General features: G+C 35.8%; 4 protein-coding genes across 7 annotated transcripts in view; 1 reads left to right on the top strand and 3 right to left on the bottom strand.

The window, feature by feature from the left end:
* Positions 1-1982: 1982 nt before the first annotated feature.
* On the bottom strand, positions 1983-31709 carry loxl4 (lysyl oxidase-like 4). Of its 2 annotated transcripts, XM_059565839.1 has the most exons (15): positions 31570-31709; positions 30241-30556; positions 28093-28418; positions 27434-27648; positions 21439-21477; positions 21089-21302; positions 20078-20258; positions 14334-14488; positions 12816-12983; positions 11433-11595; positions 10811-11054; positions 6394-6509; positions 4234-4370; positions 2492-2603; positions 1983-2401 (listed from the first exon to the last, which is right to left on the bottom strand). In XM_059565839.1, the coding sequence occupies exons 2-15, from the start codon at positions 30533-30535 to the stop codon at positions 2331-2333; spliced, it is 2436 nt and encodes an 811-aa protein (XP_059421822.1). In that variant the 5' UTR covers positions 30536-30556; positions 31570-31709; the 3' UTR covers positions 1983-2330. The 2 variants fall into 2 exon arrangements, with proteins under 2 accessions (XP_059421822.1, XP_059421823.1); XM_059565840.1 differs by lacking the exon at positions 31570-31709 and having other exon boundaries at positions 30241-30700.
* Positions 31710-36644: 4935 nt separating this feature from the next.
* Positions 36645-55372, bottom strand: zgc:123010 (uncharacterized protein LOC641500 homolog). Of its 3 annotated transcripts, none has more exons than XM_059565836.1 (16): positions 55107-55362; positions 51988-52103; positions 50768-50848; positions 50522-50578; positions 45272-45463; positions 45035-45160; positions 43816-43864; positions 41479-41569; positions 41250-41391; positions 41037-41141; positions 40444-40522; positions 39523-39556; positions 39324-39398; positions 39141-39243; positions 38959-39062; positions 36645-38853 (listed from the first exon to the last, which is right to left on the bottom strand). In XM_059565836.1, exons 1-16 carry the CDS (start codon positions 55159-55161, stop codon positions 38727-38729), a joined length of 1536 nt encoding a protein of 511 aa, XP_059421819.1. In that variant the 5' UTR covers positions 55162-55362; the 3' UTR covers positions 36645-38726. The 3 variants fall into 3 exon arrangements, with proteins under 3 accessions (XP_059421819.1, XP_059421820.1, XP_059421821.1); XM_059565837.1 differs by having other exon boundaries at positions 52030-52103; positions 55107-55356; XM_059565838.1 differs by having other exon boundaries at positions 38715-38853; positions 38927-39062; positions 55107-55372.
* Positions 55373-56687: 1315 nt separating this feature from the next.
* Positions 56688-64100, bottom strand: pyroxd2 (pyridine nucleotide-disulphide oxidoreductase domain 2). Its single transcript, XM_059565835.1, is given in 18 exon segments — positions 56688-56847; positions 56990-57110; positions 57266-57300; positions 57303-57371; positions 58295-58449; positions 58661-58841; positions 59153-59201; positions 59534-59668; positions 59773-59914; positions 60014-60111; positions 60719-60780; positions 60924-61077; positions 61251-61287; positions 61289-61395; positions 62624-62697; positions 62912-63005; positions 63090-63109; positions 63864-64100. Coding segments are annotated over 18 exon segments (1722 nt in total). The 5' UTR covers positions 63982-64100; the 3' UTR covers positions 56688-56776.
* Positions 64101-67948: 3848 nt separating this feature from the next.
* slc25a28 (solute carrier family 25 member 28) overlaps positions 67949-72089 on the top strand; it is an 8625-nt gene continuing 4484 nt past the window's right edge. Inside the window, exon 1 of the mRNA XM_059565834.1 lies at positions 67949-68447. Coding sequence (XP_059421817.1) covers positions 68082-68447 — 366 coding nt within the window. The 5' untranslated portion in view covers positions 67949-68081. The remainder of the gene's footprint in view (positions 68448-72089) is intronic.

Raw genomic sequence — 72089 nt, 5'->3', positions numbered from 1 at the left:
CAAGAGTAACATGGTGAAAGCAAAGTATACAATACTTTACAAGGGAGAGAATAAGTCATATTTATGATTTTATAAATGTAAAAAAAAAAAACACTATATTGCGAAAATGGAAAGTACATGTGTTGATGTACTTAAGATAAATAACACAAGGATTTAAGATATACAGTAGGAATAAAGTCAGTTCACCAGTTCCATCACATGCACAATAACTGTTGTTAAACAATGTCTTGTACTGTGCAAAAAGATTTTTTTTTTTCTTTTCACTATTTATACACAAAAGGTTCTCTACTTTAATAATATACTTAAAGCTCCGGGTCACAAATGTTCATTGCATCACTGCTTTTCACTATGAATGCTTTTCAGGACTGTTTGCAACATTGTAACAATGTACTTCTTTATACTCATGAATGTTAAAAGAGCTTCAAGTACATACAGTACTAAACAAATTCCAAACCTTGAATATGTTAAACATATTCAAGCAGTCAACCGTTTAGCAATGCAATTAATTATCAAACTAATAAAACTTTCAACCGGAAAATTTAACAATGTATTAAATAAATTAATCTTCAGCATATACAACAGCCATTGTTACCCTGTAGGAATCAGGAAAGTCACTGAAAATTATTAAAAAGGTCTATTGGAAAGAATGCATAAATATTTGAACATGTTAATAAACAAACAAACAGAAGTGTGTTGAACGATGGTAGTGAATGACCAATTACTTCCAGAATACTGACACCCATCAATAAAGTGCATAACTCAAACAGAAGAATTGAAATTAGATATAAAACTCATAAATGAACAGAAAAAGTGAACAAACTGCATTTTGATGTCAGGTAAAGTAGATCAGAAAAGGACTTACTAAGATTTCTTTTGGTAAAATGTAGTTCAAATTAGTTAAAAAATGCAAAAGAATTCTATGTTGTACAAATATATTTATTCTATAATGACACATTTGTTCTATAATTAATCTATAATGTCAAGAAATAAATATATGGTTTTTAATATATATAAATTTTTAATGCTATAGTCTCATGGTCCCAAGAACTACAGATTTTACATGATGTTTTATTTTTAACCAGGTGATCAACAACAACTGCTGCTAACTTAGTTTCTGAAAACAATGTCCTAGTTACTCAATGGATAATAATTAAAGGAACAGTTCACCCAAAAATACAGATTCTGGCTTTATTTACTGGCTCTGTAGAAGTGACTGTTTGGCTGTCAGAGCTGGTTTGTGTCTGACAGTGTAGTGTGAACTGGCCTTTAGTGGTCACTGTTTTCGTAGTAGGCTCTCTTATCGGATTAATGCCCAGAGCTTTGGAATGAGTGGTGTGCTTAGAAATCCTTTTCATTTCTTTTGGAACTTTTACTGGCTCGGTTAGTTTGACATCCAGTGAAACCCTGTGCAGCAGAGGCCCTTGTTCAGAGCACTGGTAAGAGAGCCTACTACGAAAACAGTGACCACTAAAGGCCAGTTCACACTACACCGTCAGACACAAACCAGCTCTGACAGCCGACCAGTATGTCACTTCTCAGATATTCCAAGAGCCGACAAATGTAGATTCAACAGGCGAAAACAAGCCCCAACCAATGCCAGCAGACGATGACGCACTGATCAGACAAAACCTGACCAGTGTATCTGTTGCCAGTTGTCCCAATCTGTCGGTACAGTGTGAATTGGCCATAAGAGACACTTATACAATTCATATGAATTATATGATAGAATAAAAAATTTGAATTTTTGAGGAATATAAAATCCACTCTTTTCAATAAAATGTAAGTAAAAAGGACTGGAACTATCAAACTCCAACATTACAAACAATTCACTATAGATAAATAATAAAAGTAAATACCAAATCTTCTCATACAAAACCATGTGTGCCAGGCAGTCTGACTGAAAATTAAGCTATTATTTACTAAAAATGTTGACATCCGTAGTAGATCTCATGAAAGGAATACAGATATCCATTGTCTTAAATGAGCTCCAGTATCTATTCCTTGCAAATGGGTGGGAAAAAAAGCAACCAGTAGGTTACTGTACTTAAAAATAAAAGTCAAATACAAAATACTAAGAAAAATAGTGACAGAATCTAATTTTAGGTGAACTAAGCCTTTCGTTTGATTTCCAAACATCAGGAAGAGTTAATTCAGTTCCATAGAGAAAATAGTTTAGCGGTGTACTGTAGTGTCCACTCATTAGGGCTACTGGTAGACTGTTCTGAGATCAGCAGAGATCTCCTCATCTTTCACCCAGTTTATTGTCCAATTAGCCGCATTTCTGGGAGCCATTAACGAACACCCTCTCCTCTCACCTCTCTTTAACAGGCTCAAATGAAGTTATTGCTGATCTGACGCTGATGTTCGAATAAATCCTCAGTTTCAGCACTGTAGGCATCGCCTGTGAAACAACAGTGTATCAGAATTTAGATACATGCTTGAGTATACATGCATATATGTCATGGTTCATTCATTGTTAGGAGGATTATACCTGCATGACAGCCATACATAAACACTCGGTGTCCATCATATTTACATCGACAACGCATGACGTTGTTCATAAAGTCCGATTCAGCCATGTCCAGCGATGGATTTACCTCAACCTGACAACACAAACACACACACACACACACACACACACACAGAGAGAGAGAGAGAGAGAGAGAGAATGAATAGAGTTGTTTAGTAATGAGGTCAGTTTGAAAGGCAACCCAGAAGGATAAGTTGCCCTGGGATCCCTCAGGAATTACTATACCAAAAATCGAACTCAATTATACCTCAAATGTGAATTTTGCATCGGCTTCTTTTTTTAAATACATTTTTATTTTTTTACATAGGTTTGCAAACAATTTGCTACATAAGGACCATCTAAATAAAATAAAATTAATATTAAAAATAATAATAATTATTATTATAGCATTAATAATAAGATATATATATATATATATATACACACACACACACACACACACACACAGTATTACATTATTAAATACAAGAAGTTTTATTATGTCTGCCTGAAATAATATTTACTTATTTGGAGTCATATAATCGTAGCACTGTAAAAGTTTCACAGTTGCAGACAAGCAGAACCAAGAAGGATGGAGAGCTTGTAAGAAAATGTTATGCAATCAGATTGCTCATCAGACTACTTTACAAATTGGTTCCACCAAATCAGGCTCCCAAAATAGTTATACAGTCACAATATAATAATTTATTAGTATGAAAACATGCTGTTTAAGCAGGGTATGGGGACAAACGAGTATCTCTGTGCTACATTATTCTAAGGAAATTTAATGTGATAATGCCTACTAGGCATAAATGCTGAATGCTGAAACAACAGTTCTTTTCTTTTATTCTGGAAATATTTTTCTTGCCAAAGGTAATTATTTTGTGAGCACATTCAAATGTGAGTCTCGCTTATCTTTTTTTTTTTTGTGCTTTTAATGACAGTGTGCATTTTTTACTCTGGAGTGTTGAGCTCTGGGTCTGTCTGACCATATGTTTGAGCGAGAAAGTCCCTGTAAAACAGGCGGGCGTAAATTCCTCTGAATCTAATTGACCATGTCTAATAGAAGGGAATACAGCACGCCTTGCTCCTCCAGCAGGGAATGCTTAACATTGAGTTATTTTGGGTGTAGATTTAAAGACAAGCAACTCAAAGAAAAAACAACAGGTTTGCTTGGATCATCAAGAACAGAAGTTTCATTTATGAAGTATATTTGCTCAGACAGGCTAGCATGGGATAAGTTGCTATTGCTCTACATGGAGATGGGAGCTTTGACCTTTGAGTATCACCACGGCTCGCTGCTGTGCCTTACATAGCAGCAGCCTGATGCCGGTTTGTAATTAGCATCTGCCAAACATCCTTAAAATAAATGCAATCTATCATGGCGACATTTCGAGCAAATAAATCTTCAAAATGGTCAAGGCACAAAGGTACACTATAATTAAAACAAAGCTTCACATCAACCTATATTTTATGACTGGGATACATAAAATGCCTCTTGATTGGCCCCTAAAAGCAGCTTTTTGATTGGCTGTTCCTGCATGTGAAGCTCAGCTGAGGAAGTGCTAACAGTGCCCACAGTGATTTAGATGATTAACACGGTCCAAAGTTAATGAAAGAGAAAAAGTGGCTAAACTGCATCCTGAAAAGAGAAACTACGGTATAAAACGGTTTTGTGCTGTGACTGCCATATTCCACAATTCAGATGTTCTGAATCATGTCACCTGCATGATGTAGTCTCCAGGTCTGACATCAGTGATGTCTATCCACTGGCAGTCGATATCGTGGCGGTAAGTGTCCCAGCAACCCACCGAAATACCTTGATCTCCGTAATTGTAACATGAAAAGCGCTTTTGAAGTCCTGAAAGAAAAAACAGTTTTGTGTTGTTGCACTTGTAAACCTATGGAAGCTTGTTTTACCACTGAATACATTTTTTAAAAAGATAACTGCAACTTTTGAACTCACAATTCTGACTTTTTTTTCCTTGCAATTGTGATTTACACTTTGCAATTCTGAATATGTTTTTCTTAGAATTGCATGACAAACTCGCAATTCTGACTTTTGTCTCCTAAATTGCTAAATTTATACCTGGCAATTTAGATTTTATTTTTATTTTTTCACAATTGCAATTTCAAAGCTCAAATTTCTGACTTCTTTTCTCAGAACTATGAGATATAAACTCAATTGCAAGTTACCAAGTCAGAGAAAAGTGAGAAATAAAGTCAGAATTGCAAGATATAAACAATTCTGGCTTTTTTCTCACAATACTGACACAAACAAGAAAAAAGTCAGAATTGTGAGAAAAAAGACAGAATTTTCTTTCCTTTTTCAAGCTCTCGGTCTATAAAGAAGATCTGTAAAGTTGTAAAGACTAAAGTCTCAAACCCAAAGAGATATTCTTTATAAAAGTTAAGAGTCAACCACCCTGCCATAAAACGGCTCGTTCTAATATGACCCCACATGTCTATGTCATGATGTGGGAAGATTTATATAACGCCGCCCAAATGTTCATGCAAAGAAAGAATGCGTAATATTGATTCTCGCTGTTGCTGCCGGTGCCATGTCGTGTAGACGCTGCTTCATTTTGATAGTGAAAATACTTTGTTTGGTCTTCCAAAAGAGAACACAACTAGAAATTAGTGGTTAAGTTGCATTTACAACACTGATCCAGAAAAGTTCAACCCAAATATTCAGATGTGTGCAGGACATTTTATGAAGGACTGTTTCCTGATCCTGGGAGAGAAGACTACAATGCCGGCTGTTCTGACTCACAGTCTGTAAGTATGATTACATATGTAAAGGATTTGCGACTGATGATTCAAATGCGAGTTTTGAACAGTGTAGAGCACCGGTTCTCAATTCTAGTAATCGCGCCCCCCTGCTCTGAACATTTTGTATGTTTCTGTTATCGCTTCAGACGTTTGTTCTATTCGAACGTAAGTGCCCTGCAAAGTGGACATCACAGGATATTCTGCCATGATTCCGGTTCGAAGCGAATGTATATGTTCCATTCAAAGTGCATTGAAGTGTGGGAGACGTGAATTATATTGTATTTTTTTACAGAGGTATATGATGTCACATTTGTCCGTGTGTGAAGACGTTGCACAGCGCAAATCTATGAATGAATGTTCTGAAGTGAAGTAAACTTCAACAGTTTTACCCTGCTCAGGGAGACTGTGTAGGGACCATGTCAATGGGAACACAGTTCATGCATGGAGCGGACTTCTAACGAGCTGATTATCTGAATCAGGTGTGTTAACAGAAAGACATGAAAAATATGCAGAGCTGGGGGCGCGAGGACTGGAATTAAGAACCGCTGATGTAGAGTAGCGCTTATGGTTTGTCGTTTCTCCGATCACAAATGCAGGCATGATTTTGTTTAAACAGCACGATGCAACACAACGCGTAAAAACACTGTAAAAGTCATTATAACCCATAATTATGTCCCAACTGGATGCAACAAATGGCTCGTTTGTAATGGGTTTTTATGGGTTTTGTCTTGATGCTCTGGTGTTCTGACAGGGACACACATCACAGTATAGTAAGGGGCATAACATTTCCGTCAAACGCTTGAGGTATTCGGCAAATCACAAAGCACTGGCTAGCTGGCCAATCAGAGCACACCTCGCTTTTCAGACCGATGAGCTTTGTAAAAAAAACGATGCATTTCAGAAAGGTGGGGCATAGAGGAGAAAGAATAATGTATGGTATGTAGAAAACAATTTGTTTTTTAACTTTAAACTGCATAAACACATTTAATTGCACTAAACACACAAAATGATGTTCTTTTTAGCAACATCATATGCACCTTTAAATGATAGAAACAAACTTCCAAATAAACCAAATGACATTCATGTAAGATTTAACACAACTATTCTTTTACCATCAGGGCAGTAGGTGTCTTCCAGACAGAAACTGGCTTTGTGTCCTTCGGCCACTCGGCTTCCGTTGAGTGTGAGGAGGTCATAATGTGTGAACACTTCAATGCTGTGATAATGCCTGAATCAAACATATTCATATCATTGAATGTCAGCAGAATCAGAATAATTCAGTGGTGATTAGCAAGACAAAAGTCATTAATACTATTACTCATAGTATTTTTTTTTTAAACAATCTCATTTAAATCTATAAACAAGTTAAGTCAAAAGTAACTATAATAGGCACAATATTAGATTTTTCCCGATGTTTTGGCCGATAGCTAATACATATTTCTGTTTGTTTTGAAACAACAGCAATTCTCTCTTGTGCATAAATTTAAAAAAACATTTTTTAATTATGGTTATTTTACAAAAACATATTTTTTAGAACTAATAAACATTATTAACCCTAATGCGTTGTTGGGGATGTTTTCGTCCACTAGGGGGTAAAGTTGAGTCTTATTTTGGCCACAACTTGAAATTTTTCAAAAACTCAATGGTACACTCTGGGCAAATTCACTACCCTTTCGTTATGTTCGTGGATGAAAACATCCACTAAATTAAACTGCTGTAAAAATGTATCAGATAAATATTTTTTTACATTTGTTTTTGCATAAATCTATTAATCAACCTCAGTCCTGATCAAAACTACCAAGATTTTAACTCTTTAATTACCAAGTTCATAAATTATGTCACTGATTTAGGAAAAAACACACACACTTTACATTACATATTTTCAATTTAAAAAGGGATTGTGGACTGGATATTTTTTTTACCTTTTATCACAGTCTTGGGCATGTCAACGATTAGTAACAAGATTGGCTTTGATGCATTGTTAGTTTTTGTGCAGCATTAGATTTTAATTTTTTCTCCCTCATTTGTTGTTGGTGGCTGTTTTTGCCCCATTGACTTCCATTATAATGACATTTTTTGATTGCAAAGCCATGACACCATATAATCATGCATTCTTGATTGTTTATGGTTTTCCCTTTTGGGAAGAGGTAAAATTTTTATTTTTACAGTTGATCACTAGGTGGGACCATTAACCCTTTAGATAGGCCTGTGCAAAAAACGGCTTAGTTTCTGGCTTGTATATGGAGTATAACAGCAAATTATAGTGTGTGTGTGTGTGTGTGTGTGTGTGTGTGTGTGTGTGTGTGTGTGTGTGTGTGTGTGTGTGTGTGTGTGTGTGTGTGTGAGAGAGAGAGAGAGAGAGAGAGAGAAAGAGAGGGTGTGAGAGAGACCTTTGTGCACTTACCTTGATGTATCTAAAAAAAGAAAAGGTGTTTATGCACCTGCTGCCTTTTGATGGTGAAAAGTATGGATGGTCTATGTGTGAAATGCTCGTCTTTTCTTGATGGTAAAGCCAGTTTAAAACCTTAAAATCCTGTAAAAAGATCTACTTTGCATCAAATTTATGAACATAATGTATTATGAACCAAAATGCAATACCAACTTTAAATAACCTGCAGCTCGCTGGAGGGGTCAAGCTGCATAATTATTAAGTCAAGCCCTTTCTCGTGCTGCTCTTCTCACCATTAAATGACCAGCACGATGGCATGCAAATGTTTAAATCCACTTACTTTGCTTTTGTTTAGTCTATACTTATCACCACCATCAAAAGGCAGCAGGTGCATAAATACACTTTTGTTTACTCCATGTAGTTCTGAGAGCTGAGGTGTACATTTTGATTTTCTCAAATACATCAAGGTAAGTGCGCAAAGGTCTCTCTCACACACTCTCTCTCGCTTTCTCACACACACACACACACACACACAAATACACACACACACACACACACACACACACACAATATAATATGCTGTTATACTCCATATAGCTTCATATACAAGTCAGAAACTAAGCTTTTTTTGCACAGGCCTATCTAAAGGGTTAATGGTCCCACCTAGTGATCAACTGTAAAAATAACAAATTTTACTTCTTCCCAAAAGGGAAAACCACAAACAATCAAGAATGCATGATTATATGGTGTCATGGCTTTGCAATCAAAAAATGTCGTTATAATGGAAGTCAATGGGGCAAAAACAGCCACCAACAACAAATTAGGGAGAAAAAATTGTAATCTAATGCTGCACAAAAACTAAAAATGCATCAAAGACAATGTTGCTTCTAATCTTTGACATGCCCAAGACTGTTATAAAAAGTAAAAAGAATCCATCCACAATTACTTTTATATTGAAAATAAGTCATTTTGTGTGTGTTTTTTCCCCAAAACAGTGACATCATTTATGAACTTGGCAATTAAAGAATTAAAATCTTGGATTTTTAAACAAAATTTGGTAAAAAAATATATATTTTACATATTAATGAATAAATGTATAATGTGTTTTTTTTAAAAGTGTTTGTGATTTCTGTTCATGTATAAACTATAGATTCTTTATGATATTGATACTGCTTTATTTATGCAGAAACACAAGTTTCTTAATGATCTTTGTGTATTTTACATTATTACATGTAGGCCACAGCGCTCCCTAACGCCTTCGGACGGGGATTAGGACCCAGAGGAAGCTGCTGCACGTGCTAGTGACTGTTTCGCACATCGGCGGCATCGTCCTGTACGTGCATTATCAAATCAAATGGCGATCCAAAACAGTGAATCTTTCAGGCATAAGTTCCTTCAACAATGATCACACTGCTGATCTGATCTTATCACTATCACACCTTGAGCATAAGTGAGCTATTCGTCTTATCAGCAAGGCATATCGGCATCATTTTGAATAATGCCAATGTTTAAATTTTAAGCCATTATCTGCAGATTCCGATAATAGTGTGCGTCCCTACAAGTAAACTAAAAGTAATCCAAAAGCAGTCAGAATACATTACCTAAACAGAGTCATCTAGATTACGTTACAGACTACAATTCTCATCATTTATTTTTAACCAGTTACCTAATAATTAATCATCCCAGCACTGTTGGGAACCACCCACAACACCCTAGAGTCATGGCAGCAGGTTTGCTGATTTATTTCGTAATGTGTAAAAATCTTACATTTCGTGCTGGCTAGTGAACATGGGAAGAACAAAGGTTCACTATGGACCGCGCTTAATGACCTCACTGCTCCTACATGAAGGTGTTGGCCGCTACAGCAACACCCTTTACAGGAAGTTGTTGTTATGCTGACGGGGGTGTTTATTCAGCTCGTCTGAATAGATGGCTTTCAAATGCCAACTTCACTTGTGTTGTTTTAAAAGATTAATAAAACAGGTTTGGCCTGCGAAACACGCAAAGCCCACAACTCCTCCACAACAGGGCATCTTGTTCCCACAGAATGGGTTTGCAATTATTTTCAGAACACATATAAAGAGAGTGGAGGTGCTCGACGCAGCTAATTAATCTGAAAGATGACGCAAGCTTGCTGACCACCCATGACCCGTTTTAGAAAGAAGTGTATGTTCTTTTCATTGCAAGCTGAAATGAATGACTAAACTGAAAGGAAATGTAACCACAAATACTTTTCTAGAAAATAGTGTCATACATTAGGGTTATTCCTGAATTATTTTAATCCATGTGCTGTCTCCATTATTTAAGTACCCTGTTTATTAAAAGAATACCTGCAAAAGCTGATCCTGAGTGTTACAGTTATGGCGGATGCAGCAGACTACTATGATCTGGTGTACTGAATGTGTGCTTGACTGCATAATAATAATAAAAAATAAATAAATAAATGTACTATATTTTTTCACTTAAAAATAAATAAATAACTAAATAAATATGAAAGAAGTAGAAAATTCTAATTTTATAAAATATTAAAAACAATGCAAGATAATAATAATAATAATAACCTGGATTGCCTCGCTTAATGAATATGCACTTTACTACAACATATGTCTGGATATATATGAAAATAATAAAACAAATTTTCATTAAAAAGTCATTAAAAAATTTATGTAAATGAATAAACAGTAAAGAAAAACATGAAATTATTACAAAAAAATTACAAAGTTGAAATTCTGTAAATTTCTTTAAAAAAAAACTACAACCTCAATAATAATAATAATAATTATAATAATAATAATAACAACTACAATAACTTGAATTGTCTGTTTAAAATGCTTAAAAAAAAGTTACACTGGATTTATATAAAAATAATTATAATCATAAAAAGTAATCAAGTAAATGTATTTAATTGAATAACCAGAAAAGAAAAAAGTAGGTAGCCAATGAATAAGATGCAGGTTTTGCACCAAATCCTCATGAATTCATTTTGGAACTAAACTGATTTTGCAGGTTCTTTTATGCATCATGCACTCTACAAGCGGTACTTTTTATAAAATAAGAGAACAATATTTTTCTAGCAGCACTCAGGCTTCTGTTTCATTCTGTATAAACTCTAAAACAGAAGGAAGAAGTAAATCCCTCACCTGTGGCACTGGTGCCAGGTCCACGACTCTCTTGAGGCACGTGGACGAAAGTCGGCTCTGCCCAAGTTCATGATACGGGAGGAGAAACGCAGAAGGCGGCGGTGCCCATACGGCCACTGCATACGCTTGGCAGAGGAAGAAAGACAGTTCTCCTCATGCGCACAGGTGAGCAGGTGCAGAGGCCTGTCTTCTAGGTAAGCGCTCTCCTGCACGAGCTGTGCATCCAAAACCAGGTCAGGTGCCGCTAAAACAGGATGATTTATTCATTTGGATCATTCAGTGAATGATATGCATCATATTACACACTATGCACATATTCTAAGCACTATGTACTCACTACTGTATAAGTTATATAAGGCTATTTTTGTCATCCATCACTGGAGTCTATTAACCCCTCCACCTCCGCTACATAATTAAAGCTGTGGCAGTTGAGTGCATAAAGTGTTGAACATTCCACACTTTGTATTTTTTTTTGTTTGTTTGTTTTTTGGTTAATTAAGTGCATCATCGAGGCATATGTCATTCTTTTTGTAATTTTCAGTGTGAACACACTAGTCACACTAAATGGCATAGTGCATAAGTATATGATTTAGAGCGCACCTTCTTTCACTCCATCACTTACTTTCAGAACAGGTGACGCCTGCTGCTTTAGCTCCACCTCCTCGAGGGCAGTGCACGTGACTGTTACGACGGCACTGCTGGATGGACATTTCTGTTCCCACACAGTGAGATCCACTCAACAGCACTTCTTCAGCTGCAGGGTGTCCTTGCCAATAATATGTTTCCTAAATGCCAAAAGGTTATTTGTCTTTTATTTGTCTATAAAGTCATATAGATTTTAAGAATAAGGCATTTGACATAAAATACTTTTGGAAAGTTCACTGGCCCTCTAGTTTCTAGTGGTACTTCAATATTTAAATTAAACTGAATTTTGTAAGAATTCACAGATTTAAACAGACTTTGTACTAAATATATATATTTAAAAAATATAACATGTTGTATTGAATGCAATGCACAAAAAACATTGGAAGATTTTTTTTTTTTTTTTTACACAGTTAACAAAAATTTGGATAAATTTAAATGCTTAAGTGTTATAAAAAATAAACAGACTTCTTTATCAAAAGTATATTTATTTATTTGTTGTATTTTAATGCATATGAAATGCTATGCATGAGATTTAATGTATAGCTTTCATGAATAAGGTAGTTACAGGACATGAAATCCTTTTGGAAAGTTGACTCGCCCTCTATTTTCAAATGTTATAATGTGAATAATCTAATATATGAGCCCAGAGCTTAAATAAATATATTTATATAATATAAAAAAAATGTGGGGGGTGGGGGGATGGTTGGCATTGTGACATTATTTTTATGACAACAGAGTACATTAATTGTCCTCATCACATATTGGGGGGTGGGGTTAATTTTTATAATTATAATGTAAAAAAAAAAAACTATATTTCAATTATACTGAATTCACATTTAATGCAGAATTTTAAAGGACAGAGAGAGAGACAGCTTGGATTGATTTTCATTTCATTCAAGTTTAATAAAAATTGGGATAAAATTTAATGCTGAAAATAGGTTTCATTTTCTTTATGAAAAGTAAGATTTATTATTTCTTTATGAGATTTACTCTCATAAGCAGTACAGTACTGCACATGTGGTACAGAGACAGTATTAAGGTAAGCAATGTGCCCTGAAAGTATAACGGTCTTGATTCCTGTTCTCAACTAATGCTCAAAACAGATGAAGTACAGTAAATGCAGGAGACATAACAAGTGTACCTGACATTCTGTCTGAAAATACAATTTATTGTTAACCTGTCATCACCCCAACAACTACTGTATAACACTAATGTTGCCCAGAAATATCCTGCCCTGTGCCCCTAAACATGCACAGGAAGCTCTCAAATGCACACAAACTAAGGCAACCAAAGCAAACAAGACAAGAGACATATTTAGAGCGATATTATTGGAAAACCCAACATTCTCTAGCAGTCTCACCTGATGGGCACGTGCGGCGAAACCAAAGCCCAGCTGCCTGCATACCACCATAGCTTCATTTATTCCCCAGTTCTCACTGCAAACTGTCCCCCAGCGCTTTCTGCCCCCCACCTCCATAAGCACCTCCACACGACCCTCAGCCGGGTCTCTGCCACCCGCCAACCGCACCTGAAACACAAACACGCTCACAGACATCAAAACTACACATTACAGTGCCCTCAAGTAGTACCTGAACACTTTTGATTATTAAACTCACATTTAAAAATGTAAAAATGTCATGGCATATGCTAGAGAATTTCTCAGAACTAACTTCTAATTTTTTAGCCATTTTTTTGTCATTACATTTAACAAACTAGATGAGGTTTAATGGATTTAGTGTTTATATTTGAAATAAATGCTATACAATTTAGATATTGCATTTAAAGGTACATGTTTAAATGCAAACATTTATGCAAAAATGTATGCATTTGGAAGACAAACAACTTTTTTCACAACATCTTGCATTGCATTCAAGGTATATATTTTATCAGTCCATGCATTCCTAGGGAACTGAACCCATGACCTTGGCATTGCTAGTGCCATGAATGCCAGGAATGAATTATGCATTATACAATGCAAATAATGGTAAAATGGCTTAACACAGTACACTGCCTCTGCAGACTTAAATGCCTTTGCATTGTGTAATAATTATAGAATGCAAATGCATTTTAAGTCAGTACATTTATTTTAAATAAATGGCATATCATGCATTATATTATGCAAAGACATTAAGCATGAATATTTAAAATAAAATGTGTTTGGGTTATATAATGCCTTATGACATTTAAGTATGTATATTTTCTTAAAATAAATGTCACTTAATGCAAAAATTAATAATTGCCATATAATGCACTATATAAATCACAGATATTTAAGTCTGTATATTTATTTTAAATAACTGCATTTAATGTAAAACATTAAATTGTGTATATTTAAAACATGATATAATATATGAAATATAATAATTGCCACAATGCATTATATAATGCATATATATTTAGGTCTGTACATTTTTTTTAATGAAACGTCATTTAATGCAAAAACATTTATTTGTATATATATATATATATATACACATACATATATATAAACATATATATATATATATATGCTAAGATATTTTAAGTGTGCATATTTACAATAAATGTCAAAAAAGGCATAATATAATCAAAAAACATTTTAAATCTGTACATGTATATAAAATAAATTGCATTTATTATTGTTATTAAAGTAATTACCATATAATGCATAAATACATTTTAGTCTGCATATTTATTAAAAACATATGCTATACAATACAAAGATATTTTAATTGTGCATATTTATACTTAACAAACCCAATATCATTTATTATATAATGTAAAAATCTAATATCCAAGCATCTTTGAAAGCTGTGCACATAGCATGAATGACAGGAGTTGGCATATTTTTCACAGCATGTAGAATCATATCAGAGTAACCTGTGATCATTTTACTTACCGTGCTCTCAAAGCCTGTCTTAGGAACATAACATTTGACAGAAGCATCTTGGCTGTGTTTGAATGTCCAGGGAGGGACTTCCTGGAAGTAACAATTCAAAATGGAGCGCTCTGTGCCAGTGCACTGCACTGTGTTCATGTGGATCGGCCCAGTCCCTGTAAAAAACAAACAATAAATGTCACTGGTGCTTCACAAGTTAAAAAGTCTCAAATATAAACCAAAATAACAAACGCTTGGCCTGTTTGAGTACTTTCTAACTGACCCTTTCCTAAACATTGCCTTAAAAAATGCTGTCTGCTATTTTCACAGACTAAATGTTATTCTTTACTTCTATAGAGGGTCACTGCGTTTTCACTCTGTCACTGGGGCTGTACCTTTTAAACGGTACTAATATGTACACATTACATACTACTGTGTAGTGCTGGTAGATTACTTACAAATTGTAGTCCTTTACGGAAGATTACATGACAGAAATTGTCATTTGAAATGTAATCTATTGGATTATACAGATTAGGTAATGTATTCTGGATACTTTTTGATTACCTTTAGATTACTTTTGACCTTAAATATATTCCATTCTTTGTTATCAGCATCATTAAGTGTATTAAACATTACATTATGCCAGGGTTTCCTAAATTGGAGTTCATGAAAGAACTACGGGGGGTTTGTGGGTTGATGAAATGTTGGAAGATTTTACAAATGTATAAAATAAAATTAACTGTATGAGTACGATCATTTTAAAATGTAATACAATCTAATTACAAGTACATCATTTTTGTAATCTGATTACATGTAATGAATTACTAGCACTGCTTATATGCCCTTTTAAAGTACTTCTATTTAGGGTTAAATATGGTACAAAGATGTATCTTTTAGCTTTTGTATCCTGCCCCGGTGATTGTTTTGTACCTTTTTGTTTGAGAGTGTATCATACACCACAAGGCCACACACGAATCTGATCAGATGTGTTTATTTTGTAAAATCATTATCATCACATTCTTGAAGTTTTATGGATATAAAAGAGCTTGACTGCATATCAGATCATATCACAGTTCATTTCCCTCTTGTTTACTGTGACATAAAAACATTGGTCGTTTCAGCATGAAATGGCCGCTAAATCAGAGCCTAAAGTGAGCATTGTGTAAAACTTCAGATATAAATCGCACAAGGATGTGAAATCAACTACACAGCATAAATATACCACAGCAACATTAGCGTAAGAGTAATTATATAGTTTCTCCCGATCTCAGAAATACATGCTGGGGAAAATAAGGGTAAATGAAGTAGAAAGCTAGATGAACTGCTATGGAAAAACAGTGGTTACGTGCTACTGCACTGTGCTCGGCTAAGTTCAAAAAGTCCTATTTCTACCAGAGCAAAGAAATCATGACCAGCTGTTTAGTTTTGAAACAAAAATGATAGAGCCCAAAAGCAAACACAGCACGCTATTCAGCCTCGCTTCTGGGAAGCAAATTGCTAGAGATTGAAATATGGAAATACTCCCTCGCAGAGAATATTACAGGATGTAATCAAAGATTAGGGGATGAACAAGAAAGTTTCAGAGTCACTGAAAACCCCATTGACAGACATAAAAAAAAAAAAAAGGCATTTAAATTTTGTTCACTTTTTCTTGTTAACAGCATGATGACATCATGATTCGAACTTAAATTGCTCAATCAAAAACTTTTCCTCATTGTGTCATGTGCTACTTCACTTAAAATATAAACATCAGTATATACTGACATTCACCAAGGCTACATTTATTTGATTAAAATATGATCAAATTAAATATATGATTGCAATTTAAAATAACTGTTTTCTACTTTATTTGTTCAAATATAATTTCTTCGTGATACAAAGTTATTCATTATTTCCATCTTCAATGTCACACAATCCTTCAGAAATCATTCTAATATGCTGATTTGGTGCTCAAAACATGTCTTATTATATATATATATATATATATATATATATATATATATATATATATATATATATATATATATATATATATATATATATATAAAATTTAATGGAAACTGTCACATATTTCAGGATTATCTGACGAATAGAAAGAACATCATCATTTATTTAAAGTGCCCCATTATGGATTTTTGAAAATGACCTTTCATGCAGTGTGTAACAGCTCTAAGTGAATGAAAACATCCCAGAAAGTTTTAAATCTGAAAGTGCACTGTGTATAAAGTTATTGTCTCTCAAAAGAAAGAGTCGACTCTGAATCACTGAAAAGAGTCGTGTTTAAAACGAATCCCAAGCCGTTTTATGTTGGTCTTTTCACATTGGTCTAAATGCAAATTAATTCTTTGCCACTAGGTGCTGCTTTAGATGGGTAAAAATATTGGTTTCCCCCGGTTTCCCCGGTTATGCTGGCCAAAGCAGCACTGCGCTCACAAACACCACTTAATCAGGCATTACAGGCCAGATGAAATGAAAATGTGACCAATCAGACAAATCGCCGCAGATTAGTTTCATGCTAAGGAGGGGTTTGGAAAAATGAATCGTTAAAGAATCATTTGGGAGTCGCTGAGCAAATAAGGTAAAAATAAATGCATATTATGAGACAATGAAAGTGTTTTTTGACCTTGCATGCATGTCAACCTGTTTTTGGGGACTCCCAAAACCAAAATATGAACCTTTCATAACCCATAATATGGGCATTTTAAAATAGAAATATTTTAAACTTTAGAAATGTTAGTGCTTACTGTCACTTTTGATGTTTATGCACTTAGTACTTAAAATGCTTTTATGCATTTAAAAAAAATATATTTAAAGAAGAAATTTAAATATAAAACTCAGTATAAATACAAAGGTATATGTACCTTTGTACCTTTGTATGTAATGTATATATAAATACAAACAGTGTATGCAGAAAACGGCAAGTAAATAACAGGAAAATAGAAGCAAAGACTAAGTAGTCCAGAAGTGGCTGATGGAAAGGGAGTGGTTTTGTGTGTGTGTTTCACTAGAGTGTGGTTTACGGAAAATGGACATTTTCTTCTCCCTAAAATAAAACAACATATATATTCCGCATTAATGGTGTTTTTCTTTCATGGGATGACTATAATCCCTATTTTAGGAGCAGATTAAACTGCTATATAAGAAATATTTCTCACAGCCAAGTGCAATGTCAGCATGAGTTTCAAAGCCAGAGGAAAAACTCAGTGACCGCTGCAGACAAAAAAAAAAAAAAGTCTATATGTTTATACGTTTTGCCTGTAAAGTGTGAGCGTGACTAGAAATTCCTCATCTTTAGTGTCTAACTGAAGTAAAACCGGCAGATACAGCATTCAAACAAATCTCAAGACATGAAGTCATCTAGGAACTTAAGGAAAGATAGGTTTACTTTAATCTTACTGGGAGGTCAGGCTTAGAGAATGTCTCAGCAGAATGGGTTGCTTCACGCTGCATTGGCCTTAACAAAATCTACATTGTTATACAGAGTTCATGCCAACTCCATGACCAAAGTCAAAAAATCCACAATAGAGCCACAATGACAACACAAAGCAATAGTTCACCCAAAAACAAGAGTAAATAATGACTTTTCTCTTTATGTTGCATTAAATGTCTGGAAAATCAGGCAGTGCAATGAACACTGTACCAACACCATTATTCCGGATCATTTCTAAAAGTGGTAACCACAGTCTGGTACGTGTAGCCCATCTCAACAGATTTCCTATTTTTACCGCCTGTCCCAAACAGTCCAGCTCTGTTCTGTCATTGAAAAGCTAATTTGTGTCTCTCTTCACTCACTATATGTTTTTGTGGCCTCGGCTGCACTAGGAAAATTATACACGACAATAAATACACCTAAAGAACTCAACGATACGGGCGTGCAGGAATCATACGTTTTGATCTCTTTTCCTGTTACTTCATCCAAATGGCTTTATTCAAAAATCAGCAAGTGGAGTCACTTTCTAAAACATTTTTCCATCACACCTTGGTTGAATTGATTATTTTTTCCAACCAAAACTATCTTAAATCACCAATAAGTTGTACTTTGATTTATTTGTTTTATTTAAAATGGATATAATTTTATTTCAATGAGAGTTCTTACGCTGTTATAGCACTCACATGATCTATGTGATATAGGGCTGTGCAAAAAATCGAATGCGATTTGTGTTGGCATTTACAAGTCTGTAATAAAAATATTACGACCCCAATAAAAATAATGTGATATTTAGCACCTAAAATGCGAATTTTACCAAGGCAACCCTGCTAAAAAAACTTCTATTGTAACCCCGGGAAGCAATTTTTATCGGGGAACCTCCTGGAAGCGCGATTGGACTAGTTTTGGATTAGTTTTGAGAAGCAACTGGGCAGGATTTGTTGTGAAAACCTGGCAACCCTGAACGCACGTGCTGGAGATATACTTCTAATTACAAGAGCGTCTTTACTGATGAGATGTGCATGAAAATCGCATTCGATTTTTTGCACAGCCCTAGCGTGATATAAAAAATAATCCAGTCACGAAAACATACAGACCCTTCAAATTTTCAGATTCAGATTCAAATTTTTTTGGCTTACATATTCCAAAATTTGTGGTCAGTAATATATTTTTATGTTTTTTTGTTTTAAGTAGTCTGTTATGTTCACCTAGGCTACATTTATTTGACCAAAAACTTGAAATATTTTGTAATAATACATATGTTCACATTTGACCAATTTAATGTATCCCTGCTGAATAAAACATTCCCTTAATAAAAAAAAAAAAAAAAAACGTACTGACCGCCAACTTTTTAATAGTAGTGTAGCTTGTTTACTACAAGAAATAAACCTAAAATTGTTCAAGCTAACAGGCACTATGGTTGCTTTAAACTGAAATTTAAAAGTAGCATTTCTAATAAAATTATCAGCCAAAAGGCAAGTAACACAAAGACTGTTTGTACTTACAGTATTTGGCACTTGGCAAGTTAAACAGAGACCTTGTCTATAACACAACAATATCAACCTTACGCAGGTTCATTTCAAGTGTCTGGACTCTCATATGGGTCGCTACCGGTGCAGTACAGCTTATATTTCAAAATAACATGCCCATAAAATCATCATTATCTATAAATCAACATTTAATTATTTCACTTCTTCTGAACGGTGGCACCTGATAAAACATAATTTATGAGTCAAAACCCTTTTCACTTCCTTTCTTTAAATAAAAAGTGAAACATTGCAGCTGTGTTTTTCATCAGAGCGATATTGGGAAGTCTTCAATAAATAGCTACTGTCATCACTTCTCCTTGGCAGAGCAATTATCCCATCTTGTCAGATTGGACCGATTCCCCTTGGAATACAGATCAGTGGTGAACTCGCTCTCACTCAGGCAAAGTAAACTCACATGCAGTGTGGATCTGAGCCACAGAAAGTTCAGGGAATGTTCCTTGCTTTAAAGCATCATTTCTGATGTGGAATCCATGTTTTGCCCCTGGAGATTGTGATTTTGCATTATGTAAAACAATCTCTGACCGCTTTCATATTCAGCTGCAGACAGGCGTATCCTATAGATAAGCAGTACTTAGAACTTAAGTTCAGACTCAGACTACTGTGGAATCATGTGGCAAACTCAGTATGATCATGAATCACGTTCATAGTTATGAATCCCCTTCTTCCTATAAACACCATATTGACTCAACGGAGATTAAGGAACATGTCATAAAAAAATGGAAATTCTATCTTTTACTTGCTCTAAAGTTGATCCAACTGGGATCATTCAAGCTTAAATTAATTCTCACCTTGACCCATGTATGCTCCGGTAAGAGCCTCTTTGGCAGTGCCGAAGCCCAGCTCTCTGCACACCACGCTGGCTGAGATCCGGTCCCACCGGTGGTCAACCACGGTTCCCCACTTTCCCTCGCGGAGAACCTCGACTCTTCCTTCCCCCAGACGTGGTCCCGCCTTCAGACGCACCGACAGCTATGAGAAGAGAGAAAAAGATTGACATGGTAACACTTTTAAGTATTAGGGTTTTGACCACAACAGACATTTGGGGAGCCTCAGTGGTGTACATGCCTTCCCCAATCTGCAGATTAGCGTCGACAAATATAGACTGATTCTAACATCATATTAGCCCCAACCCTAAATATGTGGTTATAGCTTTGCAAACTGCTAAGCCTAACTCTACTACATTATTTAAACGCCCTAACAGTATGTGTAAAATGAAAAGCTTTCTGTTAGCATCATTCAGTTTCAGTGTCTCTAAAAAGCTAACTAAACTTAAAATCACTAAATGTAACGGAAAAGAAATGTAACTCAAGGCATTTGCAGTAAAAATGCAGCAATAGCTTTAAGTATTGGGAAATAATAAAAATGATAGTAACTGATTTCTAAGTGCGTCAAATGAAACGGAAATAATTATAATATGCCGGTTTGGTGCTAATTAAACATTTCTAATTATTATCAATGCTGGTGAATAGAAAGTTAAATAGCACAAAATTTATTTGAAAAACAGTCTTGTGAACAGTTTTTACTGTCAGTTTTGATCAAATTAATGTATCCTTGCTAAATAATAGTAATAATTTACTTAGGAAAAAAATAACTGACTCCAAACTTTTTATCAGTGCAAAAAGTCTTGATTGATTGATTTTTATTTTACTTTTTTATTCGGTATAACCCATTAAAATATAATTATGATGACTGATCATATTATTTTTAATATTTTTTTATTTAAAAATATACATATTAATATTTAATTTTTTCATTAAAGCCAATCATTAACTGAATAACCAAAATGTTTTTAGGAATACCTCTGCAGGGTGAGGTGCCTGGGGTCTGCCAGAGGACATACGAGCAAACTGTGGTCCTGGGACACACCGGGCCACTGCGTGGCGACCGTTCTTACAGGGGCCAGGGCTTCGAGGGATTGACAGCTGGGCATGACACTCTGCCAGACTGGGCTCTGTGCCCAGGCAATGTACTTTCTCAACCCAGTTACCCTTCTTCTTGGTCATCTGACTCAATCTAGGAGACATTATACTTTATATCACAAGAGCAGTAGAACATTAAGAGTTAAATTAAAAGTACAAGAAGATGCTCTGAAGTGTGGTGAAGAAATAGGTTTTAGTAGAAGTGCCAAAGAAGAGTCAACTGAATTCACCTGGTTGTTGAATCCTTGACTTTCTTGTCCCATATTTTTCTGTAAAAGAAAAAAAAAAGTTTAAAAGAGTTGGGGAAAAAATGTGCAATTTATGGTGCTGTTCCTCTAGACTGACCAGCAAAAATAGCAATATTACACTGGCAATAAAACAATATAAATGTACAGAAAGCCATAGGCCACATGAGGTTGTATCATTAGCAGGCAGTTAAAACTCACTGTTCCAAATCTTCATTACCATTTATGTCTTTATTCAAGATAATGCTGTCAGCACTCCAAACTAAAGTTTCATCCATTTACATTGCTTTTTTTATAATAATAAAAATGTATGGCCCACAGACTGAGACATCAAAGAACATACACATATGTTTTAACTTAATCTACCACTAAACTGGCTTTCAAATATGTATATTCTATAAACAGATATTTCCACTGGCATGCTGGTATCCCAGAATGGGCACAGTAAGACTTCCCATAAAACAAACTGAGACAAACTTATACTCAGAAAGACAGAGAGAAAGAGAGACTGAGAGAGAGATCCACCCAAGAACACCTGCCCTCTATAACACACCTGTGACACATGAACTCATCACTGTCATCATCACCGTCTGTCCAGCTAAATGTGATAGTTACAGAGGATTTGGCCTGGTAACCCATGGGATATATGTTTAATACACTACTTTTATTTTGCTGAATCTGTTTTTCTGACCTCTTCACTAAAATTGTTAAACAAATGGACTTTTAAAATAGGAAAATTAATTAATGGAATACAATCATTCTCCTGATGGAGCTGTCTTAAATGAATTTCAAATGAGAACATAAGTCAACAGCAAAGAAACCAAATTTAAACGCTGTGTGGAATCTCCAGTTTAATGACCTCATAAAATATTCTGAATGTTTCTACGACACTTTGTAGCACAGTAACATTATAGTAAACCTAAAGCTGCAGAAGTGCAGCCTAAAAATAATAATTTACAGCTGTCATGCCAATTAATAAATAAATGTATTGAATTGTTTTTTTTAATTCTTATTTTATATACCAAGTTGCTATTTTATATATCAAATGTGCCGCTCTGAATGTGAAGAGATACTTCAGACAATATCAGTCCGTTTTTTCATTTGTTCTTACAGTTGCTGGCACTGAAATACCCACCTGCTCATGTAATTAGTCCAAGAGTTCCACCCTTGGTTTACTGCTTAACCAAGAAAAAACTTAATGATAGAGAGGGCTGGTCTGTTCGGAGACAACAATCATGCCAGTGTTTTAAGCATTAGTCTATACACACATAAATCTTTCGCTCTCACTACGTCTTACAAAACATGCTGTTTAAGCATTTATTAAGCAATAGGGCACTCTAACCTGTGATACAGTGTGAATATATATTCAAAATATATCTCTGACCAATCTCTGTAGACATTACACAAAAATAGCTATTAAGGATGAAAGTTTTCATTAAAGCATTTCAGGCACTTTTATGTCTCCAGGGTTGTTTTAATAATAAATAAATCATAATAAAAGTTATATATATTAAACATGCACCTATTATCAATGGTTTTTGGACTTGAGATGACATGGAAGGCGTTTTTGCGAAATTATGTTACAAAAAAAAAAAAATTCATGATATTAATGTAAAATCTCACATACCACACCACTGAATCCTAACACCCTGAACTTGATCACATTTAGCTGATTATAGTGTTTGATGCCCAAAGGTGATAATCAGTGGAATGAAAACATAAAGCTTAAAGCCTGCCATTAAATGGCACTGAGCCAATTATCACAATATGAACTCCATACACACACAAAAGGTGATTTTTCTTTCTGTACACAGTCTGACTGAGGCACTGCTTTCGACTTTGTCAGACTTGTTAAAATATTGTATTTCATTTCTTTAGATGTTCATCTTAGGATATCCGAGCCTAAATTGTGGCTTAAGTCTTTCAATTTCCTCGGTGACACAGACAGAGTGTGTCCTGCTGACACAGCAGCCAAAGGGCGCAGCTATAATTGTAATCTGCCTTTCCCTTACTCGCCAGAAACGTGGAAATCTTCCGAGTGGCTCAACAGTTAATTACTGCATCTTCAGCGGAGGATCCAGAAGAGGCAGTGTCAGGGCGGGCCGGCTCGCGATCCCTGAGACGCGTGAGGGATCACTACTGCCAAGTCTGCTGCTATGTGGAGACTTGCACATACGACATGGTGAGGTCAGGTGCTGGGCACGCTCACAGACGAGAAGGAGCCAAATGGAGATTCCCTAGGATGTAAGCCACGAAAGCCACAGCTAGCTTTATAAACTCTAATTTGAGTTCAAAAAAGCATCTTTGAGTTGCTGTTTTCGGCATGTCTTTGAGTCATGCATAAACAAAAGCTCGCTTAGGTGTTCCTGTGACCTCAAGATTAGGATTCTCAAGGAAAAGGGCATTAAGCCTAAAAAGAGATAACATTAACCTGTCAACGGTCTTATCTGCTAAGTAAGAATCTTTTTTAAGAGCACAAAAATGTGGAAAATGGTCAACGCTCATTTATCAGGACATATTGTTCTACAGCAGACACAAATCATAGAGGAATCATCAGCAGAAAGCACGTACAACACTTACAACGCCCCAGCACAAACCTTAGACTAAAAAAGCTTAGGGACCGCAGACCCATAAGATTAAGGTGGTGCTTTTTAAAACGAGCACATGGGTCAACATGCCAGCACGGCCAAAGCCCATTGAGACGATGGGAATGAAATAGTTGTGCTGTGAGTGTTTTTTTGAATAACTGAGAGGTTATTCAAAAAATGTCTCTGAACCACAGCAGCCTCCTATAAGAGAAGTAAAAAAAATGAGGCAACAATGAAAAGGAAATAACAAATGAAAGCAAAATGCAGGTAGTAAGCCTGTTCCATTAGGCATCTAATTTCAAAGCAAATTATTAACTAACCTAAGAAAACCTGCTCAGAGTTGGTGTCACCACTCGGCATGTTCATGAAGTAAAAATGTGCTACAGACAGGCGTGTAAAGTAGGTAAGTACACAGCTCAGGGGGTAGTTAGGCAGAAATAAACATACTGTAGGTAGGTAAGTAGGTAAATAGATATGTGATTAGATGGGAAGGTATATAGATAAGTAGCTTGGTAGCAAGGTACAAGGTTGCTAGCAGGTGGACAGAGTAAGTATACAGATAAATAAGTACACATTTAGATAAATTATGTCATTAATTACTTACCCTCATATCAGTCCAAATATGTAAGACATTGATTTATCTTCAGAACACAAATTAAGATATTTTTGATGAAATCAGAGAGCTTTCTGAACCTGCATAGACCGCAACGAAACTACAATGTACAAGTCCCAAAAAGGGTAGAAAAGACATTGATAAAATAGTAATGTGACATCAGTGGTTCAGACGTAATTTTATGAAGTTACGAGAATACTTTTTGTGTGCAAGGAAAACTAATGACTTTAATCAACAATTTCTTCTCTTCCGTGTCAGTCTTTGACGTACGTTTAACGACACTACCACAACACATGCGTGTGCACTCCTCTGCTTGTAAACAAGGCACAGGCTCCTGCGTCAGCACAACCACATGCATGCATCGTTTTATACTATCATAAACGTGCATCGAAGACTGACGCAGAACAGAAGAAACTGTTGAATAATGTCGTTATTTTCTTTTCTTTGCGTACAAAAAGTAATTAAGTAACTTCATAAAATTAAGTTTTTAATGATGTCCTTACTACTTTTCTGGCCATTGAACGTGTCAGTTGCATTGCTGTCTATGCAGGGTCAGAAAGCGCTCTCAAATTTCATCAAAAATATCTTATTTTGTGTTCCAAAGATAAACAAAGGTCTTACGGGTTTGAAATGACAAAAGCGTTTGTAATTGATTACATAATTTTCATCATTGGGTGAACTAGCCCTTTAACTAAGTATGTTGGTAGCTAGATAAGTAGGAGGTTAGTGGAAAGTTTAAACTCTTTATTAAACTTTATTAAACTCTAAATAGATAAGTTAGTGGGAACATAAGTAGGATAGTAAAAAGTTAGGCAGGTAGGTATGAGGTAAGGCTGTGCAATAAATCACATGCGATTTTCATGCGCATCTTGTCAGTAAAGCCGGTTCCATGATTAGTAGTAAATCTCCATCACCTGCTTTCAGATAGAGCGGCATTTACTACACAGAGCCGTACGTTACTGACAATTAGGCAATATCACGCTCATTATCATATATCGAATCACGATATATTAAACACGATATTGCGCAGCTTGTCAGTGATCTGCGGCTCTGTGTATTAAATGTCCATCTGAAAGCAGGTGAAGGAGATTTACTACTAATCATGGAACCGGCTTTACTGACGAGATGCGCATGACGTAGGATACGTAGGAAGGTGAGTATATATGTAGGTAAAATTAATGGTAGATAGGAAGTAGGGAAAGAAACTCAGGAGGTAGGTAGATATTTTATATGCGTGGGTAAGTACATGGATCGCTAAATAAATAGGTAGGTAAAAAGAAATGGTAGGTAGGTAGATGGGTTGATACTGTACATATGTAGGTAAATACGACAAACATGAGCACAAAATTGCTCTAACAAAATAACTTTTCTAAAAAATAAAAAAAAATAAGTTAAAAAAAGCTGGACTGGACCCTTGTCATCTCTGATCCTGTATTGATGCTCTAGAATAGATTTCTAAATACACATATCCTGTATCCCGTCTAAGCCACACTGCAAGAAGAATCTGTAGGCATCAAACTCCAATAGATTTCACAGCACAATAACTATTATATGCATAAACCCATCAAAAAGACCTGAGGATGCAGCAAACAACCTGCATAAATGCCTTTTTAGAGTAATGGCCAGAAAGTCCAGAAACTCCCAACAATAAACTGCTCTTTACATTATTAAAAGAACTGACCAAGTGAAACAACAACGACAGTACAGCTCAGTTGGGAACATTCTGTGAGGAGGCAGGAGAAAGTCAAGGGTGGCAATGTCAATAAAATCATTAAACAAACCTGAAACTCTCTCTCCAACAACAAACACTTGTTGTTTGGAAGACTTTAAAACTGATGTCCCTTTCCAATAACAATCAGCAAGGATATTAGACTTCTCACTTAGACCTAAGCGTTCTGAGCAGACTGTTCATTTCCGTAATGCTGAGATCCAGATAGCATCATAGGTTTGAAAGATCTTTTAATCATTGGTTAAGTGTTTAGGTGTGTGAAAGGTGCCTGTGGAACAAAGATAAGGAAAACAGATGTGCCATTCCAGCCAAAAGAGATGGTGAATCTTTCACTTTCTGCTATATGCAGAGACAAACATCTTCCGTTGCTTAGACATGAACTTTGTCTACATAGAATATCATCATCCCTACACCCTGTGTGGTCCAACAAACATAGCAAATCCAAAACATACAAACAAAAGAAGATTAAAAAAAAAAACAAGGATCACGAAGGATCATGACTGGAATATACGTCTAAATATATGGCTAAAAATTCAACCATCACAGGCTTAAATTACTTTTTTGAAAGATAAAAAAATGTTTTTACAATATTGCTGTTTTTACTTTATTTTTGATTAAATAAATAGTTTAAACAAATAATAGTAAATAAAATAATAGTAAGTGTTACCATGATTGTTCAAAAACAAGTTTTAGTTTTTTTTTTTTTTTTTTTTTACAGTAGCATTTAAATAGCTTCACCTGTATTTACCCTTACATAAACAGCATGTAAAAATAAAACCGTAGCTGGTTGATACAGTTCAGCTTCATGTCAGCCAGACAGTCGTTTCCTGTGCAAGTGGGCAGTTTTTGGCCCGAATCAGCTGCAGTCTGGACTGGATATTATGTTGTTAGTTAAAACTCTGGGAGTACTACTGTAACACAATGAAATGTAACAAAACTAGCATCAGCCAAAAACAGAGATAATTTAATATGATACTAATTCTCTCCAAAATCTCAGAGATTCATGCCAGTGCTAACATTGTTTATTTCAATAAAATCTGCAGGACTCACTTGTAAGTGTTTATGTTGGGCTGCTCCGCATCAGGAAAGCCAAGCATCCCACACACAACTCTGCTGCTGTTCAGACTCCAGCCTTTATCACACACCTGTCTCCATCTCCCAGCATGCTTTACTTCCACCACACCTTCCGTAACAAGAGCACGCTTCTTTGTAACCATCAAGATCGGCTTGAGGCGGACTTCCTCAATCTTCACCCTACTGGCAGACTAGAGGAAGATTATAAAACATTTTCTCATGAGCATAACCTGCAATTGGAATCGTTCACCCCAAAATGAAAAATATGCCTTTTTTTACTCTCATATTGTTCCAAACCCTGAGTTCTTTGTATATGCCATGAAATGGCATGCATATGTCATGTAAATGTTATTAAAATGGCAAAAAGTACAATAAGAACATAAAATGTGATCAGTTGCAGCTTTTGTTCTTATGTGCTTATGTTCCAAGTCTTCAAGAAATATTCTTTCAAATATATTATTATATTTTCCACATTAGAAAGAAAGTCATACAAGTTTGGAAGGACATGAAGATGAGTAAACTCTTTATTTAAATGTCTAGCTAAAACAAAATTTAAGGAAAATGCATTACTTATGTAGATTATTACATATGTGTACATCGAATACATATGTAGATCCACTGCAATCTCTATTTACCGGATTATGAAACTGCTGTCTGGAGAATTGATCCCATCTGGTATGATCCTGGGAATGTCCGTTGCCTTGACTGAGATCTGCAGGTGTCCTTGAATTGGAGTAAATGTCCTGCCAACGGTTCGAGGTGACTGCGTTTGGCCTGAGAGAGATGGTGTGCCCTCTTCTGGTGACTCCAGGATGCACTTGGTCCAGCCTTCTCTCTGGACTGCAGACCACTCCAAGATCCTCAGAGTGCTTGCAGTCATTAATACCCCATCCGTTCGACTTGCAGTCTTTCAGAGTTTTCTCTGTTCCTTCACACCTCACATTATCCATCCAAATGGGGCCTGTGACAGATGTTACAGGTTACAAAAGCACTGGAACAATATAACATCAGTTATGTGTCTTAAAGTGATAGTTCAACCAAAAAAAGAAAAGAAAATTCTGTCATTACCCAGCCACCCTCATGTCATTTCAAACCACAATGACCTTCAGACTTCTCAGAGTGACCCGGTTTTCGAGTTGTATAAAGCAATTAATCACCCAAAAATGTACATTTACTGAACATTTATTCGCTTTAAGCACATCTAAGATGTAGATGAGTTTGTTTAATCATTGGAACATATTTTGAGAACTTAAGCATTACATCACTAGCTCCCCAATGGAGCGAATGGGTGCCGTCAGAATGAAAGTTCAAACATCTGATAAACGCATCACAATAATCCATTAGTATTCCACATGACTCCAGTCCATCTGTTCATGTCTTGTGAAGTGTAAAACTGCTTTTTTAGAAAAAAATCCATCGTAAAGCATTAATCCATAATTATAATGCTTTCTTAGTTCCTCCAGTAAAAATCCAAATCCAAACATATATTTTTAAAATGGTCTTGGTTTTTACTGTAAACAGAGTGTGATCCATGTGTATTCAGACAAGATGACTTTTTCACTAGAGAAAGCAATAGCCTATTATGGATAAAGGACTTGGATTTTTGTCAAAAGGATGAAGTTAGCAGCTTCTTAATGATTGATTTGTTTATTACAAACATGTAGCTTTTCACTTCCCAAGACATTACGTGATGGACTAAAGAATTGTGGTGAATTATTCTAATGTTTTTATTAGCAGTTTGGACTCTCATTCTGATGGCACCCATTTACTGATCCATTTGTGAGCAACTGATTTAATGCAAAATGTCTCCAAATCTTGGATGACATGAGGGTGAACTATTCTTTTAACATTCAAGGAAAAGATTATCAATGAATATTGATTTACAGTTTGGTCTGTTAATCACAGAGTTATTGTATGGGCTTGAAAGACTTAGAATGCAAGTTACATGGACCACTTTTATGGTACTTTTTGTCATTTTTTAACTTTAAAAGTTTCAGTCTCAAATCATTGTGATAAAATTAAAAAAAAATCAGTATTAAAAGTTAATTTGTGTTCCACAGAAGAAAGTCATACAGATTTAGAACAACGAGAGGATGAGTAAATAATAATTTTTTGGATGAATTGTTACTTTGAACAAGCCACTACCAGCTGCTCCATAATAAAAGTTTTTTAAAGAAATGTTAATACATATGTATAAAGTTTAAGTCTGCAGACTTCATGTACACAATACAATTTAATATGTGAGAGAAGCATCACCATTAAAAGCATTACAAAAGAGCTCTAGTGAAGCTGTCTAAAGGGTTAGTTTTAGTTTTAATGACAGTGTTGTCTTGCCAACTAAGTGTTATACATGCTTTGGGTTAGTGGCTGTCTTTATAGCTGCCTTAAAGTGAAATTACAGGGAGAGATTTGGGCAATGTAAAGAACAGTAGCTCTTTGCACTTGCACTAGTGAGAAATAGCTATTTAATATAGCACTGTGCCTTCTTACACAACTGTGCTCAAGTATTTCACGTCATCCACAGTTAAGTGTGAAAATAACAGTGATCAAATCTCCTAAACCTGAGCTATTCAGACAGCAACTCTTAAAGGAATAGTTCACCCAAAAATATTTTTTGGAGCTTGATGGCCCTTGGTTCATTTTCATTTATCAAAAAGAGCAGCACAGACATTCTGCTAAACACAGGTTTGGAACAACATAAAGGTAAGTAAATGAGGATAGATGAGGGTGATTAAAGATTCATAAGTCACAGTTCATGTATTTTAACAGAGAAATTAACTCACCTTCTCCCTCTCCGTACTTGGCACTGTGCGCCCATGTTATGCCACTTTGGAAACCCAGTTCCCTGCAAACCACATTAGCGAGTTTAATGTCGACCTCATCATCACATACAGTGCCCCATGTCCCGTTGTGCAGGACTTCAACTCGTCCCTCGTTTTCTCTGTGGCCGATACCTGCCAATCGCACTTTTGCAGCAGGAGCACGCCTTGAGCGGCCTGGCGATTCGGGACGTGCATCCATGCACACAAAGAGGAGTGCAAAGACAAGAACACAAATGGGACTGATGGCCCGAATCATGATTGCACAGAGGTGAGTCTTCTGGAATACAAAACAAAGAGTGTCATTGTTACTAAATGAACTACAAAATGAAATTACCAGTATTTTTTAAGTTGAATTGAGTGTGTTATAAAGATAAATGAAGAAGGTCATGTGATGTCAAAATGGCAGCCTCCATGAGGTAACCCACTATATGCCTCTTCATATGCGTTTATCCAAGGTTGCAACCTGACATACTTAGCAAAAATACTTTTAAAAGAAAAGTAAAAAAAAACATTAAATAGCCCAATTAAAAAGCTTAAGTGGAAATACTTTCTAAAAAATCTTAATCTAATTTTTAATCCCACATTTCACTTAAAAATCAAAAGAAGAAAATGTAACAAAATATTATACACTATTTGTTATATAATAAAATGTATAATAACAATATTTTGCATAAAGGCAATTAAGGAAACAATTTAAAGAACAATGTTTTTTTGTTGTTGTTTTTTTGCATATACATATACAATTAAAATTAAAAATTAAATTAAATTTTAAATTAAAACTTAATCCAAAATGTTATTTCGGGTTTCACTTATATGACCCAGACCTTATCTTTGCAGGTGTTTGTGAGGTTCACAAATCTATTTTGTTGTGAGGTTTGTGAGGTTCATCTGTGCATATTGCATTAGAGCATGTGATGGATGGAAGAAAAGTTTAGTAGAAGTATGGATGCAGGAAAATTTCACAGGCAAGTTCAAATTAAGAAAAACAAGGGTCTACAGTTTGTGTGCATAAATAGCAACGTGATTATAAGTATCCAACAACAAACAGGAATAACTAGCTATTACTTCACCATCTCTATGTGGAGACAAATATTCAGAGATACAAATAGATACCAATGTATATACATAACATATTTTACCACATCCTATTCATAAACCAATAAATGAAACCCATTATGATGTAAAGCATGCCAGAAGAAAAGGAGAAACAGAGAATACATTTTAAGACCATCATTAGGAACCATAGCAGATAGCAGAGTACCAGTGAGTTACAAGTCAAATTTTACTCACCTGGCAGTCACACGTAAGTCACGTCAGTCACAGACTGAAGGAAAATGAATGAAGGAGAGAGTTGAACATACACTCTGTCCCTCTCCTCCCCCTCCCTCTCTCTCCCTCCATCACTTCTACATCCCTCCCACAGATCTCTCCATCTTTATTTTAAAGCGTTTCACATCAATGCAGTAGAACTGACTTTTTTTGCTAGTTGTTTGATTTATAGTTTTATTTTCACAAAATTGTGACTTTTTTTACAATTACATTTTTTAATACATTTTTGATGTAGTTTGATATAGTTTGATATAGTGTATAGATGGACGGATGGATAAGAATCAACGATAGATGGATAGATAGATAGCTCAAAACACACACTTAAAACACACACACACACACACAAAAAAAGTGTGTTTGTGGTTTATGCTAGTGGAGACTCATCTGAAGTTCAGTCTAGTATACCCACATATAAAACCGACAAATGTCAATACATACAATGTACTTTTAACAAAGTAACAAAGTTAAGTAACATATCGTAAACACAAAGTTGCTATTTCTCTAATTTTGATCTGTTCACACACACTAAAATTTCTTATGGCCAACTTTGTAACACAAAGCCACAGGAATATCTCCAAATCCTGAATAACTCCATATGTCAAATTCCAAGTGACTAAAAGAAGCTGCATAACCACATAGATGTTTCTCCAGTGAGGAGACCACAAACCTCACTCCAAAAAAAGCAAGACATCCTTCTCTTTAAACCACAGTAAGGATTGTCTTAAATATCTCAAGACTCGTTTTCACCTCCAACCATAGTCCTTCACTCTATAGATAAAACAAACAGCTACTTGTTTTTATTTGTACATATTTTAAATGATTGCATGTCTGTGAGTTTGAGACCAAATTAGCACGTTCTGTTGATATTCAGTGTATTTCAGTTTTAGCAAGGACTGTTTTAGATTCATAGGAATATTTCTAGCAAATCACATCCATAAATGTGTGCAAGGTGGGCTGTACCTCAGCAACAATTACCGTAACTTCCATGTACAGATTTAGAAACAAACAAGAGAAAAATGCGAAGGGGAAAAATGCCCTACCATTTTATGAAAATATTTAACAGTTTCCTCAGTTACCTAACCTGTGTTCATATATTCGCTGTCAATTGAAAACTAGCAATTAAGTTGTTTTTGTGCCAAAGTTGGTGTGACTGTGTACTTGAATTCAGGTCCCTCCCACTGGGTAAACCAAGACAGGAAGGGGGATCCTGTTAGAGCAGCTAATCAAAGAGAAATATTGCACAATGACTGAAAGGGAGAGGAAAAAGTGCCAAAAATATACATAAGTGCCTCAACAAGACTATGACTTCCTATATACATATGCATTATATCTGACTCATGGGTGGCATACGTGACATACACTACCAGCCAAGACAAAATTGGACGCACCTACTCATTCCTCATTGCTACAGTTTTTCCACATTTTATAATAATGGGAAAGTCATCAAAGCTATGAGATAACACTAACTTATTTATTTAATGTCAAAAAACACTATATTTGAACTTTTCGACACCCTTTATCTAGAGCTTAACCAACTTCGTGAGAATTTATGAGATAGTCACAGTGACAGATTCTGAGTTATAAAAGGGGTACCTACAATTTATTCACATTTTGAAATACAGAGTTGCAGTTAGGAGAGAAAAGTTGCAATTGTGAAGTATAAAAAAAGATATTAGGAAATATATCGTCAGAAAATAGAGATATAAAAAGTTGCAGCTACACGGAATAAAGTCACAGCCATGAGATATAAAGTTGCTGTGAGAAACTAAATAATTAAATAAAATAATAAAAACTAAATATTTTTGTAAAGAAATTAATATAGGCAAAATTTATTAGTTTGGAGTCTTTAATTTGTTTGTTTTATTTGTTAAGAAATTAATACTTTTATTCAGCAAGGATGCATTAAACCGAACCAAACGTGACAAAAGATTTATATTAAAAATGTTGATCTTTTGATATTTTTTATCAGCAAAGAATTTCTCATAGTTTCTAAAGCAGCACATTAGAATGACTTCTGAAGGATATGACACTCAACACTGGAGTATAGACTGCTCACAAAAATAAATGGCATTTTAAAATATGCTAAAAGTAGAAAACGTTTCACAACATGGTTGCTTTTACAGCATTTTTAAATAAATGCAGCCTTGGTGAACATTAAAAAATTGTTTATATTTGTCTTCTAAGTAATTTCTAGCATTTAAACACAAACCTTTCAGTCAAAATGTTTCTAAGAACACTGGAAAGAAATTTAGACAAGAGCAAATGTCAAGTCCAGACTTGTTTGACTGGTACGATGCTAATTCACCTACAGTGAAGTCTAGAAGCATCATTAGTGAAGAACACGGGTGATGGAGTTCCTCAGCAAGAACGTGCAGTGTCTAATGGAAATAGATGGCAAGTCCTCACTCACTGTGTGTGTGTGTGAAGGGAAGGCACAGGCTCTTAAGAGACGCTGCTGTGGTGGGGCGCTGCCTCAAGCTCTGTAATTACCCACCGAGACCCGGCTCTGCCCTGAGCCACAATTTGCGGTGCCATGAAATAAATACATGCTCTTCAACAATAAACAACTGCCTTTTCAAATTATAGCACCTCCTCTGGTTTACCCCCACCGTCACCTCCTGTTTTCGCTCTCTTCGCATGAGTCGCGAGTTTCATAACGCAGGCCATCATAGAACAGCTTCGCACGTCCATGAAGGGCACCACAGTCTGAGAAAATACTGCCATGGTTTTCAGAAAACGCAGCATTAATCACTTGAGTTTGTTTTTTTAAAATGCACTGCCACACATCAGATCAAAGCGGTGAATTACAATGCTGCCATTTCACTTGCATCAGCCTTGCATAAGTTTAACAAGAAAAAGTTGTGGCAGGACTTCATTTTACATTCAATGCATTTATTTATTTGAAATATATTTAACAGCAAAAGCATAGTTTAGAAATAAAAAAAAATAGTGTAATAATTGCTGAAAATGTACTCCACCATACAAGACATATAGGAGTTGTTTCTTCATGGGAACAGATTTGGAGAAATGTAGCATTACATCACCTACTCACCAATGGATCCTCTGCAGTGAATGGGTGCCGTCAGAATAATAGTCCAAACAGTTGATCCACACAACTCCAGGCCATAAATTAACTTCTTGTGACGCAAAAAGCTCTGCGTTTGAAATTAACAAAGCAATCATTAAGGCATTTTAACCTTTGTGTTAATTCCTTCATGTCCATCCCCTGTTGTCCTCTCACAGAGAAATCTACAAACAAATTTATGGATAGAGTACAAAGTAAAAACATCATTAAAAGTGGATGTTTCTTGCAAACACACAGCTTTTTGCTTCTCTAGATGTTAATTAATGGGCTGGAGTTGTGTAGATTAGTATTGTATCATTGTGATGTTTTTATCTGCTGTTTGGACTCTCATTCTGACGACACCCATTCACTTCTAGAGGATCCATTATTGAGCAAGTGATGTAATGCTACATGTCTCCAAATCAGTTACAGTGATAAAACAAAACTCATCTATTTTTTACATAGCCTGAGGGTGAGAACATTTAAGCAAATTATCATTTTTGTGTGAACTATTCCTTTAAATACTTCATACATTATGTCCAGTAAAATGTCAAATGCCAATTCAATGTAAGAAGCACACTTTTACTGGAAAGGTCTTAAATCTCAAAGGCCTCTTCCCAACAGCTGTGTTATCAATAGACTTTTCCTAAACAATACATACAGGCCACAAACCACTGAGGCCACAATAGCAGGCTGGTGGTCAAATGTGCTGTAGGTCGCAGAAGTCATTTTTCCCTGATATAGCGGAGGCATGCTTTTAAATACAGCAGACTTTCATACTCTTTGTGCCATGTGCTCTTCATATGGGACGCCTGTGATTGCACTAACCACAGGTCACTTTCAAGTGCTGCTGATGAAAGAGGAGGATTATTTTGGATGTCTATAGACTGATGCTCTCAAGACATACTAGATATCTGTATGAATTATAGAAACGGCAATATTCAGTAATATTATATTAAATCTGTTTTATGCTGTTAACAAGTTTATTTATAGTATACTTACACTTTACTGTGTAAGACCTCCCTCTAGTGTCAGTTGGTATATACACTTGAATTATAGGAAAATGGAAACAGAATCTACCTGCATATATATTATGGCATACATAATGTAAAAATGGTATCAAGAATATCAGTAATATTTTGCAAAAAAGTCTCACTCATTAAAATCACCTAATGCATCAGCCAACACAAACTAATAATTAATAACATATACTACCATTCAACATTTCTGGGTCAGTAAGATTTTTATTATGTTTTTGTAAGAAGTACTCATCAAGGCTGCATTTATTTGAACAAAAATACAGAAAATAAATAAATAAATAAAATACTTCTACTAATAGTGTGAAACATTTGTACCATTTAAAATAATCGTTTTCTATTTGAATATATTTTAAAAAGTAATTTATTCCTGTAATGGTAAAGCTGAATTTTCAACATCATTACTACAGTCTTCAGTGTCGCATGAATCTTCGGTTATTATTTTTACATGCTGATTTGTTGCGCAAGAAATTTATTATCATTAATGTTGAAAACATTTGTGATGCTTAATATTGTTTGGGAAACCATGATACAGGATTCTACTATTAAATTAAAAACAGCATTTAAATAGAAATCTTTGTTACTTTATAAATGTCTTTACTGTCACTTTGGATCAACTTAAAGCAAACTTGCTAAATAAAAGTCTTAATTTAAAAATAAATAAAATTCTTACGGACAGTTTTGAATGGTAGTGTATTATTTTAAGGCATTTATTTTGGCATCAGAATGTCAAAAGTCCAATGCTAAATAACTGCATTGTTTAGACAGCTAGACAGTAAGCTAGTATTCCACTATAAACTATGCCTTACACTGATTAGCAAAAAAAAAAAAAAGGAAAAGTGACAAAAGCGGGAAAGGCCACAAAAGAAAAATAAAACGCATACAGAGAGAGGAGAAAAAATAAGCAAAAAAAAAAAAAAAAAAGAGACAAAATCTTAAATTTGAGTGATAAATATCCTTTAATGCATGACTGAACTCTATTAAGGGCTCTTTAAGCAGCACAACAGTGAGAAATTATTGCCATTTTCATACTTCTCCAAAAAACAAACAAAAAAAAATACTTCAAAAGTCTTCAAAATAATTTATTGCCAAAAAAATAAAATTAAATTAAAATTATGAGAACCACAGGTGTATGCCTCAGTCCCAAACCGACAAAACTGATTTCTCTGAACACACATTAATTTTCGGTATTATTTCATTCGCAAATGTAAAAGTCACTTCCCCGGTGTTCACAGGGGACCTCAGCTTAAACATGAATGCTAAAATAACTCATCTGATATGAAAGCAAAATTTTAAAGGCACTCTGGACTGTCACAGAGTCAAAAGAAGCACAACTGAACTAAGAGCACTAGTGTGACTACAGCCTGCATAAAAACCCATGCACTCATATCTAAAAACTGAGGAAAAGTATTTAACTTGCGTCGTAAATAGTGTATCATACAAAAATAGCAATGTGTTGGTCTGTGGTAAACTAGGTAAACATTAGTGTTTCTTTGGTTAAGTGTGTCAGAAAAGTACGAGGTTATGAGGGTTTTCAAATGCATTGAAACAAGAATATTGCTCAATGAAATTATCATACTAATAATAACTTCAGAAATGTGCATGATGTTTTACAAGTTGGTGGAAGACATTTGATCTCAAATAGCCAACTTCCTTCTCATCCACTAAACGCACAGAAAGAAGGTTTAAAAAAAAAAAAGAGGAAATGATGAAAACCACCTGATCAACTTTGCGCTGATGGTATGAAAAGTGCCAAAGCAAGAGTTTCCTGTATCTCAGAACTCTTGCATAAGAAAACCACAAAATCTTCTGCATTTTATGGAGCAGCATTACATGATCTATAACCAAAACTTGCGTTTGCGATCGCATAACGTGAAATCATTATTCCATGTTCTTATTTATAGATAAATGTAAATAATATCTAAATGGCAATGACATGCCAATTGGAAAATACCATGAAAAAAATACCACCAATGACCACAGATCATCGAAACCTTTTAGAAACACAATTCTGACCAAATATCTAGTCGTCTTGAGGGAAGAAGACCATGTTTTTCGCTTGAGGAACAACCCATAGATCATCTGATATGGTAAAGTGCAAGACTGCAAGAAAAAGGCAGAATTGAAAATAATTTATCAAAAGTAGGGGTGCACAATAAATATCGGCCGATAATTAATGCGCATCTCATCAGTAGTTTTTGCGCAGCTTGTCAGTTAACAAGGGATCCGTGTAGTTAAAGCTGCTCTATGTGAAATCACGCACCTGATGGAATTTACCGCTGATTAGAGAACTGGCTTTACTGACGAGATGCGCATTAATTATTGGCCGATATTTATCGTGCACCCCTAATCAAGAGACGTAATTTCTTCAAGATTCAAATAATTGCTCTAACCCTTTGCAATACTGACATGCCCTCAAATCTCTTCAATTCGGGGCCTTTTGAGAGAATTAGCGGGAAAAGTCCACTTAGGAATATGGATGAATGAAGAGCTGGAGTGTGTTTGAGGTGGTGGAAACGAATCAAAACACAAGTAAAACTAATAAGCTAATTTTCCCTGAAAGCCTTTTTCTCTCTCCACGCAAAATCCACATATGGCATAGTATTATTCTTTGGTACGATTCTCCCATCCTCAAATACAGAATCAAAATCATTCTCTTGGAATGAACTCAAATGTCAGCCCAGATCTACTGCTCTTCTTTGGGTTGGTGGAGCTGGCACGGGAAGAGAGAAGAGAGCACACAATATGAGAGGCAGTGTAAACCTCAGCAGACGGCGATATGGTGCACCACCCAAACCTCACCTCAAAAGAGACACTTTTCCCAGAGTCCCGTCTGCTTTGAAACCCTGTGAGGTTCGGAGTCTGACAGTGAAGCACTCGAGAGAGCCATCATAAGACTCTGATCCACAATACTGGTCCTGACCTACAGATAATCAAAGTGAAGATTACAGTCCCTAAAGTCATGCATTCATCTCCCAGAGTTCTTAGGGGAGAGGAAAAGAGAGGCAAGAGTCGACTCAAGGTTGCCAGTCTTTGCCTCGATGATCGGGAATGTGCTTATAGCGACATCGATCTCCAAAATGACATCCGGTGGTCCTCCAGAAGTAACACTCATCTCCGTTGACAGGACCTCTGCGTCTTGGCCTAGAAGAATGATGAATTAGTTATGACATTTGCAGTAATTGCTGTTAAAAACATAAAAAGTAAGCACCATTACTTTTCTTATTAACACCACGGAGTCTGAATTACCCAGATGTCCCTGGAGGTTGTTGAATAGCAGGTGTCGGCAAGACTCTCTGAATCCGTCGATCTGGATATCGAACCACTAGTCGGGTATTCTCAATAAAATGTCCCTGAGAAGAGCATTTAAAAGGGTTTTACGTATGAATATAAAAACATGCATATTGGAAGATCATCAGGGTTTCACTCACATTGAGTTTCTCCATCGCACGGGAGGCCATGTTGGCATTCTTAAAGTTAACAAACGCACAGAAGCGTTCATGCAGAACCCGAATGCTTTCAATTTCTCCATAACTGGTAAGCATCATCAAAAATGGAAACTTTTAGAAAATGATTCAATTATTGTAAAAAGCCAATGTGGCATGAGATCTCACATTTTGAACAGGTCCCACAAATGTTTCTCTGTCAGTTCTGTGGTCACGTTGCCCACCCACAGGGAATTGCAAGGACTTGTAAAGGAGAGCGTGAAAATGACAGAAAAGGGAAATATAGATACAGAATTAAAGGGAGAGAACATTTCAAAAATAAACTAATGCACAGATTTAGACTGAAATCCGTTATATGATGGCTTACCCTGGTTGGAGGAGAGCACAGTCCTGATTTGAAGCTGTAAAACAAATATTTTTATTAGACAAATTAGCCATGAGAAATTAATTGAGTGTGGCGAATTATCAATAGGGTGTCTATGTAAAATGCCGAAAGTTGTTTTTACAATTTTAGTTGTTCTCAGGATGCACAAAATGAAACTTATTTTGCACTAATGTCAGGCGTATTCATTTGTTATATTCAACGGGTTTAAAAGAAAAGGAGAAAATTTATTAGATAAAGTACACTCATATATTATGACATATAATCAAGATAATAATACTGAATGTTTCTTGAACACCAAATCAGCATATTAGAAACATTTTTGAAAGATCACGTGACACTGAAAACTGAGTAATGATGCTGAAAATTCACCTTTGCATCACAGGAATCAGTTACATTTTAAAATATTCACTCACCGGCCACTTTATTAGGTACACCTGTTCAATTGCAACCGAGCATCAGAACGGGGAAGAAAGAGGATTTAAGTGACTTTGAACGTGGAATGGTTGTTGGTGCCAGACGGACTTGGTCTGAGTATTTCAAAAACTGCTGATCTACTGGGATTTTCACGCACAACCATCTCTAGGGTTTACAGAGAACAGTCCGAAAAAGAGAAAATATCCAGTGAAGGGCAGTTGTGTAGACGAAAATGCCTTGTTGATGTCAGAGGTCAGAGGAGAATGGGCAGACTGGTTAGAAATGTACTAGCAAGGTACTTTATTGTACCTAATAAAGTGGCCAGTGAGTGTATGTTAAAACAGAAAACAGTTCTTCAAAATAATATTTCTGTTTACTGTTTTGTGTGTTACAAAATAACTTCAGTACTGATTCTGGTCAAAATCAGTGTAGCAATAGCACCATCGTGTGGTTCAATAAAAAAAGTTGGCAAAATGAAAGAGCTCTTACCTTTGGCTGCAACAACAGCCTGCACCGTGTTGTATTTTTCCAGCAATTGAATACTCTGTTCCTCATCATAGCCAAGATCCTAACAAAGAGAACACCTTTATTTATATTTCTGTGTATACTTTTCAATGGACTACAATACATTTGCTTCCAAAGAAGTATTTTTTTAAAGCTGACCCCGTTCTAAACTGAAACACTTCACTCAAACTTCATCCTATTGTTATTCAAAACTTGTTTGACTTTCTTCTGTGGAACAAAAAAGGAGATGCTTAGCATGTCTGAGCTGCTTTTATTACAACCAAAGTTATGTAGCTCCAAAAATATGGGTGAGTCATATGGACTCAGTTGTTGAAATGTCATTTTTTCCATTGTTCTTTCACTGAGAAGAAAAACAACACAGATTCAGAACAAAAAAGTAAATGATTTAGGAATAGTTATTTTGGGTTTTTGCTATATAGAGGCTTTGTACAAAGAAACTTTGGAAATGTGAACGTACAAATTTTATGAGTATGTTCTTTGTTCTCTGGTACTAGAACCCACAGCCTTTGTTCTTTATGCTCTACTTATTGAACTACAATGAGAAGTTCTGTCCTTACCAAAATTTGTTGCACTTTACAGTACAAGAGGTCATTGACCGCTTCTTCGCAATCTTGGTCCAGTTTTAGCACCTGTTCCATAGCTTTCTCAGCTTCGCTGTAACTCTATTACAAACAAACCGGCATACAAATTCATTGATACACAGCTAAATAGAGATTCCCTCCATATACAGGAAGAAAAAAAAATAATAATAATACGCCAACAGGTCATACCTTAAGCCCCATAAGTGCACTTCCTCTGCGGTAATAGCCTTTGGGCCAATCAGGAGCCATTTGGATGGACTTCTCAGCATCTGCAAGGGCCAGAGGATATTGCTCCAGACAACAGTAGCAGTACGAGCGATTTCCAAAAAACCTGTTAACCAACAATCAAAGCTAGTTAAAAAAAAAACAACAACAGCAAAACAAACACAGTATATCTAGATATGATTTAATGCATCACCTGTAGTCTTTCGGATCACATTTGATGGCCTCTGTAAACAGACTAACAGCTTGTGTGTACTGACCCTCCTGAACAAATCGAATCCCCTTTTCTGGAGTGAAGAGAAAGAAAGACTCATATGGAAGAGATGGATTTGGAGGAATGTATGAGTAAAGAACAACAGCAAAAATGTTTGACAGTGATACTCTTGCTTAGTAACTGTGTAAAAACTTAAGCATGTGATCTACTGTGAAGCATTTGAAAAATTGTGAATGAACAGTTCACCTAAAAATAAAAATTATGTAACTGATTAAGCTTCATGTCTTTCCAAACCTATTTCTTTCTGAAGAACATTCTGGAATATTTTTTTTAAATAAATGAAAGTGAATGTGTACCAGGGCTGTCAAGTAGGGCTGCAACTAACGATTATTTTGATAATCGATTAATCTGTCGATTATTTTTACGATTAATCGATTTATGTACTTATATTTTAGTTTTTTCCATTCCCCCCCCCCCCCCAAGTAAATTATTAATAAAGGGTCTTTATCATTCAGCATAGATTTTTAAGAGATTTTAACCAATTTGCATTGTCATATCCTCATCAAAAATATACCTGGAGTTGTTTTATTATGTGTTAGTAATCCTTTTGTTGAACTCTTCTGCAATCAAAACACTGACCCATACTCAAATTTCACAAGGAGATTTCAAATAATGTTTTCACCATGGCAGTCCTTAGAGCTCCTAAAGTAGTTTAACATCCCGAACAAAGCTTATTAAGGAATCTTTCAGAACATATTTTCACGAAGAATAAGGATAAAACAGAATAAGATTGCAGTGCGTTGTATTTTATTATTTACTGGGAAACAGCTTTATAGCTTATGCTGTGAAATTGTAAACAATCCTTCGAATAAAGTGCCAATGGCATGAAACCTGAATGGAACTCACAATTTAAAGTAAAATCCATCAGAATGTTGTCCAGAAAAAAAAAATCGGACACACACAAAAAACCTGCTGTGTGAAAAAGAGCAGTGAATACTTAGGAAAAAAAAAGTGCATTTCAAATATTTTTAAACATTTACCTCTCTCATTCAGTCATAATTAGGCTGCACGACTGAATTATGAACTGGTAAACGACAAACTGATCACAGAACATGTTTGTAAAGCTTTAAATGTTAACTGTTAAAAAGCAATGTTATCAGCATTTACGACTAAACATTTGCAAATAACATTGTACTGGAGAATCTGCACATATAAAAGTCTTAAGGGCCGTTCACATATCGCGCCTAAAAACGCGTGGAAAACGCTAGGCGCACCGCTTTCTCCTCCTTTCCAAAGCGCTTGGGCAGAAGCGCCCCTGAGGCGTCTGCCTTTGCTAAGCAACCATGACGTGCTCTCTCCTTGAAGACGCGGAAATTTCAGCAAAGGATAAATGGATTTGCAGCTCTAAAAATCGCTTGCAGTAGCTCTGCTACTAAATTTATTTCAAAATGGAAATCCATATACAGCTATGATCAGCTGTTCCTTCATCTTGGCTGAGCTTTAAACGTTGTTACGGGAAAGGATGAAGCTGATTATTTAGTTCTTGTCACATGACCCGCGGTGCGCTTGCCGCATTCTGAAAAGTTGAAATGTTTTTAACTCGATGCTGTGCGGATGTGCCTGGAAAAACGGGCGCGTCGCAACCGCGCTGCTTCCATTATGAGAATGTTTCCTACATTGGAAAATAACGAACATGAGCGCGCAAAAGACGCGATATGTGAACGGCCCCTTAAACAGTTCAGTAGTGCAGCGTTTACAGGTTAATCTTATTTTTTGAAGGCTCAAAGTAAAGTACTCCCACATCCCACTGAATGCTGCAGAGACGCTGTTTCGGGAAGCACGTGACATAAAACGAGGCCAGCTATTGGCTATTCGCTACTTCTCCTGTTGTACTGGCTGAGTAAAACCTCCGGTGGCTCATTCCGGCACACTTTGGTCACCGCAGATTTGAAATATGCAACGATTAATATTAGCAACGAATCGATGACTAAATTAGCTGACAACTATTTTAATAATCGATTTTAATCGATTAAATCGATTCGTTGTTTCAGCTCTACTGTCAAGTTCCAAAGTGACAAAAAAAAAAAATCATCATCATAAAAGTTATTAATTAGTCTTCTGAAGTATTGAGATTTAATTTGTTTTCCAAAAAGCATTCAGATTTTTTTTTCCCCTCCAGCTTTACCTTTTATGCTCCATTGAAGATAGAAATAGAAGGTTGGAACAATATAACAGTATAATGACCATTTTAAGGTTAAACTACAAAAAAAAAAAACCCAGAACCAGATTTTTGTCAGAAGGAAATAGATTATTACACACCTACTAGTAAGGCACTTCTCTTAGTTTTAGCATCTGGTAAACCTATGACCTGTTTAAAAAAAAAAAAAAATTATATTACAGCGATACCATTATTTTCAACAGTCAAATGCAAAACACATTTAAAGCTGCATGAAAAACAACATTCAAAATATGTAACTACTACTCAATGATGATTGAATAGTTCAGGAAGGATGTGATATAATTCTCCGAAAGTACTGTCTGCATCTCAGTTCTATTACTATTCATCTCAAATTATAATTGTGTGTATACTTTTCATTGAAATACATTACTTTTTCTTCTAAATAAATATTTTTAAAGCTGGAAAGTGCCTACTATTTTTAATTTCTTTAATCTATTCACTGTATGCAGCATTATAAATTAGCACATCCCAGATCAGTACACTACCATAGTACACTGGTTTTATAGATAAGTTCACCAAGGCTGAATTTATTTGATCAAAGATACTGTGAAAATATTAATATTGTTAAACATTATTCCAGGTTAAAACAATTGCTTTCTATTATAATCTATTTTAAAACTGAATTTATTAATGTGATGCAAAGCTAGCCATAGTGTCACATGAGCCTTCAGAAATCATTCTAATATGATGATTTGCTGCTCAAGAAACATTTAGTATACTTAATGTTAAAACAATTGTGCTGCTTAATATTTTTAGGAAATAGAAATATTTTGTAATTTTAGATTATAAATGTCTTTACTGTCAGTTTTGATGCATCAGTATAATGCATCCATGATGATATTAATAAAAAATACATTTTGGAATGGTAGTGTTCAAAAAAAAAAGAGAGAGATTAAGAAGCAGTAATTAAAGCAATATTTCTCACAAAAAAAAATACAGCGGCTATCTAGGAGTTTTGGTATCACTACACATTTTTTTATACTATTTTAAGCTTAACATGTCATAAAAGCACAACAAACTTGGGCTTGCTAGGTAAAAACTAAATCTAGAGTACCAGCCAATCTGTCATGACAGTGGAAGTACTGCCAGCTTTAAAAAAAAAAAAATTAAACATTAAATCCTGTCATACAGTATAAGTTCAGAGTGACAGCACCTATAGATTTATGAACCATGTTAATACCCAAGATTCCCAACGCCCAGGTTCCACATTTACAGGCTCCACCTTTGCAACACAAGAGTACGGGCAGCCCACAGATGGCAACAAAACATGACACTAAATACAGAATTACAAAAACTCACTTCTCCTGTCCTGCTCTCATTTTCCTTGTTCTCTTTCGACTTGTGTGCTCCTTTACTTTTAGCTTTAGGTCGAATGTGACTGACAGCATTCGCAACAAAAGCACTGTTCACATCCCAGCCTGGGTCCTGAAAATTGAGAAACAGTGTCGAAGTAAGCAACTGAAACAATTTAACATTCAAATAGCAAACTCTGGATGTCCATCAGTGGGAACAGTATGGTTGGCTCAGTTTTCATACCTCCTCACTAGCACGAGCCGCCGGCTGTTGGTTGCTTTTGTTCCCTGACGCCAGTGGAGGTCCAAAAGGACTTTTACTTTGAGGAGCAACTGGCTTCTCTTCCACTTTTGAAAGGCCGATACATTCCACCTCCTCTGACTCAGACTCCTCAGACTCGTCAAGTTCAGAATCGGCTCCAGCATTCTCCTCCCCCTGAAAAAAAAAAAAATCACATTTGAATAATAATGGTTTGTTTGTTTTTATTGCAATACCGGCATTAATGGCTTTTTTTTTAATGGAAAGATCAATGTATTTTGAAAAAAATAGTACTGAACCAGAATCAGAATGAGATTTATTGGCAGGTATGTTTACGCATACTAGGAGTTTGTTTTAGCTTGACAAGCTCCACATTGCAACAGAATGACAGTGACAAGACAAGACAAAAAGAATAATATAATAATATACTAAATAGACAATGTACAAAATAGCAAAAACAATATACAAAAGACAATTTTGTATGTACAGGTATTTTATGTGCACATTTGAAATATAAATAAGTCTGTGTGTTAAATAAAAAAAAATGTGTGATAGTGTGTGATAGTTTACTGTCAAGTGTTCATGAGATGGATTGCCTGAAAGAAGAAACTGTTCCTGTGTCTGGTCGTTCTGGTGCTCAGTGCTCTGTAGCGTCGACCAGATGGCAACAGTTCAAAGAGTGAGTGTGCTGGATGTGAGGGGACCAGAGTGATTTTGCCAGCCCTTTTGCTCACTCTGGATAAGTACAGTTCTTGGAGAGAGGGGAGGGTTGTAACAGTGATTAGCTCAGCAGTCCGGACTACCCTCTGTAGTCTTCTGAGATCAGGTTTGGTAGCAGAGCTGAACCAGACAGTTACTGAAGTGCAGAGGAAGAATTCAATGATGGCAGAGTAGAACCATTTCAGCAGCTCCTGTGGCAAGTTGAACTTCCTCAGTTGGCGAAGGAAGTACAACGTCTATTTGGTCTTTTTAAAAATGGACTCAATGTGAAAGTCACACTTCAGGTCCTGAGAGAGGATGTTGCACTGGAATCTGAATGACTCCACTGTTGTTACAGTGCTGTCCATGATGGTGAGTGGGGGGGGGGGGGGGGGGGAAGGGGGGTTTCTCCTGAAGTCCACAATCATCTCCACTGTTTTGAGCGTATTGAGCTCCAGGTTGTTAAGACTGCGCCAAACAGCCAGCTCTTTCACCTCCTGACTGTAAGTAGACTCGTCACTGTCCTGAATGAGGCTGATAAGTGTCTGCAAACATTAGGAGCTTGACAGAGGGGTCTTTAGATGCGCAGTCATTGGTCTTCAGGGAGAAGAGCAGTGGGGAGACGATACAACCCTGAGGAGCTCCAGCGCTGATTGTACGGGTGCTGGATGAGAATGAGATTTGATGCATCGATTACAAACCCTGACGATTCATATCCATCGATCTTGAATGACTTTTGAATTGTGAATCGCCGATATCGGCCAGTAATCGATTTAAAACGCTAAAGAATCGAATGTTCGTGCCTCGCTTTTCTCCTTCACAAGCTCCACTATTAAGGCGGGCGTACACGGTGCGAATTCGGATGGTCGGAAGATCATATGTCCACGCAAACGGCAGGAGTGAGTTTATCTGAAAATCGTACGGACGAGATGATATACGACATGATTTTACAACCTGCGAATTCCAGAAGCAATCGCACGAAGTTGATAGACGCGTTCGACCTGAAGCACCGCTGCACGCACAGAAGGTATGACATTAAAGTACCGCGAGAGCGCTAAGAGAGCACACATATCCAATGCATTCGAATCGCTCTCGCGGTAGGCTACTTTGATGCCATACAGGTGATGTCATTATGTGCAGCGCTGCTTCAAGTCGAACGCGCCTAATATAACTGCTCTCCCTCTCCCATAACTGCATATACAATATTGATACAAGCCGTGACTGTTTCCTACACGTACATGTTATTTTTCAGCAATAGGAAACCGGGACGTTTGGTCACCCTGTGTGTGTGTGTTCTTGTAGGTTTATAAATATCTGAAATAGGTATTACAATGTAAACATGATTTGTGAGGACAATTCCTGTGCCCTCGTAAACCAAATGGCTTTAAAAAAATACTATACGGTGTTTAATAGAAATTTTAAACATGCATTTTCCGTAATGGATAGAGGTAGTGTATGGGGATATACAGTATAGAATACCGTTACGTCTATGGAGAGTCCCTGTAAACTACATAATGCGTGTGTGAGAGAGAGCGCACGAGAGAGAGAGAGAGAACTAAAAAGCATGGTACACGTTGCTAGAAACATCATACAGCACTCGCTGTTCCTGTCAGACTTCAGCGAGTTTTTCCTCCTGGTCAATAGTCCAAATTCGCCATGGCGCTGCCCTGTTCGTGTTTCTTCTTCTGTGGTTTTCCTAGTTCGTGATTGGTCAACTTCAGATAAATCAACAAATCGGCTCGTTCAACTGCACACGTCACGAATTCAAACCGATAGCTCACAAACTTTTTAGACATGTTTAAAAATGATCGGGAGGTCGGGAAGTGCTCGTAAGCCACTCTGCTCGGCTCGTAATTCATCGCAAATGATACGAGCCGCGACCATACGAGCATACGCGATTTCCACACGATTGAAAAAAAAATCGCATGCGAACTCGTACGACAGCAAAAATCGCACCGTGTACGCCCGCCGCCCGAGACAGTCACAGGATTGTGCTCGCGCTACATTCGTCTCTGACACAGCTGATGTGTGACCTCTCCTTAGGACTCTAGGCCAGTAATATTAAAGAGAAGTAGGCTAGCTTTATTTTTCTGTAGTCTGTCAGTGGCTCTCTGGATCTTACCGACGTCATTACCAATGCAGTCGAAAGCTGCGTATTTATTGCATGGACGGAGGAGAAATGTAAGTGTCTAAATCATATGCAGTTTCATTGAATGATAAATGTGTTTTAACAATGCTAAAGAACTGAATGTATGAAGGGAACTGTTTAAATAACCACAGCATTAACAACAACTTAGAAATCAGAGCACAAGGTTTATCTGAGAATTAGATGCATGATAGTTGCGTTCGTTGCTTTAGCAAACAGACATCGGGCGCGTTTTCTCTCAAAATCACCATTCGCTGATGGAGGCGAAGAGTAAAATAGCTACTAGCATTTTATTTTGTGAAAATGAGATAAAGAAGTTTTCACACTGAAAGAGATGTGATCTTGCTCTCATAGATGTGCCAGGCTTTATCTGCAGCTAAACTGAATAAAAGCAGAATGAACTGATGAAACATAAAAAAACAAGTAAATAACATTTTTGAATGTTGCAGTGCTAATTGACATAATTTATTACAGTACAAAAACTATAAAGTATATTTTCTATCTTATTCTGTGCAGAAAACTGAAATAATTGCTAATTAAATGTAGCCTAGTATATAAAACAATCATAAAAAATTATCGATTACAAATGATTGATTATTGTCCAGCAGTGTAGCCTATTTGATCTCTTACAGCTAAATACAAGTTATAAAAAAGAAGAGAATTCCTTGTTAAAAAAAAAAAATCTAATAATTATGATAATATATAGGCTACATACATAAAATGTTAGCCTATACATAATACTCTTAAAGCTTCTTTTTTTTTCTCTTGGCTTACATTTTTACGGATGCCATGTTATGCCATAGCATCATTAAACTAGCATCCAACAATGGACAAAAGGATTTTTTCTTTTCTAACCTATGGTTCTCTAACCATAAAGGCTGCTGTAATTTGCCCCCTGACCAAGCATTTAAAGAATTTAGGGGAAACTTTTAAATAATCCTGTGAATGCACTTAAAGAATGCAAAATCTAATCGTTATAATCGAATAGAATTGAATCTAATTGTGAATCGAATCGAATTTAATCGTTCTAAATTTGCAAAAATCATTCTTGAATCGAAAACCTATGAATCGTGAATCGAATCGAAGCCTACCCAAAGATTCACGGCCCTACCTGACACATATCATCTTACCTGATCTGAAGTGCAGGAGTGGGGGAGAGGGGGTTTGCTGGAGGTGTTAACAGGTGTTTTTTTTTCAAACCTGCAATAAAACTCATTCAGATCATTTGCCAGTTGTCGATTCTCCACAGTGCTGGGGGATGTTGTCTTGTAGTTGGTGATGTTTTTCAAACCTTTTCACACTGACGTAGGGTCACTAGAAGAGACCTGGTTCCTTAGCTTTCCAGAATAATTCTTCTTTGCCACTCTCATCTCTTTTTCCAGTGTGTATTTGACCGGTTTATCTGTCCCCATTACTGTAAGCATCTTCTTTGGCCTGACAGAGCTTGCAGAGTTTTGCAGTGAACCATGGTTTGTCATTGTTGCATGTTAGATGGTAGATTCCTGGTAGGAATGCACATGCATTCACAGAAACTGATATAGGATGTTACGGATTCTGTGACCTCTGGCAGCAGTTTTAAAAACACTCCAACCAGTGCATTCCAAGTAGGCTTGTAAATCCTTCTCTGCTTCATTAATCCATATTTTTACACAGCAATGAAGGGGTGAAACTCTAAAACACCAAACCGGATACATCCACTCACTCACACACACTTACTTACACACACACATGCAGAATTATACATACTCAAATCAATTGGTATGGCTATAACCATATAGCCAAAATGAGTCAGAAGACTGAAATAAGAGGTTAAAATCAGATCAGACCTGGAAAGATGTTTTGATCTTTGATAAATCATTTGTTTTCATTTGTGTTAGATTTTTATAGAATTTTTATGTTTTGTGTAACAAAATGCTTTCTGCATTCAGGTTTGAATGTAGCAATAATAATGCAAAAACCTACAATTCAAATCAACATTTAAAACAACAAAAAATATAAACCTTGACAAAAAGTAGTCTTTGAGAATGCCTTAATATACATTTAAATCCACAACCTAATAAAAGTAAACAATTATGAATAAAAACATCTAGGGAATTCAAAAGCCTCTCTATAGAGTCCTATAATACAGGAATCTAGGGGTTACACCATGAAATTACAGTTTTTTCTTTTTTTGCTCTCACCAGGAGGTGCTATTCTGCCTTCAAAAATCGGATTTTAAAGACCTATCCTCCATTTTAATTTTTCTATTTTTTTTTTACTATTTTCATTGGGATCGGGAGCACACAAGGGCTAAACATGATACACTGATCTGCCAGAACGTTTATAAAAAGAAGAAACATCCTGCATCTTAGACCTCGTACAGCATCCTCAGCCTTCTAGTTTTATTTTACCTGTTCAGTACTTTCATCCTTTTTACCCCGCTCTAGTTTCTTCCGCTGACGTTGGCGCTAAAAAAAATAAATAAATAGGATATTAAAATTTTTTTGGCAGCAACACAATGCACATAATGAAGCTTATTTAGGCCTCTGTTAACAATAAGGAAAAAACAATGCTCAATAGATCTGTCCTGACAGTCAACTCTAGGTTAAAGTGGACTCATTCTTTTACTTATTGTGTTAAAGTTAATTTCCTCTCACCTTCCTTTTGGCTTTGCGTCTCTCTGCTTTCCGTCTGGCCTTCTCCTCCTCACTAAGACCTTCCTCACCATTTAAGACATCCTGTAAATCACACAAATACAAATGTATTAGTGTATCAGGAACACACACACATATACATACATTTAAATACTTTGTTTCAGAAGTGAAAAATTGTGCAATATATCAACAGCAGTCTTTTTTTAGATTAGGCCTATGTCCTTCATTAAGATGTTTAAGAAGGTAATCAAACCTTATTTAAGATTGATTTTAGTTACATGTGCTGCCTACAACAAGGTTGAAATGGTTACAAAACCACTTTGGAGGACTTTGGCCACCATAAATCCATATGCAGATTGATAATGTACAAATGAATGAAAGTGAATGAAAGCAGTGTTGCTCAATCTATGAGTGGTTAACCAACTAAAATGCTAATCAAAACTTAAATTCAAGAGGACCGCAGGGGAAAAGCTATGGGCCAGAAGACAACTCTTAAACTCTGTAATGTTACAGTCAGTTAAGAATGCACACTACCATGGACCGATAAGACACAATTTGAAAGTTCCAGCATGAATCAGAAACATTCACCAAAAAAATACAGAGTTCCTTGGAACAAAAAAGCCTCAGAGCAGCTGCACAGTTTATGCTGGGAGTATCTCTGCTTGGAGCACATTGACCTGACCTTAAACCAACTGATATGTTGAGGCCTGACTAAAAGATAAAGTTCATGCACTAACAAAAACATCAAGGTCCCGAGGTTCAGCCAAGATACCTACAATGGCCCAAAAATGGTTGGACACCTAAAGCCATACTTAAACGTATCAGTGCCTTTGCATTACATACAGATACTGTTTAACTGTGGCTTTTGATCAGTTTAATTTGCTTGTCAAATAAAAGTAAAAAAAAAAATAAAAAAGTAAAAAATATAAACATCATACTGACCCTAAACGTTTAAAACGTTTACACTAATCAAAGATTTTAGTATTAAACGTATCTATAGTAGCCTTAAAAGTGTATAAATAAACTTTACACTATACACACTCAATACAAGGTTATTGTGCTGAAATCGTTGCCATAATTCTTCAAATTTAATTACATTTCAGATTTCATTTTCAGATTTAATTTCAGATTAAACTATAAGTCAAAACGTCTGCAAACAGTTTGTTCAAAAACAGCATGGAAACATGCAGGTCTTTTGACCTCTTATTACTGATTTAACTTACATCTTGGGCTAATTCAGGAAAAAGAGCCCACTGTTCTTGTACCTGTGAGAGTGTGTGGTCATTCTGCTCGGGGAGGGCACCTGTGTCCATCTCCTCTGGCCTCTCATCACTGGAGCCTGTAGAAAGATGCAATAGAGAAAACAATGGATAAAGTCCAGTTCAAGCCAACAGAATCAGTCAAGCATTAGCCAACATCATATTTTCTGAGAGGCGAAACATTCAATAATGCAGAAATGAAACTTAACACTAGATCACATAGTCAAATCCCAACCACATTTACCATTTCCTATAGTTCATATGAAACAAACAAAAAAAGATATAAAAAAAATAAAAAATCCATACATTTGTGAACACTTCTCATTCACTTCAAAATTGCCAGACCATTATTTTAAATCAAAGTGCTAGAAACCCAAGAAAACCTCAAAATCAAGCACTGGTTTTACTTCTATAACTTTCTATAACAATTGTAAGCTTGACCGCTGATCTTTTGGCTTTTTAACATTTGTATGGTCCAGCTGTGCAAAGATTATAATTTCACATCATCTTTGCTACAGAAAAACCAACCAAATCCAGGGCAAAAACACACTCACACATTAGTAAACAAACACGGGAAATGGGAAATGTTTCAATACAACTGTCAGCTAGCCTAAAGTTTCCTTGCATTGGTAAACTTAGACTTTGCGATCATTTCTTCAAGTAACACATAAAATACACAGCTCTAAACATTCTGCAAGAAAGCCATTTACACTGGCCTAGTAAAGCAATATATTCTCTGAAGATCATCCAAAGGCTGTGTTTTGGATTTTGCCATCAAATAATGTAAGCAGATGGATTTCTTTTTTGGGATTCCTGAGAATTCAAGTTTTATTCCTGATTCAGCCCAGGGCTTTGTTACATTACAATAAGCAAGCATCTGCAAAATCTCCAAAATTGAAATTTTCGTATCACATAAATAGCACAGAATGACCAAGTCCCACATTTTTTTGCATTTGTTAACCAAACACTAGCATTCCTGTTTCAGAAAGGGATGTGGCTTCGAGACTTTATAAGTTTGTTAACTGATTCTTTGTTACAGAGAAGCAAAGACACATTAGACACTCCCTATCCTCAATCACTCCCATTAGCCACAACAGTCTTAATATCCTGCATATAGAAAAGAGACACACACAGCTTGCCTTTGGTCACAAATCACTGCCAAACTAACTCCAAAAATCTCAAACAAAAAGCAGGCAGTTATGCATTGGCTAACACACTTCCCTTAAAGTGACTCATCCCACACTTCTCATCTCAAAACTGATTTACCTTGGTATGACACAAACCACTTGGCCCTCAGCTAGTCACGTCTTCCTTGGATTATGCAAACTGTTCCATGCAAATGATCCCGACTTATACTGTTTTCACTGTTGTGAGTCAGTATGCGGAATCCATTTGACAAAAACAGCAGCTCAGAATCATGATTCACACAACAAAAAATTAAATGCATGCAACAGCAGAAAAGACAAGTGAGGATTTTAAAAAGGTGTTACAATGTAAAACAAAGATGTTAATTTCAAAATGTGAACCAGGAATGATGCCGAAAGCTATATGGATTACGTGACAAAACACCTCTGAACATTTTACTATGAATGAAACAGACAGGCAAATCGCAGTGTACAGCAACAACCGTGAAAAGTAAAAAAAGAAAAAGAAAAGAAAGAAAACTATGTACACTTTAGCATTTTATGGTGATGGCTCTTGTTCTTATGCATATTCACACTTCTAACAACTTTAAGTACAGCCCAATATTAGACAGTACTTCAAATAGACTGCAACATTTCAACAAATACAGTAACAATACACTCAAACACACAATTAAAAATATAGCTAAAGGGGTTTTACAGCCTGGTGTCATAGGAGAACCTTTTCAAGTTCCTCAAAGAATTTTCATTTTCTAACTCTTTAGAAAGCCCATGCAAATGTGCTTTGAGTAGAGCTCAATATTAGACAACGCAAATTAGCATTACTTTATGTAATGAAGACTGCAACAAATACAAAAAAAATGAAATAAAACAAGTTCCTCGAAGTCAAAGTTCCTCAAAGAATTTTCATTCCATAGCTCTTTAGAAAACCATTAATGCAATGGTGCTTTAAAGAGACAAGACAACAAAACCCTAGTCTGAAGAATCCAGTTTAAACTGGTAGCTGTGTTTTGGAACATAAAGAGGTTTCTGTATGACTACTGGCTGGTCAGCTAGCTATGTGTATCATAAACCATCTTGCCCAATTTAGGCAAGATGGTTTACCAGCTTATACTATTTAAATAGCAACAACCAACATGTTTAAAAAAAAAAACTTCAAGCTTGTATTTTCAAGATTAAAAGCTTTTCAAATAACCTTTTTTAATAAGAAGATTTGTTGCTTAAAATTGTTAAGAAACACTGAAAACACTTTGTTTTTAATTGTAAAAAGTCGTGTTTGCCTTTAGACGCGAGTCAACCTTTAACCCCTAAACTGTGCTTTAAATTTACAATCCTACAGAAATGCGTCTGAATTGGTTTGTCTAAAAATGTTTATAAAACCACGATCATAGAGGAAAAGATGTGTTTAAATCAGATTTAGCGTCTATGTGATTTACAGGCCTGTTGCGTGTGATTTCTTAAGTATTTGAATTAGTTTTCAATAATAAACTAAAACGGTTTAAACAAAAAGCCTGTAATTAGTGTACATTAGGCCTACCTTTCTTTGTAAAACGTAATTAAATTCATTTAGAATCTAGGAGACTTTACCAAACAACTTGAGTTCATTCTTCGTAATATTTTTATATTTAACATTAAATGTGGATTTGACAGAAAAAAGATTTGGAGACTATTACAATCTACAAATAAAAACTACATGGGTGAAAACCGCAGTTACGTGTAGTAATTTTTTTCATAAATGACTTTTGCGTAAATTGATTTATATCACATTATTTATTTGATATAAACTGACTGGTGTAATACAACTTTATATGACTGTCACTAACGGGCTTTAAGGCGATACAAGTGGATTGTTTCATGTCGTGTTTTACGGTTCCGATTCATGGAAAACTAACTTTATAACTCGGACAGACAGATACAAAGTTTCCATGCAGAGGAACTCACCGCTAAGCCCCAGTAACCGGCAGAAATCCAAACTGAACTTCATTAGTCCGACCATTCAGCATTATTACCCTCAATACCGCTGCAGGAACGTAAAAACAGCAGAATACACGTCAATTCGACAAATGAATCGTCATATTTAAACTTGTGGTGTTTCTCTTCCTGGGCGTCGAGCGAAGCGCCAGGCGGGTGTGTTGAACTGAACTCAAGCGCCTCCCAGAACCAGCGTCTTAAAGGGCCGCAGGGCCATAGTGTTCTGGAGCCACACTTGTTCACTGTGGAAAAACGCTATTCCACAATTTTTTTTTCTACTATGCCAAAACACATTTTATGACAACCTCAGGCCATCTGAGATGTAGACGAGTTTGTTCATCTGAAGAGATTTGGAAAAATATGGCATTACATCTCTTGATCACCAATGCAGTGAATGGGTAATCCACAAGACTCCAGTCCATCAATAGATGTTGTGAAGCAAAATCCTGGGAGCTTGTAATAATCAAATCCATTAATAAGTTTTAATTCCATTTTATTTATATTTCTTACTCCATTGAAAAAGTCATCTAGTCTGACTCAGGAAAGAAATATGCAGATCAAGCACAATTGAACTGAAAACAGAAAACAGTACAAAACCATTCTAGATCATGCACACTGGAGGCATTATTATTGGTTTTTGGACTCGTATTTTGGCCGGAAGCAACAGTTTAAAGTTAAAATGCCCTAATAATAGATGTTTCCTATATATACACAGCTTTTCTTTTCACAAGACATTAACTGATTTATTGGATTACTTGTGGGTTATTGTGAGGTTTTTATCAACTGTCTGGACTCTCATTCTGACGGCACCCATTCACTGCAGAGCAAGTAATTAAATGCTAAATGTCTCCAAATCTATTCTGATGAAGAAACAAACTAACCTACATCTTGGATGGCCTAACAGTTAGTACATTTTCAGCAAATTCTCATTTTTTGGGTGAACTATTCCTTTATGATGCATCTTAATCCAATTGCAATTAAAAAAAAAATATATATATATATATATATATATATATATATAGCATTTTTGTTTATTCACTTTATTTCAAGCATTCAATGAAATCAAGAGTTAATCAAGAGATGTTAAAAATTATGGCTATACTTTTATTCACATGGGAAATTGAAAATAGGGTGCTTTGTTGTATACTGCACATTTGGAATACGTACTGTAGTAGGTCACCCGGATTTCAAATCGAGTTTATATGCTACTGTATATATTGCAGAAATAATAGTTTTACATGGGTTAGCATGCTATAGCCTTAAATAAGTGTTTCTAGAATTTGTACAAGTGCTGTAATTTATGGAAAGAAATTTTAACAGCTGAACAATCACTAGGTTGCTAGATATACAACAGCTGAATTCACTGAATACTGTACTTCAGTCCCCCACAACTCATTTTCATTTCTATCAAAAAGCAAATATATTGCTACACCGACTAAGGTATATTTATTATAACTATTTTTTATTTATTAACATTTCACTAAAACAATACATGGAATATTCTAGAACATGGACATTTTGGGAGTGTTAAAAATACAGAATAACCACATACAATGTTAACAACACTTCTTATTTGTCTTCATCTCTCTTTTCATTAAAACATCCCATTGGAAAATGACAATTCTCACTGAGGGCCAAGATCACAGTCGTTTGAAATCTGCTAGAACTCTGAGAGCTGAATTCCAGCCAGCTGCACCCATGACGCCTCCACCTGAATGAGAAAAACAAAGGGGAGGTCACGCACATCAAGCTAAGCATTTACCTGACCTGGTTTTATGAAATGTGATATCACACTGATGACATTTCTAAACCTAATACACACTCTTTTAGCTTTTATTTATTCAGGCACAGACCTGGATGGCTGCCACTGCCACATAAGTACAGTCCTTTGACTGGTGAGCGGTAGTCTGCGACAGAGGGCAAAGGTCTCGCCAGGTAAAGCTGATCCAAAGACATTGAGCCATGAAATATATTCTGTGGCATAAAAAATACATGTACTGAATGTTTGGAATGGTACGACGTGCAAATTAACTTCCAAAGGAGAGATTAATAGAGACAAAATCATTCTGTATGATTGTGAAAATTACTTAATTAAAATTTCCAAGTTTATTAAATTTAAATATCCATACCCCTCCAGTGAGACCAAAGACCCTCTCCAGATCAGCGGGGTTAAAATGTCTTTGCCAACTATAGACTTTTTAAATCCAGGTGCGTAACGCTCAACCCAGTCGAATGCTGTGAAACAGGAAACAAAGGACCAATTACAACAAAGATCTTATTACTTTGAGGCATGCGATATGACTGCAGTAGCACAAACAGTGTCTCTGTGTTTAAAAGTAGCGATTTCATTGCATTCCCATCTATCAGAGTGTGAGTTTTTTGAGGAAGGGTCTGGCTCATTTAATGTTCTGAAATATTATTGCAATCATTTATCCTTCAGAAATCATTCTAATATGCTGAGTTGGTGCAATTATTATTACTACTCAAATATTATTAATGGTTTGTTGAAAACAGTTTTTGGTGGTTGATATTTTTGTAGAAACCTTGAATTTTTTTTTTCAGAATTATTTGATGAATATGATCATTTAAAAGCATGTATTTGAAATAGAAATCATTAAATATGTCTTTGTGGTCATTTCTTTTTAATAATCAATTTAATGCATCCTTTGTGAATAAAGGTATTATTATTACTTAAAAAAACTACTTTCCCACTTTTGAATGTAAAACTACTTTACCCACTTTTTACTTACACAACTTTTGAATGGTAGGTTTGATAATATTAAGAAATGCTTCCTAAGCACAAAGACAGCAAATTAGAATGATTTTTGAAGGATCATGTGACACTGAAAACTTAAATTTTGCTTTGCCATCAGTGGAATAAATTGCAATTTAAAATGCATTTTTAATTTTAATTTTAAACAGTTATTTATAATTGTCACAGGATTTCACAGTATTACTGTTTTTTATATTATTGATTAAAAATTGAAGCCTTTGCAAGCATAAAATACTTTTTTTCAAAAACATAAAAAAAAAGAACTCAACCAACCTGTTTGTTTTACACTTTGAAAGACCTCCAAGACCTTTTACAAACACAAGGCTCATAATGGCTGTGCACAAAAAACGGCATAAAAAAAAAATGCAAATAGGTCATCAGGTACCTGTGTCAGCAAATCTCCCCCTGTCCTCGTCAGTCCAGGCGTGACAACCCTCCAGCAAATATGGCGTAAACTGGATGAAAAGAGACACCACATGACAGCCGGGGGGCGCTAGAGTCGGATCCAGCACTGAGGGAATGGTCATTTCTATCATAGGCCTACACAAAAACCCCAGAAGATGAATCGGGATATCATGCAAATCCCTGTGGTTCGGTGCATTGAATGGAAAACCATCACCATAAACCCTGTTCACGGGCAACAGATGTCTGTGTGTGTCTGTGAAACTCTGGTCATGACTTGCAAATGCAGTGTGTAATGTGCAAATATTAGTTGTTCCATTATAAGCACCACCACTGCAGGTTTGCCCACCTGGAGGATGGGCGTCCCTGCTGGCCCTCCCTGTAGGCCTCCTCCAGCACCTCCACACTCTCACAGTTCAGGTGGATTGAACACTGATGATGTGGACCTGGTCTTCCATCCGCACTATTTGGAGCAGCCAAGAAATTAGGCAGCTTGTCTACAGCCACTGTTCATTTGCAAAGGACAGAGATTACAGAATATTCCAATCGACAATTATACAGGAAAAAGACAAACTGAACTCCATTAAATTACAGTTCTTGCAAGGCAGCACCCTAGCTAACAAAAGTACGTTCCAACAATGTTTTGCTAATGTTACCATTAGTTTATGAAAACGTGATTTCTTTGAACGCTTAAATGTTTCAAAAACCTTGATTATGCGAATGTTCAATGATTCTTAATTCGAAATATCATTTCGCAAACATAATTATCTTCTTTTTTTTCTTTTCTTGAAATGCATATTTAGTTTGATGAAATGAAGTATTCAGTTCTCTGTAATCTTACCATAGTCAATCTGATCTACAGCCGTGATGAATGCCTCTGGCAGGGCATCCTTTACCAGGACAACCACAGACATCAATTATTCAGACTTGTCATTAACATTTAAGTAAAACGGTTGTTAATTTTTCCACATTACTATTATTTTTTACATTGGACTAATAAAAATAAATTCAGTGGGATTCTTAATGTTTCGCCTGTATATATAGATATATAATCCTACTCTAAACTGAACTAACTCACATGTGGACAGTGTTGCTGGTCAAAGAATAGGGTCACTCCTTGAGTAAACACAGATGACATCAACTGTGAATGAACTGTGAACCACTTTTTTAAGTATCTGAAAACAAGCAGACCTGACACGGTCTTAGGACTTCAGGTCTGTACCTGTGGTGTGAGCTGTTTGAAGGTGATGTAGGGAGTGGCATTGGACAGAACCACTTTACTATGGACTTCAGTTCCATCTGTCAGCACAACACCTTTGGCAGAACCATCCTGACCAATAAAGACCTGTTCAACATCCTACAGGCCCCCAGGAAAGCCACAGATTAATATCTGTGAGACAGACGGTTCTTTTGAATAAATGTGCTTGAGAAAACAGCTACACCTACTTCCTGAATACTAACCCTGTTTGAGAAAATATCTGCTCCGAGAGACCGGGCGGAGCGCGCAATCGATTGAGACACTCCTCCCATTCCTCCCTCCACGTAACCCCAGGCACCTTTCTCTTTCTCCAGCTCACCCATGACATGAAGCAGCAGGACATATCTACAAGATTGAGCATACAGTCTCCACAATAACATCCAGTGTCCACAACAACAACCACAACATATTCTGAATCTGTTCTAAATGTCAAACTATCCTCACCCACTTCCAGGATGATTTGGGCTTGTGTTTGCACCAATCACAGAGTCAGTGGCTAATGTGGCTCTCAACGGCTCTGATTCAAACCAGCGATTGAGCACCTACAGAAAAAAAAAATACATTCCAAACAAAGAAGCTTCTAATGCCAGATTCAAGTCATGAATCACATCCTCAAAACCACAAATAGTTAGCCTTATTCCTTAGGCAATGCTCATGAAGCCAAAAATTAACGATTCATATTTTGGTGTGTAATTTATGCATTTTCAGGTAAAACTTTAAATATACATTATTGGTCTAGATTTTGCAATAATTTAGATTTTTAAAGACCCAATCTGTATTTATTTGATCAAAAATACATTAAAAACAATAATATTGTGAAACATTATTATGATTTAAAATAACTTTTCTATTTTAATATATTTTAATATATTTAGCTATTTCAGTCTTAGTGAGCATAAGAGATTTCTTTCAAAAACATTTAAACAAATCTAAATTATTCCAAACTTTTAACCACCAGTGTAGATGAGGGCAAGAATACCTTTTTTTATTTTATTTTTTTTTATCAGAGGACAATACCATCTGGATACTGATAATCTGTACATTTACATTACATTGCAAATTATTTACAATGTTAGACCTTGGATTGACCTTCTTGGGGTCTGCTAGTTATTCAGTCAAATGTATTTAAAATGATGTATCTTAACCCACCTTCATAGCTGGAGCTGTAACAAGTTCATAGAAATCTGGTATATTCTTTCCCAACTTCAACCCTGTTAGCATGGAAGAACATGAATTTGTCTTTAATTTATTCGTTTTATAAACACTTGTCTTATAAGACTCTCTGGCTTAGGTGAGCAACAGCAGAACAATTAAGGGAAATCTAGTGTGTTATATAATCATGAAGCTTCATTACCAGACTTCACCAAAGGTTTCAAGCTCCTGAGGGCAGAAATTTTCTTTCTCAAAGAGCCCTCAGTCAGTCCTTGAATGTCAACAGGTGGAGCATCTAAAAGAGGGTGGATGGCACAGGCCAGTCTTTCCAAATAGGAAAAAAAATCAGGATAGACCTATAGTGATTGGACAGAGAAAAAAAAAATACATAAATTATGTATATTTAGTTCATTATTTGATGTAGAAGGGTGTGTAGGCAGTTGTCACAGCATTTTGTTTATAGTGTCACATGCAAGTTCATGAAAGTGTTCTTGCAAAAATCGAATTCCTCTTGTCAGTGACATTGAACCTTGGCATCTTTCTCCGAGAATTTGCCAATCTCTTGCCAGGTCAGCTCCAAGCGTTAAAGACGGTGGTGGCCGCCCTCTTACACCATCCTCCAACATGGGGGTAAATGAATAGGGGTCCCTCATGTACACCTTGAGGCCATGTTTCTGCACAAAAAAGACACAGTGGAGAACTGCATTTTTAGCTTGAAAGGAAAAAAGTAATTAATCATCTGCCACTTGCTTCTTCTCCTTGTGAAAAAGAAGTGTGCTTCTTGTACTGAAAGTGCAATTGTAGCGTCCTTCAAATCTTAAAAGTAAATATAAAAATTATACTTGTAGATAATAAAATAAAACTAAAACTTTCTTGAAAAAAATCCACTCTGTTTCTTAACACTTCTGGAAAGTATGTAATAATGTCAGATTAAAAGCATTACTTTAAAGTACAGTACATTTTAAATCACTGTTTTAATAATATTCTGTCATGCTTTTTATAGAAGTATTTAAAATAGAAATGGTCATAAATGCTTGTCAAAACACTTGGAAATATACATTTTAAAGAAACCAAGAAGTAATTATTAAATTACACTGCCATCCAAAAGTTTGGGATCAGTAAAATGTTTATTGTCTCTTCTGCTCATCAAGGCTGCATTTATCTGATTAATACAAGATCAATACATCAATACAAGACAAGTCTAAAAAAATGCATTTAATATTACATTTAAATGATTATACATAATTATCAAAAAAAAAAAAAAAACATGCAATTAAATTGTATTCTTAAGTGTCCTTCTTTTTACAATGTTTGTCAGGTCTGTCTAAGACACAACACCATTGAGGCAAAGTATACACGTGGGCGGCTATTTTCATAAACGGACATTTCAACATCTCCGGTTTTAAAAAAATAACATCGTGCACACATGTCAGTTTACAGAAAAGTGTTCATTTACATGTACCCGTGTATATATTTGGTCAAGAGCATGCCAAACCTGTAGGTGGCGGTGTAACGAGAAGCTCAAGCTAACGTAAGCCAATCAGAATACCGAAAATCACATGTAAGCATAAGTCGCACTTTTTTTACGTACTGTAGGTGCGAGCTCTGGAGCATACTGTGACATTGACTGCCTAAACACCCGTTTGTCTCAGTTTAAATACAAACGTGCCAACGAAGATTTTCCAAATCTCCCCTCTGGCCGTAGTTTTTAGAAAGAATCGGTTTCAGATGCGAATTCTCTGTTTGTGTGTAAACTAAGGGCGCAAACTAAGGGAAATGTCTCCGTTTTTCAAAATAACCATGTATGTGTAAACGGGACCTGAGAGATAGTTAAAGGGAAGCCGATCAGTTTTAAACAATAACAAGAGAGGATCAGGCATGTAACATCAATATGAACATCACCTTGAGCTCCAGGTCCTGGTAGATGTGTGGGCGCAGTAAACTGAGCAGATAGGAGGCCCTGGAAAAGTGGAACCCTGAAATAAACAGCCAAAGTCATGCAAAAAACATTGATTCACACAACTCAATTTCCATATATCTTCAGGGTCAATCAGAAACCTTGACTTAAAATGCTTAGACTACTTACTTTATCAGTTCTGAATTTCTAATTATTGATAATAATAGAGTGCCTGAGAAACTGATCTTTGGCCAGTCTGTAGGGGATTTAGAGTACATTACATTAACTCGCACCTGGAATAATCTCTTCAGATACGGCTGCTCCTCCAAGTACATGTCTGCGCTCCAGGACTGCTGTTTTCACGCCTCCCTTCTGCAGATATGCTGACTGGGTAAATCACAACAGAAGGTTTCAAACAAGAAACTGTTGTGGTCAGATACATGAGATACATCAGATTTTGTGTGTACTTACTGCAATAAGGCCGTTGTGACCTACAAAGAAAGAAAATAATTGTATTTTTCTTAAAGGAGTCTAAATTTTAAAATCATTTAATAGATGTTGTTGAATAATAGCCGATGAATAATATAGCCTACAATTATTATCTCCTGAAACTTAGATGCTATGAAACAAAGTATGACTGATGATAAAATGATAAATGATAAAAATGATAAAAATCTGAAAACTGCATGGTTTCACAGTTACGTTACATAAACTTTTACTCCTGCAGGGGAAGCATGGGTGCTCAGCAGCATAGCGAATTCCTCATGGAGCCGCATTAAATCTTTTGACGTTTTTTATCTCATTGGGACATTTGTAAACAGAACATCATAATCGTTTAAAACTATTATTTCAAATCATTAGTATCTGGTTCATAAATATACATTTTATCTCAAGTTTCGACGAAAGTATTTTAACGAAAGCCCTCACGACGACTCAAAAACGACTCTGACTGGTCCCTCCAGTCCAGTGTTGAGAAAAGTTACAGGCGCCACGTGACACGTTGTCCGCGCGCAGTTTTAAAACTGGTCTCAATAATAATTTCTAGCTATACAACGTAACTGATAGATTGTAATAAAAAAATATAGTTAAAATACACAATCAATAGGTCAGGTTATATTATAATTTAATTATAATTTATAGTTATAGTTAATTATAATTTTTCAAAATCGAAAAAAATCCCCGCCAAGCCATGTTACAGTTTTGTTGTTTCTTTAGGCCGTGCATGTATGTATGTCTGTAGCCTACCTGCACCGATAATAACTGCGTCATATTGAGGTTTGAGGGCAGTGCTGCTGTGGCTGCCGCGCCGTGCCACTGATATAACCCCTCTGTGCCATAAACCTGCCCTGACAGCCGCAGCCATGACGAGTTCTGTTCTGACAGCCCTCAAACCCAAAGCTCAAACTCCAAAGCTTCGCCCTTTCTACAGTAAACTGGCCTGGGGCGAAACCCCAAGTACAAGGTACTTTTCTCTCCTTTGGAACACTCCTCCCCCACACTCAAAAAAAAGGGGGGGGGGGGTGCTGGGTCTAGAAACCTGGGGAGAAAAAAACAAGTAAAATGTAACAATAAATAAATAATACACTAAACTATTAAACTAACTAAAATTAATATTTAAAAAATGATTCAAATTATAAATCAATAGTAAAAACAAACAGTACAGTAATATATAGTAATATATATATAATACAAAAAAGGACATAATAATGTAATGGAAACTTTTTTTTCCAAATAGTATTTTATTACACATATGTATAATATTAATCTGTAACAGTATAAGCTGTGAAAGTGATTAGAATGTGACACCACTAATGTAAAAATACTTTAAAATAGACATAGGCTACCCATAATATGTTTTAAGCAAAGTCAGACATTTATTTGCACTGATTCTGCTGGAAAGCATTTATTTTATTGGTTTTATTGCTGCTTTCCAATAACTCGGTTCAGTCAGTATTCATCAGCCTAAAAATCAGAATAGAGACCTTTTGTGCATTTACTAATAACTGGTATTGAGGTCAGAGTAGCTAGAGAAGCGGCTAAAGAAAGTTCAGTTAGAATAATTGTAGTATCAACAATCTCTTGGTAAACATTTATACATGGTTAACTATCTGTTGTTTTCTGTGCCTATATTCAAAGTCACATAGAACATCTTGAGAACATTTTCAGTGTTAGATCAAGGTACAAAGTTAAGTAGAAAGCTTGATGGTCAAATGTCTGTTTAAATAAACCAAGTCTTTACATTAACCTATAAGACATTAACCTTGTTTTATAATCTTTACTTGAAAGTAGAATAGCCAGCTAAAGTTAGGCCTCGATATAAACACTTAGAGTGATAGTGTTCCACTTCTTTAAAAGTGTGCAGTGAAAGTGCATATCAAGACAAAACAAGTTATAAGAGTTTGTCTATTAATACCCTGGCGCAAGGAAAAAATCACAAGACAGAGGCACAAGACAGAGCTACAGTAGCTCCATTGTATTGAGCTGCTTCTTAAAGCGGCTTCTGAGACCAGTGTGAAAAGTGATTATGAATAAGATAAACAGTTATCACCTGTTTGGGCCACGCCTGTGATCCTTGAATTTGTAAACATGTGATCAACAAAATAAAACTGTGGACAAAATAAGTACAAGTTGTTTACTGTATCTTCATAATTTCTGTGTCCTGTGAGAAGTCAAGAAAGAAAGAAAGAAAGAAAGAAAGAAAGAAAGAAAGAAAGAAAGAATAAAGCCACATTTTATTCCAGTAGGTGGCGGCAAAGACTTTGGGTTGTCATAATACAGAGGAAGCATTCATTCTATATCAGCCTCTAAAGATAATTTATAGCTAAGAATCTAGACGATTTATTATTACAGGTAGGGTTGATCATCTAAGTCTTTTTATGTAATAGTACTTTAATTCATGTATGATTTATCAACGTTTAATTTATTCACATTAGCTGAAATGAACACCATTAAGCCATTCGACATTTATCATACATTTATTATCTCAATGTTATTTTCAGCATTTACCAACCAGTACAGCCGCATAGTGACCTAACACAAACAATCATATTTTTATAAGATTACCAAATATTAATAAATGTTGTAATTGTTAGTTCATGTTAGTGAATGTAAACAAAAGTTAAATGTAAACAAACATTAAATGTAAACAAAAGAACGGATATGGTGTTGAGATTGACCATTTTTGTATCAGCCTTTTACATCAATTAATATCTTGTTAACATGACTCATTGACTATTTAAGATGGGGAGGTCATAGTTAATTCAAAGCCTTTTGAATATTGTCTCTTTCCATTATGACATGTCAAATAAAGTTACTTCAAAGCATTGCCATACTTAAGAAATGTTCTCTTCAGCTAAGAGAAATCATCTTGACTGAAGAGCCCGTCTGAAGAGATCATAAGTGGTTCTCTTTCTATGCTAAATATGATAGGAGATGATGCATCAACATCTTGCTGATGGGACTGCAGACAGCTTTTAGAGACACATTTGAAAAGCAGGAGGTCTGTGGCTTTGTGCATTTCACTCAAGTAACCGAAGATAACCAAAGCTTAGGCCTTAAATGAATTAGAAACTCAATTTTAGTCTATATTATGTGTAATTGCTGTGACGCAGTATACAATATCCTTTAACTTCTATTTGTTTTGCTTATGCTGTGAAAATCAACTCCTATTGATTCAGGTTCTCAGAAGGAAAAGAAATAAAGAAGCCTGCTATTAGATAATATAGGGTTTCCCGACACCTCTATTATGGTCAATTATGGTCAAGACAGAGAGATACTCTACAGGCATGCCAGCTTGGCTTTCCTTGAAGGAACACATCTGGTCAACACACAGTCAACGTTAATTTGATCAAGGCCATGGAATTTTCTTCTTGTAAGCGAAAATTAACACTTCATTCCCTTTGTCGGCAGAAATTCTACACCATGGGCTCACGGCCAAAATGAAATAAGCTGAAAATGGTCCTGCTTTAAAGTATAATTAGCTTATTGTTGGGCAGCCTAATTAATTTTCTTCCAAAGAGATAAAGATAATGATAGTCTTGCTGATATTTACTTATTGTCTGAAGACTATGATTTTTGTTATTTTTCAGGCCTACACAACATTTTGATAATGAGAGTGATGCAAAGAAGCTGGCATACAAAATCTCACTTTAAAAATGTCATGCCTAACAATAGCTAGTAGGCCTATATTGAAATTGTGTAATTATAATGGAACAGCATAAAAGCTACATGAAATTTGCTGATATATGTAGAAAATTAAAAATAAAATATTTGCTGGTTTGCTAACTAGTTGATTTAAGCTGGTCACATCAGACTGGCCTGATGAGGGTAAGTGACCAGTTAGGACAAGCAAATCAACTTAGGCTTGTTTCTGTTGATATTAGGATTTGACCTTCAATCCTAAAGCAAACACTGTTTAACTAGGTAATGCATCCATATGCCTCAGTTTTTAATTTATAACCTCTTGTTTTTCAACGTTGGGTGCAGCTTATGCGAGACAAAACTTTTCATTTTACCACTCTGAACAATGAATTAGACTGAATCAGTCCTAGCAGTTATAAAGAAACCAATGAAGTATACCAGTTAGTGATGTAAAAGTAAAATAAAATAAAAAACACACCCTTTAAATAATAATAGTAACAATAAATTAATATTAATAGAAAACTTATACAACAATGTTACAAAAAAAGCATGTATTTTAGTTGCAGAAAAAGAAAATGTTCATATAGGCTACATAGGAATTTAACACTGTATTACTGTTACAATAATAGTAACATCGAAAGAAATACACAGTAAAAATAGACGACAACATCAATAATAATTATTATTATAATTTAACCAAAATAGCCGACCTTGAGAATTAGAGAAACATTTTCAAGTAGCCTAGACTATTCTATACATTCTATTATAATATATTATGATATTAGGTTCATTGTTTTTCCATTTTTGGTCGTGTATATGGTATAATTAACAAATGAATCATGTTTTTGTTCCATAGCCTATATATAGCAACAAATATATCCACGCCAGGATGTCAAGGTCAAGTATTTTTTATTTATGTATTTGTTCAGGAACGTATTTTTTTGGAAAGAATTTATTTATTTATTTTATTCATTTATTTATTTTTTGAACGCTTGAACAAACTGTTCAAAAGAACGAGTCGCGAAAAAGAGTTTCAAAAGAGCTTCCCATCTCTGGCTGCTTCTATCAGGTGTTACGCTGTTATGTCACTGTAAACCATAAATATCGATTGCGCGCGTTCTGAATTGAATGACAACGGTTTTCCTCCAATCACAGCTCAGGACACAGCGAAAGGGCGTTTCCGTTTCCCCTCGCGGCCTGTTCTGTCAGTCACCGCCTGCTGCGCAGTTCTACTCTAGCCGAAGCCGAACGGGACGCGTCCTCTCCCCGGTGCGCAGGCGGGAGAGGCCTGAGCTGAACGCGTAAACATCGGGCGTGGAACGCATGATTTTAAAGGACTGGGTGCTGCAAATGGAAGCGGATGGTTTTGTGCGAAGGCGGCGGATGACAGCAGACACATCGGGCGGCGATGCCGCGGTGGCCGGAGCTTCCGCGGGCGCGGAGATACACTGGCTTGGCGGCAGATTCTGGGGTGTTTCCAAAAGTCTAGTCGGCACTTTGACACCTCGGAAAGCAGGAGAAACGGAGCTTCATGTTGGACATTTCTATGGCTCCCAGGAGGCCAATGATTCCTCGGAACCGGACTATGAGGGTTTGCCCCAGGGCGCCTCCACCAGCACGCACATGTTGGCAGGGGCAGTGGCAGGAATCATGGAGCATTGCCTGATGTTCCCTATTGATTGTGTGAAGGTAAATAAACGCATTTGTAAAACAGCAAGAGTTGTATAAAGAATTCAGGTAGAGTCAATGTGACCAGAAGGCCCATGAAAGATCCGACAAGCTGGCAAGGTCGAGTTAGTTCCCCTGTGTGATTTCCAGACTCTTTATTATAGTCTTCATGCTTTGCAGACAATATAGTTTCCCTCTGCTCCTTTCTCGGATTATTGTTGTCTGTCTACATACAGAAATAATCATTGCACTTCATATTCATAGCAGTTATTAAAGTTAAGAATAATTTTTAGTCATGTAATCTCTCCAGTGTTTAATTCTGTCTAGACTGATCTAGTAGTAACTAACTAAAGTTCCAAGCATGGAATTCCACCATCAAATGATTGCCTCGTTTTTTGTTTTGTGGATAGTGATCTGATTGTATCCTGTGGTTTAGAGTGATTGTAGTACATGTGTGTATGTGAGGTGTCATTATGAAACATGAACACGAGAAAGGAAGGCCACACGTGGCTTCTGTGCTCCTAAACCACGTGACCTTGTTGACGCTGCTTTGGGATACGGGCATGCGCATTGAGTTAGTAGTTCAAATGCAGTGCAGTGTAGTCTCTTGAGAATTAAGTTTTGTTTTATAAAGTCGAAGGTTACCATTAAGGCAGTACATTACCTGGAAGTGTATCATGTATTTGACAATGCGCCATAGCACGTCTGTGATATGCTACTAGTTGTGTAACTACTAGACAGATCCTCAGACTGCATAACTGCATTTCCCTAAACAGGACACATCACTTCATGTGTCATTGAAGCTGTTTTGCATTAGAAGTGTTTGCTGGATGTACTGATCAAGATGCCATTGGCAAACTGTAAGGAAGTATTACTTTGAGTGTTCAGCTGCTCTTGGATGAAGTGAAGGTTTCTTTAGAGACAAAGACACTTGTTTTATGTCCTTCACAGCTGCTCCCTCTCAAATGGGCCAGTCCAGACTGTAATCAAAGAAAACACTGATCTCTTTTGTGCATTTTAACAGTTGTTTTATTATTATTATTACTGTTTAAATACATGGCATAAAACTTAGTACCAGCCTGTATGTAGGACTGTTTCCTTGCTTCTTCACTGATTTCAATCCACCTCTTTATTTACCTGTCAGAGACCTCAGTTTTTAATGTATAAAGTCAAGTTCAGCCCACATTTGTTCTTGTTGAATGTCTTGTTTGATTTGGAAATATGTTAGTGGTAAAGCTGGATTGAAGCACTTATTTGTTGACTTTAATTGTAATCCGTATCTTTGCAAAATATGTAAATTCCATGCTGAGGTTGATTCACAGCAGTATGAGTGATGAGGAAAGGTAAAGCTAACAGTAGATTCTGTTTACACTTAAGTCAAAGGTCAAGTTAAATCTCTGAACAGCACACAGTGTGGCACACTGCACGTTGTCCCTATTAAGAGAAGAGAATCAGAAAGAAGTGTAGAAGTAACTAAAGCATCTGTACAGTTCATTATTCATTTATTTGTATTAGGGACAAAAATCTTGATTTCTGTCCTTCAAAAAAAATAAATAAATAAAAGCAATGCATTGTACATACAGTATAGATTACAGCACAGACTAAGTTGCATCTTTGATAGACGATTTACTAGATAGATAGATTAGATAGATAGATAGATTTACTAAAATGAGTGCAGTTCACCATTAATATAAAAGTGTAAAAACCTTGTGTTCATTTAATTCATTTTGTAACATATTCCAAAGTTGAGAAACCTTTACTGAAGAGATGTTTTTTTGTTTTGTTTTGTTTTTCATGAAATTTATTTTTGTTTTGTTTTTCTGGTAAAACCCTGTCTATTTATAAATTCAGATATTACCTTTGGGGCTTTATTATATAACCACACGATTTTATTATATAAAAACTAAAAAAAAGAAAAATAAAGAAATTGATTGGTCAAAAAGAATGGGAACTGTTTGTACTCGTAGTGTTTGTTTTGTTCAGGTCCCAGCACATTTTGCTCTCATAGCTCTTGTACATTGTTTTCTTGTTGGTAAATGTACTACAGATTCACTGTAAAAAAAAAAAATCAAAAGTTGAGAAAACGTAAAAGTTTAAGGCACCCAGCTTCAGCAGATTTTTGAGCTTTCTCAACTTGTTTTCAGTTCATAAAAAAAAAGGTTGCTCCGCTGAAGCTGGTTGCCTTAAACTAAGTTTTCTTAACTTTGTTTTTATTTTTTTATAGTGTTTGAAGTACTGCACATCTTCCGGTTCCCACAGTCACCAGATGTTAGAAAAAAAGTGTTTATTACGTTTAAATTCTGGATATTTATCTTATAAAAATGCATGGATTCGCTACAGGGGGCCTTTATTCACCCCCCGGAGCTTTGTGAGGGACGTTTTATTACTGATGCGTGCACTTTATTTCACGTCTTCTGAACTGTTGACAACAAACATCCGCTTACCCCAATGATAAGCTTGGAAGAGCAATGACAATTTAATATAACTCCGATTGGATTATTCTGAAAGAGGAAAGTCACGTACACCTAGGATGCTTAGAGGGTGAGTAGAACATGGACAAATTTTAATTTTGGGGTAAACTAACCTTTAATCTCAGTAGGCTGTGTCCTGATAGAAATTAAATAGTTTAACTCGATGCATTAAAAGACCAGTTTTCTGTTTTGTACAAGACTCTGTTCCCTGGCCCATTTGGCAATCCCAAGCGTTTGAAGAGCAATCTTGAACCTCCCTGATGGAGGTTGTGGTCCCTCACTCCCCTGTCATGAGGAACTGGCTTCAGATATGGTTTATTGGCAAATATGATTATTTCCCAGGCCTTTTATGGAAGCATTGTTTCCTTACATGAATAATGTTTCTCATGTAGCCACAGCAGGCATCTTGAATTTCACCACATTGCAGCTGTCGTTCTGAACTAACATTTTCAACCATGCTGACCATGTCAGTTCAAACATGACTTTTGTGGTACGTTCAAGGCCACAGTGTATCTGTAAAGTGTGTTGGGCAACCAAGTACATTACTAAGAACTAAGCACATAGATTTTTCCACTGTTGAGTCAATGCCGGTGTTTCTGTAGAAACCGGTACTGTTCTCATGCATGTCAGGTGATACTGTAGATCCACAGGAAAAGCAGATTAGGTGGTTAGATTATGTCCCTGTGTGACCTTATTGCTGCAAACTTCAGTTCTGATCTACAGATCCAATGACTTTGCTATGTGACGTAAAATTCATAAATATTCCCACTTAAATAATTATTTTTTCACTATTGTGTGTGTTGCATTGCTATATATTTTGTTGCAGGTTTGAGATAATATAATAATAGGAGGACACTTGCTTCACTGGGCCAGTGCTGCATTGTCACTGTATCTTTATATTTGTTCATTATATTTATTCATTTTAATTTGTTGAAAATGTAACTTCTGTTACACTTTTTTTAATGAAAAAATACTGAAAAATGGTATATAAAATATTTTCTAGCTGTGTGAAATGTTTTGCTGCAAATGTGGGATTGTGAATGTGTAATGTATTTATTATATATACATGTAATAAATAATGTTTTAGCTTTTTTATTATAATTATTGAAAAATGTTCTAAAAAAATATTTTGCTCCCTTTTTTTTTTTTTTTTTTGGAACAAAATCAGCAAGTTCAAGAACAAATGTGAACT

Source organism: Carassius carassius, chromosome 14, assembly GCF_963082965.1.
Source record: "Carassius carassius chromosome 14, fCarCar2.1, whole genome shotgun sequence".
NCBI lineage: Eukaryota > Metazoa > Chordata > Actinopteri > Cypriniformes > Cyprinidae > Carassius > Carassius carassius.
The sequence above is the reverse complement of the archived record's forward strand: the minus strand, read 5'-3'. Positions and strand labels throughout refer to the sequence as shown.

Coding starts and splice junctions, on each gene's coding strand:
- loxl4 (XM_059565839.1), bottom strand. CDS start 30,535: ATGATTCGGGCCATCAGTCCCATTTGTGTTCTTGTCTTTGCACTCCTC. Junction 21,478..27,433: donor CCCAACATAAACACTTACAA/GTGAGTCCTGCA, acceptor TTTCTTTTACAG/AAAAATATGGGACAAGAAAG. Junction 11,055..11,432: donor AGGCGTCACCTGTTCTGAAA/GTAAGTGATGGA, acceptor ATCCTGTTTTAG/CGGCACCTGACCTGGTTTTG.
- zgc:123010 (XM_059565836.1), bottom strand. CDS start 55,161: ATGGTCGGACTAATGAAGTTCAGTTTGGATTTCTGCCGGTTACTGGGG. Junction 50,849..51,987: donor TTCCTGAATTAGCCCAAGAT/GTAAGTTAAATC, acceptor TGTGATTTACAG/GATGTCTTAAATGGTGAGGA. Junction 38,854..38,958: donor CAACCTCCAGGGACATCTGG/GTAATTCAGACT, acceptor TCATTCTTCTAG/GCCAAGACGCAGAGGTCCTG.